The sequence below is a fragment of the Tenrec ecaudatus genome, chromosome 10, assembly GCF_050624435.1.
Source record: "Tenrec ecaudatus isolate mTenEca1 chromosome 10, mTenEca1.hap1, whole genome shotgun sequence".
Taxonomy (NCBI): domain Eukaryota; kingdom Metazoa; phylum Chordata; class Mammalia; order Afrosoricida; family Tenrecidae; genus Tenrec; species Tenrec ecaudatus.
Window position 1 is genome coordinate 87,752,076 of NC_134539.1, and position 71,133 is coordinate 87,823,208.

The 71,133-nt window shown below is 48.7% G+C and overlaps 1 protein-coding gene and 1 long non-coding RNA gene across 3 annotated transcripts; one reads left to right on the forward strand and one right to left on the reverse strand.

Moving 5' to 3' along the window:
* Window positions 1-3,344: 3,344 nt before the first annotated feature.
* On the reverse strand, window positions 3,345-19,279 carry LOC142459407 (uncharacterized). The gene is made up of 3 exons (XR_012786467.1): window positions 19,055-19,279; window positions 6,854-6,966; window positions 3,345-4,689 (listed from the first exon to the last, which is right to left on the reverse strand). It is a non-coding gene; the product is annotated as an uncharacterized LOC142459407 (long non-coding RNA).
* Window positions 19,280-19,537: 258 nt separating this feature from the next.
* On the forward strand, window positions 19,538-42,107 carry NT5M (5',3'-nucleotidase, mitochondrial). Of its 2 annotated transcripts, none has more exons than XM_075560940.1 (5): window positions 19,538-19,816; window positions 22,083-22,183; window positions 30,824-30,884; window positions 39,788-39,902; window positions 40,589-40,901. In XM_075560940.1, the coding sequence occupies exons 1-5, from the start codon at window positions 19,565-19,567 to the stop codon at window positions 40,669-40,671; spliced, it is 612 nt and encodes a 203-aa protein (XP_075417055.1). In that variant the 5' UTR covers window positions 19,538-19,564; the 3' UTR covers window positions 40,672-40,901. The 2 variants fall into 2 exon arrangements, with proteins under 2 accessions (XP_075417055.1, XP_075417054.1); XM_075560939.1 differs by lacking the exon at window positions 40,589-40,901 and adding an exon at window positions 41,308-42,107 and having other exon boundaries at window positions 19,545-19,816.
* Window positions 42,108-71,133: the final 29,026 nt, after the last annotated feature.

Sequence of the window (71,133 nt, forward strand, 5' to 3'; positions counted from 1 at the left end):
AATATCTGCTTTCTACTTGAGCCCTCTGTATCAGCTCCTCATTTCCCCCCCTCCCATCCCGCTTCCCCCTCCATGAACTCTTGATAATTTATAAATTATTATATTGTCATATCTTACATTGTAAGACGTCTCCCATCACCCACCTTTCTGTTGTCTGTACCCCAGGGAGGGGATGTAGATCCTTGTAATCGGTTCACCCTTTCTACCCCACCTTCCCTCAACCCTCCCAGTATCGCCACTCTCACCAATGGTCCTCAAGGGTTCACCTGTCCTGGATTCCCTGTGTTTCCACTTCCTATCTGTACCAGTGTACATACATCCTCTGGTTTAGCTGCATTTGTAAGGTAGAATTGGAATCATGATAGTGAGAGGAAAGAAGCATTTAAGAATTAAGGGAAATGTATATGTTTCATCATTGCTGTACTGTGCTCTGACTGGCTTGTCTCCTCCCAGTGACCCTTCTGAAAGGGGATGTCCAGTTGACTTACAGATGGGCTTTGGGTCTCCACTCTGCACTCCCCCTCTATCACAATGATATGATTTTTTGTTCTTTGTTGCCTGATACCTGATCCCATCGACACCTCCTAATCACAGAGGCTGGTGTGCTTCTTCCATGTGGGCTTTGTTGCTTCTGAGCTAGATGACTGCTTGTTCATCTTTAAGCCTTTAGGCCCCAGACACTATCTCTTTTGATAGTCATGCACCATCATCTTTCTTCACCACATTGGCTTATGCACCGCTTTGTTTTCAGTGATCATATCGAGAAGGGGAACATCCTGGAATGCCAGTTTAATAGAACAAAGTATTCTTGCATTGAGGAAGCACTTGAGTGGAGGCCCAATGTCCATCTGCTACCTTAATACTAAACCTATAAATATATGCACATCGATCTATTTCCCCTTCATCATATATAAATATATTTACATATGTGCATGCCTGTATTTAGACCTCTATAAAGCCCTTTGCTTCCCAGTTGTTTTCTCTATTTCCTTTTTACTTTCCTCTTGTCCGAGTATCATGCTCAGCCTTCATTTGGGTTTTAGTAATTTCGGTTACATTGCCCTTGATCAAGCCCTACCAGATCTCCTACCCCCTCCTCACCACCGATTTTGGATCACTTGTTGTTCCCTTGTCCCTGGGTTTGTTAACACCCACTTCCTTTCCTCTGGCTCCCCCTCTCCCATATGCCCCCAGAACCATCGGTCCATTGTTTTCCTCTCCAGAGTGTTTATCCTATCTTATGGATATATACCTGCAGAGATAATAATATACACATAAAACAAGATAGAGCATAACAAAGCAACAAAAGTAAACAAACCACCACCAATAAAAAAAAAACCTATGTCATTGTGAATGAAGGGGAGTGCGGAATGGAGACCCAAATCCCATCTGTAGGCAAATGGACATCCCCTTTCAGAAGGGTCATGGGGAGGAGATGAGCCAGTCAGGGTGCAGTATAGCAATGATGAAACATACAACTTTCCTCTAGTTCTTTACTGCTTCCTCCTCCTCACTATCATGATCCCAATTCTATCTTACAATTCCAGCTAGACCAGAGGATGTACACTGGTACAGATAGGAACTGGAAACAGGGAATCCAGGACAGATAAACTTCTCAAGACCAATAATGAGAGCAGCCATACCAGGAGGGTAACGAGAAGGTGAGATAAAAAGGGGAAACCAATCACAAGGATCTACATATAACCCCCTCACTGGGGGATGGACAATAGAAAAGTGGGTGAAGGGAGATGTCAGACAGTATAAGACATGACAAAATAATAATTTATAAATTATCAAGGGTTCATGAGGGAGGGGGAGTGGGGAGGGAGGGTGTAAATGAGGAGCTGATACCAATGGCTCAAGTCAAAAGAAAATGTTTTGAGAATGATGATGGCAACAAATGTACAAATGTGCTTGACATAATGGATGTATGTAGGGATTGTGATAAGAGTTGTATGAGCCCCAATAAAATGATTAAAAAACAAAACAAACCTTGAACAGAGAGAAAAAATGAAATGGAATGCATTAATATCAATATTCTAGATGTTAGCTGAAATGAATGATTGATTATTGGCCATTTTGAATTGGAAACTCATGATTTACTATGCTGGGATGATACAATCAAGAGGAATGGCTTGGTATTCTTACTCACAAAGGACATTTCAAGAGCTGTCTGGGATAGGATTATAGCTATTTGTCCTCAAGGAAATACAATCAGTACAATTATTATTCAAATATATCACTAAAGCTAGTGATGAATAAATTGAAGAATTCTACATCTTCAGTCTGAAATTGATCAAAAGTGAAATAAAAATTTATTGGTAGTATTGTCCATTGGAATGCAAAAGTTGGAACCTAAGAAAAAGAAACACTAGTTGAAAAATATGGTTTGGATAATAGAAACTAAGCTAGAGATCACATGGTAAAACTTTGCAAGACCAACAATATGTTCATAGTAAATACCTTTCTTTAACAACACAACACATGGACTTCTCCAGATGGAATATACAGAAATCAAATTAACTACATCTGTGGGAAGAGATGATGAAAAAGCTCAGTGTCACCAGCTAAACCAGGCCAGGGGCTGACTGTGGAACTGGCCACCCATTACTCATATTCGAGGTCAAGTTGAAGTTGAAGAAAATTAAAACAAGAGAGCCAAAATACTACCTTGGTTCTATCCCTCCTGAATTTTGAGAACATCTCAAGAAGAGATTTGCTGCATTGAGCACTAATGACAGAAGACCTGATGAGCTGTGGGAAGACATCAAGAACATAATTTATGAATAAGGCAAAAGTTCACCAAAAAAAGAAAGAAAAGATCAAAGTGGATGTCAGAAGAGACTCTGAAACTTGCTCTCAATTGTAGAGAAGCTAAAGCAAATAGAAGAAATTATGAAGTCAATGAGCTGAACAGGGATGTTCAAAAGGCAGCTTGAGAAGACAAAGTTAAATATAATGATGAAATATGTAAAGACTTTGACTTAGAAAACCTAAAAGGAAGATCAGGGTTAGCATATCTGAAACGGAAAGAACTGAGGAATCTCTAGTAAGATTCCATTGAACAATTCAGGAACTGCCAAGAGAAGATGGGAAGATTACAGAGTCACTGTAACAATACTAACTAGTTGACATTCAACCATTTCAAGAGGGTGGCATATAAGCAAGAACCTATGGTATTGAGGGAGGTTGTCCAGGTTGTTCTGAAAGCATCAGCCAGAAGCAAAGTTCCAGGAATTAGTGGAATACCAAGTGAAATGCTTCAGCAAGCTGTAGGCGCACTGGTGGGTCATGGCATCGGCGAGTAGGAGACAGAAACCACACGACTCAAAGGTTACGGGTGAGTGTTCCAATTTTATTCATGCAAAGCTTCAATTTATGCATTCTTTTTCTTGGCTTAAAGCTTATGGACTGAGATCCAGACATCAGGAAATTCTCAGGCCACAAGATCGTAACAAGTTACATCAATCACATCATGATTCTTGGTTAAAAATTAGTACATCTTGAAACTAAAGCTTTCTCAACTACAAAGGTGATAGACATAAAACTTCTAACAATAACTGAGCACACTTCATCCAACTAGGGTGTATTGTTCTAACTATGAAATCAATAAAGCATTAATATATTTCATTATCAAAAATTACTTGACAGGCTTTGGCTGTTCTTTCTCTTCTTTCTTAGGCTGTTCCTCTAGGGTTTTCATTTCTTGTTTTTTCTTTACCACTAAGTTCCCATAAATTAAACTCCCAGAAGTCTTTCTGTACCAAAGCATGAGTTGCCTCACAATAGGTAGCTCTGCTTCAGTGGACTTCAAGCTGCCTCACAATAGGTAGCTCTGCTTCATTGGACTTCAAGCATCACGGAGGCCCTCTTCTTGCTAACCGTTCCATAAAACTTAAACTACTAAAAGGAACTTGTACACCTTCTTTGTTAACTATTCTTATGCTATTTTCAGTATAAGCCCCTGTATAAGGTGAATCAGGGCCAGGAACTCTGTTTCTCTTTGGGTTATTTCCTGGAGGGGGATGCCATATTCTACCCCCTATGCGGTAACCAGTATAAGGAAAGGGAAAAACCATGGGAAGAGGATGATAAACTTTTTAGGGTCTTGCACAAAAGTTTCCAAATGAGCCTCTGAGATTTCCGTGGGTTTCGGTGTCAATAGCTCAGCCTGCTCAAGATCTGACATAAATTCCTTAAGTGGGGTTCTGGCTTCCATTTCTAGTTTTATTACACAATACCCTTTGCACATAGTCAGGGCATGGATCTTTCAAAGCCATAGGAAGGGGAGTAACCTCAACTCCTGGGGAATATTCCTCAGTTGACATGAGTTATTTCCCAAAAAGGGGAAGTGATCAAAATGATCAAGAACCAGAGAGCAGCTACAATGATCAATAATGATATCAGGCTAATAATTTCAAACGGTTCACGGAAGAGACCTTCCTTGGTGAAGCCTTCTTTGAATGCTCCTCCTCCATGCGCTGACTTTGTCAAGGCCCATTGTTGGAAGTGGTCTCGGCAAGATCCAATTTGTGACCATTCCAAAGATGACCCAATAGAATACTCAAATTATAGAACAATATCATTATTATAACACGCAAGTAAAATTTTCCTGAAGATCACCCAATAACGGTTGCAGCAGAACATTGATAGGGAGCTGTCAAATTTAGCCTGGATTCAGAAGAGGACCTGGAACAAGAGATATTATTACCAGTGTCATATGAATCTTGACTGAAAGCAGAGAATACCAGAAAAATGTTTCCATGTGCTTTATTGACTATGTGAAGGCATTAAACTGTGTGGAACATAGCTAACTATGGAAAGCCTTGAGAAGAATTGCAAATCCAGAACACAATTAAGTGCTCATGTAGAACCTGTACATGGATCAAGAGGCAGTCATTTAAAACAAACAAGGACATACTATATGGTTTAAAATCAAGAAAGCTGTGTGTCAGATTATATCCTCTTACCATATTTGTTTAATCGATAGGCTAAGTTAGTAATCAGAGAAATTGGATAATATGAAGAAAAATGTGGTATCAAGATTAGAGGAAGGTTTATTAACAACCTATGGTATGCAGATGGCACACCTTGCTTGCTGAAAGGGATTAAGACCTGGAGCACTTGCTGATAAAGGTCAGGGACTGAAGCCTTCAGTGTGGATTACAACTCAAGGTACATTAAACAAAAATCCTCACAACTGAACCAATAGTTAATATGATACATGGAGAAAAGATTGAATTTGTGAAAGGACTTCATCTTGCTTGGCTCCACAATCAATGCTCATGGAAGCAGCAGTCAGGAGATAAGCAGTGCAGAGCATTGGCTAAATTTGCTGCATGAGACCTCTTTAAAGTGTTGAAAAACAAGGAGGTTACTTTAAAGACCAAAGTGCTTCTGGCCCATACCGTGATATTTTCAATTGCTTGTGGTGTTAGACATTGAATAAGGAAGACTAACGCAAAGAATATTGAAAGTACCCTAGACTGCCAAAAGAACAAATGGAATCTGTCTTGGAAGAAATACAGTCAGAATGCTTCCTAGAGGCAAGGATGGCTAGACTTTGTCTCACACATTGGACGTGTTGTCAGGAGAAACCATTCCCCGGGAAAGGACATCATGCTTGGTATAGTAGAGGGACAGTGAAAGAGAGGACGACCTTCAACACAATGGGTTGTGCTTCAACAATGGGATCAAACATAAGAGCAATCGTGAGGATGGTGCCGGACCGGGCGGTATATGGTTCTGTTGCACACAGGGTCACTATGAGTTGTAATCTACTGAGCGGCACCTACAACCAACAGCATAGGTAACAGGGAAAACCCAAGGTGCATCTAGAGGCCCCACCTGTAATTAGCCTCTGCTGAATTCCTTTTTGACCATTTACTAGGGATGTGAGCAGTATTGCCTTCAGACAGAGTATGTTAGAAAGTAGTTTACCCCTACCCCCCCCATCCCCGACCCCACCAACCAGTCCAAGGAGGAAGAGGCTCCTTTAGGAGCTTGCCTGCGTGTGTCCTTGATGGAGATTCCCTTTGTGGGGTAGCACAGTCATGAGTCAGACCCTGACTGCCTTGGTCAGAAGACTCTGGATTGACCTTGTCCGGTCATCTGTCTAGCATAATGTGCATTTCCATTTCTATAGTCCCACCTGCAACTGTGATGCATTAATCTGTGGCAGGTCATTCTTCTCTGACCTTTTCCGTTGTCATCTCATGTCCTGTTGAAGCTTCTGATTCTCCGTAAGCCCTTGGATGCTGCTTGGATCTTGTGCTATCTCCCTCATCCAGATGATGTGCCTTTTCCCATGTCTTTGTACAGTTCAAAGCTTAATGAATGTTCTGCATAAATCCTATTTGAGTTTTGGGTTTCCGTTGTACCCGAAGGCACGACTACCTGTAGGGCTTGCTGGTTGAACCCCCAGAGGCACCTCAGAAGAAAGGCCTGGTGACCTGCTTCTAAAACCGCGACCTTGAAAATCCCATGGAGTCCCGTTTTTTCCTGTGAGTTGCTATTAGTCAGAACTGACTCAACTGTTACTGGACTGGTTTGGGTTTGATCTCTCTTCTCCCTGCCCATTGGTTGGAATTCTATACCAAGTAAGAATTTGAAAGCTTTGTTCCCGGAATGATTAAGTAGGGCAAATCTCTCCCCTTGTGCTTGTTATCCATTACTGCATAATAAATGACCTCCATCCATAGCAATGTTAAACAATAAACATTTCCTATTGTTCACAAAGTCAGGAGTCTGGGTGTGGCTTAGTGAGGTAGTTCTGGGCCTCTGATGAAGTTTCACCAGGATGTCAACCGGGCTACAGTCATGGAAAGGCTTGACTGGGATGTAGTTCACTCACATGGCTAGTCGGTATTGACTGTTGTTGAGACAGCAGCTTCTTGACATGTAGACCTTTCCATGGAGTGGGTTGAGTGTTCTTACACGCTGGTGGAAGGCTTTTCCAAATGAGTTCTGCATGAGAGAGTAAGATAGAGCCACAATGCGTTTAACATTTTATTCTGGAAGTCACTCACCATCATCTCCTCCATATCCTGTTGGTAAGAAGTAGCTCTGTTCAGAGTGGCAGGAGACTGCATAGGGATGAGTGTGCCAAGACCTGAGAGTCATTAAGTGCCACAATGAAACTGAGGGACCACCGCCCCCTTGACCAGTGGGATTTTTGGTGAATGAGAAATAAATCTTAACTAGGTTAAGATGATTGAAATTTTGGGTTCCCTAATAAAGCAAGGGAATAAAAATGTAGTATTTCATCAAAAGTCTAACAAGTTTTATGAGATAAATATTACAAGTACAGTGTCACCTAATTGTTTATAACTATAGACAGAATGGAAGTGTACAATCTCTTTATGACATTGTTGGATTCAGTTTGATAATATTTTGTTGCAGATTTTTGCATCTATATTTAGAAGGCGTACTGGTCTATAGTTTTATTTTCTTGTGGTATCTATCTGCCTCTGGTATCAGAATAATAGAAGTCTCATAAGATTAATTAGGCAGTGCTCCATTTTCCTGTATTTGGGGGAAGAATTTGAAAATAATTGGTTCTAATCCTTTTTGATGCGTTTGGTACAATTCAGCAGTAAAAACATCCATCTGGTCATGGAATTTTCTCTGTTGAGAAGGTTTTTTTGTTACTGCTTCTACCTTTATAGATCTGTTGATATTTTCTGTTGTTTCTTGAGTCCATTTTGGCAGGGTTTTTTTTTTTTTTTGCTTGTTTGTGTTTTAATCATTTTATTGGGGGCTCATACAATTCTTATCACAATCCATACAAACCACCATTGTGTCAAACACATTTGTACATCTGTTGCCATCATAATTGTCAAAACATTTGCTCTCTACTCATCATAATTTGCTCTCTACTCATCATAATTCTCAAAACATTTGCCCTTGGTATCAGCTCATTTCCCCCTCCATCCTCAGTCCCCCTCCCTCATGAACCCTTGATAATTTATAAATTATTATTTTGTCATATCTTACACTGTCTGATGTCTCCCTTCACCCACTTTCCTGTTGTCCATCCCCCTGGGAGGAGGTTATATGTAGATCCTTGTAATCAGGTCCCCCTTGTCACCACCCTCCCCTCCACCAGTTTTGGTAGTCTTTAATGTTTGTAGGATTTATCCATATTTCCCCGAGATCACCCAATTTGTCACCATACAACTGTTCACAGTATCCTAGTTTTCCTTTTGAAACAAATTACATATATTTAATATATTTCTCAGATTTGGTATACTGTATAGTATTTACCTACACGTAGTGGTACATACCAGGTTTGCAAGCATATTGAGTTTCACTTTCCTTTGGAAGAGTATACACTACATATCCTAGTGGGATTTTTTTTCCTCTGATAGTAAATATTTTTTCTAAAATATAATCATTTACTTTTTCTGAAAACCTCAAAAGTGAATCTTTCTATGGTGTTTATTTTATCGTTAGGATGTTTCAAGATCTATTTTGAAGTATAATGCAGTCAATGATCGGATTATATCTGTCTGCCTCCAAGGGGAACTAATCCGTTTTAGCTTATTAATTCCTAGGATATTGATCTTTATGAGTTCCATTTCATTTTTGACCAGTTCCAATTTTCCTATGTTCAGACTTCACACATTCCAAATTCTGACCATTAGATGATTTTGCAGCTGTGTCTTCTCACCTCAAGTTGTGCTCTGTGTTAGTCTGGGTAGACAAGAATAACACATTCATGGACACTCATCTGTGTATAAGAAAGAGGTTTATACACAAGAGCAATTGAATGTTGAGAAAACATCCCAACCCAGTCCAGATCAAGTCTGTAAGTCGGATATTAGCCCATATGTCTGATGCCAATCCATAAATTCCTCTTCAGACTCATGAAACACATGCAATGACACCGAATGCAGGACGATCACAGGCCCGTGGGTGGAAAGTCTTGTGGGTCCAGTGGCAGTGTAAGCATCTCAGTGCTGGCAGGGGTCTCCACTGGCTTCTCCAGCTCCGAGGCTCTGGCTGCCATCAGCCTGTCTCCATGTGGCTTGTCAAGAAGAATGTTTTGCAGGGACTGAGCATGTGTCCAACCTCCAGTGAACTATTTATCTCCTTAGTGCCTCCAAATGAGGTCATCAAGCTGCGACCTGATTGACAGGATAGACTCCACCCCCTCCCTCTGAATCCTCAAACGGACACCAGATTCTATAACTGCCACACGCTCCCAGGGACCCACCCTTCTGCACAATCTCCGACAACGTGTGCTTCCGTTCACTAGGCCTTCAGTATCTGAGTGCTGTTGCTGAACCTGACATTGATTGAAGGAGACTGGTGTGCAGCTGATTGAGGAGCTGGTGCCAGACAAGGGTGAGGAAACGACTGCAGGCGAGAGGGTGCTGCCAGCTTTCCAAGGTGTCTGCTGGACCCTGTGGTCTCACTAAGGACCAGGCTGGCGATTAAGGGCATCCCTGCAAGGATGGCGACCCACAGAGATTTCTGTGAATGAAGTTTCTATTATTCCACTCTCTCTTTTTGAATCATTTTATTGGGGCTCATACAACCCTTATCACAATCAATACATACATCAATTGTGCAAAGCACACCAATACATTCGTTGCCCTCATCATTCCCAAAATTTCACCTTCCACCTGGGTTCCTGGAATCAGCTCCTCGTTTTCCTTTTTCCCCTCCCCCTCCCTCCCTGCTCCCCCTCCCTCAACAACCCTTAATAACTTAAAAATTATTATTTTACCTTATCCCCACTCTTTTTGGCAAAACCTTGCAGAAGTACATCTGTCTCCTCCAGGCCCCGTAGGCACAGAAAACCGTAGTAGCTTTTAAACATCTCTGTAAGGTCAAGGGCAATGGCAGCGCTTTCTGATCTGGGTTACTTGCATCTTCTCTCTAATACCCTTCGCCAATATACCAGGACTTTGACTAGTTCAAAGAACCAACCTTTGCTTCCCTCGATTCTATTCTATTCTCTGTCTTGTTTATCTCTGCTCTAGTTGAAATGTCCGGTTGGTAAGCTTCCTTTCCGACTTCCTCAAGCTATCACTTAGGCTTCGATTCGAACTCTTCTCTTAACGTGGGTGCGTGCGGCTGTAAGTTTAGCTGTCAGCACTGCATTTGCTGTATTTCATAGGTCATTCCTCATCCCCTTTATGTTGTCATCATTACAAATTACATTGGTATACGTCTGTGTCTATTAATATAGATTTATGAATATTGTTTTATGATTTTGCCTCTTAAATTACATAGGAAGAAAAGGGAGTGACAAATCAAAAGTACAGCAATACCAGCTCTTGTGTTCTCAGGAACCCCAGTGACACAATAGTTAAGTGCTTGCCTACACACCGAGACGCCAGCAGCTTGAGCCCCGGTGCCATTCCAAGGCAGAGAGCTGTGGCCGTGTTTTCACGGAAAGATGCTAGCTTTGGAGATCACCTGGCGCAGTTCCAGTCTGTCCTAAAGGATCTCTATGAGTCAGAATCGACTTGATGCCAATGGATTTGCTTGTTTTGTTTTAAATGTAATTGTCTTTGCCCGTGTTCTTTACTTTTCTTAGGGCTTTGAGGAACTATCTAGTGTTTTTCATGTTGTCATTTTTTCCCCTTGAGAACTAGACATGATAATGTGGCAGTTCTGAAAATGAGAGTCTACATTTCTCAGGAATTGCTATTGTTGTTATTTGACAAAACCCATCTGTTTAGTGAATTTTCCCTGAAAGCGTGAAAGCATGCATTACAATTGTTTGTAGTCACTGAAATGTCTGTCCTCTTATTAGGTCTGCATCATCCAGTGGCCTGACACATTTCGGCAGGTCGCTACAAATGAAGAAAGGTCGTCCTGTGGGTCCTTACAGAGCAGCCAGAGGAAGGCGCTGCTGTAAGGCTGAAATTGCACCAAACTAAACCACCAAACTCAATTCCACCTGCAAGGACCCTACAGGACAGAGTGGAACTGCTCCTTTGGGTTACTAATGTTAAAAGTCTGGAAGCAAGCAGAAATCCTCATCTTTCTCCTCAAAGCGCCTGGTGGGTTGACACTACTGTTCTTGTGGTTAGCAGCAACCCAACCTGTGTCTTTACCGGAGCCATACCTTTCTCCGTAAGAGTGGCTGGTGGGCTTGAACCACCAGCCTTGCAGTTAGCAGTCCAAGGCTTCTCTGAGAGGGCCACCAAGGGGTTGTTGTTAGATGCGGTTGGGTGGGCTTCCACTCACAGCAGTCCTATCGATGATGATGGTGATGTTGCGAGGTGCCATGGAGTCAGTTCGGCTCCACAGTGGCCCCATGCACAGCAGAGGGAAACACCGCTCGGTCCTGCCCCATCCTCACAACTGCTCCTGTGCTTGAGCCCAGTGTTGCAGCCACGGTGCCCAGCTAGCTCACTGAGGATTGTCTTCTTTTTGGTTCACCTTCCACTTTAGCAAGTATGATGTCTTTCCCCAGGGACCTTATAATAGGCCCAAAGTACGGAAAATGCAATCTAGCCACCCTTGCTTCCAAGGAGCACGCTGGCTATACTTCTTTTTTTTTTAAACGAGTGTCAATGAGTTTTATTATTTTTAAAATAATTTTATTAGGGGCTCATATAACTCGTCACCACCCATACATACATCAATTGTGTAAAGCACACTTGTACATTCATTGCCCTCATCATTCTCAAAACATTTGCTCTCCACCTAAGCCTCTGGCATTGACTCCTCATTTTTCCCCTTCCTCCCCCCTCCCCCCTCCCTCATGAACCCTTGATAATTTGTAAATTATTATTATGTCATATCTTAACCTGCCCGACGTCTCCCTTCACCCTCTTTTCTGTTGTCCGCCCCCGAGGGAGGAGGTCACATGTAGATCCTTGTATTCAGTTCCCACTGGTTATACTTCTTTCAAGAGAAATTTGTTTGTTTTTCTGGCAGTCCGTGGTACTTCAAGTATTCGTATCAACACTTTAATCCAAATGCATTAATTCTTCTTCAGTGTTTCTTATTCATTGTTCAACTCTCATGAGGTGATTGAAAGAGATGTCCTCGAAGTGACGTCATTGCTCAGGACTCAGATGAGGTCTTGAGCAGCAGATTTCCCCACTGCAGTGTGTCATTTGATTTCTTGATTGCAGATCCAGGGAAAACGAAACCCTTGACAACTTCAATCTCTTCCCCATTTATCATGGTACCTATTGGTCTCCTGGTGACATGTGTCCTTTACATTCAGTTCTCATCCACATCGAAGGCTGTGGGGGGGGAGTCAGATGCTCACAGGCATCTTCCCTGCAGGCAGTCCCTGCCAGACTGCTGTCTCGCCCCACCCAGGGGTGTGCCTGCTCCCTGCTGCTGGGGACAATGGAGTAATGGTCTCTATCAGTTGAACCAGGGAACAGGCCAAATGATCTGTGACATCCAAAGTTAGGCTGCCATCCTGTATCTAGGATCTGCCCATCTTGTCACATGTGTACCCCCAATCCCTCCTCTTCCTATTGCGTGTATTTCCCTAGATCACCCCCTCCCATTACTGTATTACCTCTAGCACAACCCCTTCCTGTGACGTATGTCCTCACCTGTGATTAGGGGGCTTGCATGTCCCCAGTGAAGATAAAAAGCTTGGGCTAGTATTAAAGGTCTCTCTCTCCCTCCACATGGACCATCAAGCGGGGCAGAGGTGAGCATGCTACCATGAATTGTGTCTGACTCCATTTATTTCAATACTTCTCTTCTATCTCTCATGCTCTCTATAACTTTAATCTTTACTTATTATCGCTGAACAATTGCACCTACCGGACCCGTAATGATGTGTTAGGGGCTGGCTCCCCCTGACAGGAGGCTGCAGTGTTTGATCTGCATCAGCAAGTGCTTTAGCCCTCCCCGCTTTCAGCAACCAAGCTTGTCCCACCTGCATAGCATCATGCGTTGTTCCTAAGTTTCCCTCCTGACACTGCGTCTTTCTTCATGTATTCCAGCCTCGGATTATTTGCTCAGCACACAGGTTGAAAGGTATCATGAAAGCATCAACCCCTGCTGCACACCCTTCCCGATTTTAGACCATGAACATCCCCTTGTTGTGTTTGAACAACTGCTCCTTGATCCATGTACAGGTTCCACAATGAAGTGTCTGGGATTCTCATCCTCAAATGTATCCATAGTAGCTTATGATGCACAGGGTTGACTGCCTTTGCATAGTCAATAAAATACAAGCAGACATCTTGCTTGGATTCTCTGCTTTTAGCCAAGGTCTATCTGATGCTCCTCATACCAACCAGTCAGACCTCCTCAGAGTGCGGCTTGGCTTTCTGGCAGTTTCCTGTGTAGATACTGCTGCAACCACTTTTGAATGATCTGCAGCACAAAGTTACTTGTATGTGATAGTAATTATATTGTTCAATACTTTTTGAACTCTGTTGGGTTGCCTTTCTTTGGAATGGGCATAAATATAGATTGCTTTTTGTGGGTTGAGCAATTAGCTGTCTTCCACATTTCTTGGCATAGATAAGTAAGTGCTTCCAGTACTTCATCAACCTTTGGAAACATTTTCATCGATGTCTCAGCAGTTATGCATCCTTGGTTTTTTGCTAATGCCTTCAGCGCAGCTTGGACCTCTTCCCTACGTACCATCCATTTTTTGATCACATGCTTCTTGGAAGGGTTGAATGTCAACCAAGTTCTGTTTGGTGCAGTGATGATGTGTTCCGTGCATCATCTTTGGACAATGGAGTTGGACCTTTAAAAACAACAGTCCCTGAGCTTTTAGCTGAGCAGAAAGGTGCTGACCACTTTGAAAAGCTCACATTAAGCTTAATTCTGCGTCAGCCCCGCTCCTCACTGGCATACAACCCTAGCTGAGGGAGGTGTCTTGGGTTCAATGACTGAGGTGAGCTGCTTGATGGTCTGTAATCTGTACGTGGGCAGGCTGGCGGCCAAGAAATGCCGAAGGCTGCCAGCAAAACAGCGGGGCTGTGGTGTAAGAAGAGGCATAAAAACAGACCCGCAGGATTTGACCGCAGGGCCGAGCAGGCTGTCTGTGGGAGCGAATGGGGGTTAGGCGAAGTGCCCCGACCAGCGGGACTCAGCTATTCCAGGGGTTCCGAGGGGGACCCAGCCTGAAAGAGAAACGGGCGAGAGAGAGGAGCGAGACCAAGCAGATTCTTGTCAAGGTCTCAGTTTATTGCTACACAAGCCTCTTTTTAAAGGGTGAGGCAAACAAAGGAATTCCAAGGGAAGGTAAAAAAAAGGAAGGGCGGGGGTGCAGAACACACCGGGCAGGCGGCCGCAAGTCTGCGGTTGGAATGTCTGGTGCTGGAGCAGACAAGGGTGGGCCATCTGGTGTGTGTCAGGATAAGATAAGGTTGAGGTGACGTGGCTTCAGCCCTGCCGGGCAGACAGCATGGAGTCGGTCTTGTCAGGCTGGTTATGTCCGCTTCCCAACAGCGAAGCTCAGTGAAGACCAGCACAACTCGGGTTTAATGGCAAGTCTCAAGCAGCCATCCCTCACGCTCATTATTCAGAGAGACCAAGAACAGCAAGTGGATCAGTGTCCTGTCCTGCGCCACCATGCCAATGCTCAACTTCCTTTCACTATGGTGGGTAGGAGAGACCATTTTCAAATACTGCTCTGACAGAGGTTGGAGGTACACACCCAAGTGTTAGGGTACATGCCAGGAGCGCTGATGTCTTTTATCCAAGGAAATTGGTTTGGCAGTCCGAATCCTTCATCTGCAGGAGGAAGACATTCCTCTTTTTATTCTACCAGCCAACTTCTGTACCCTTTGGGCTAGTTTCAGCTCAACAGAGCTTTTCAAAATCGTATTGTATGCTAAGCACTGTAGAGAACGCAGGGAAGAAGACATGTTACAAGGAAGACCACTGCTTTGTGCCCCTGGATGATGGTTTGAGTTTTGCACTCTCCACAGTCACCTTTTTTGTTTTTGTCCCTGATGGATAAGTGTCAAAGAACCCTTAACATTGTGTAGGCTCACAATGAATGTGATTTACCTGTCCACCCATCCAATGACCAAAAAGTTGAGGCTACTACAGGATACTGGCAGCTAGTATATTGATGGAAAGGGCTGGATTTGACCCACAAAGCAGTCACTTTACCTCCTGATGCTGTTCCTGGGAAATGATGGTCTCTACATTCTTGGATAGGAGTCATTGGGGTCGGCCACTGTGGCAACCCCCACGTGGACAGACTCCTTAGTCATGTTTATTATCAACCCCATCCACCAATGAATACGCGACGTCAATTGTTTCAGTGTAGTAGCTCTTAGATGATATGAATACTAACAACAAATTTGTTTTCTGAAATCTTTCCAGGTTGAATAAAGCATTACTCATTGTATTATGGTTAGTAACCAAGTAGAAGCCTCCTTTTCCTCTAATTACTACTTCATCCTCAAGAAAATGATTGATAGAGTTTCACAAATACCACTTACTGCAATAAGCACATTGCAGCAAGGTGATGTCGTTTTATGGCAACCCTATAGGACAGTGTAGAGCTGCCCCTTAGGTTTGTGAGGTAACTCTTTAGGGGAAGCATCCTGCCTCATCTTCCTCCCTCCCAGCGGCGGGCGGGCTCCAACTGACTTCTGAGTTGGCAACTCAGAGCTTAACTCGCGGTACCACCAGGACTCCTTACCAAGAACACTATTGTAGCTAAACACCAGAGAAGTTTACAAACTCGATCACTATGAAAAAACTCGATAACCAAAAAGCACAGCGACAACTCCATCAGGAAAACAACAGTGCGTGTTTGTCGCGCTGTTGTCCCATGCACGGGGTCAGCTCCGACCCAGAAGGACCCTGTGCACAACAGAACCAAACCCCGCCTGCCCGCCCGGCCCACCCTCACCAGTGTGCCTGGGCCTGAGCCCACTGGTGCGCGTGCACGTGTGTGTGCGCGTGTAGTGCAAACTGCAAAGGCTCGTGGTAATTGGGTGATAGTGACACCACTAGGAGGAGCTAGTGAAAAGGTTTAAAAAGCAAATTGGCACAATGTGTTAGCCTTGCAGATATATGCCAGCTGGGCTTTAGCAAAACGCTTGGTTGTTATAACTAATTACAGGGGTTTACTTATGAAAAATAAGAAATCTCTGCTAGAACATCACACAAGAAATTTTACAGTCATTTTGCTGTCACCCCTCTGACAACGTCACCCAGTTCGTCCCACACGCCCATGCCCTTGAAGTGAAGTCTCTAGTTGGAGTCCTGCTGGGGCAGTGGTTAATAGCGGGGCTGGTAATGGAAAAAACCCATCAGTGTGTTCTGTAAGAGGAAGAGGTGGAAAACGTTGTTTTTCTTTAAAGATCACGGCTTCAGGAATCCTCAGGGGCAGTTCTAACCTGCCTATGGAGTCAACAGGAGCTTTATCGACTAGAGGACAACGGGTTCTTCCTTTTCACCTCATTGGATCATTGTGAGGATGCAAGGAGATCAAGTGCTTTGTGTGCCCAATAGCAGCTAGCGCGATCGCCACCGACACACAGCGTACCGTGGGGCCAGGGGCTCAGCGCTGGACGTGTTTTCTAGCCTTGGCCAGGGGACATCAGCTGTCTACCAGAAGACAGTCTACTTATTCATTTACTTTATTTCAAAGTAAAGCGACAGATTGAGGAAAAGGTAATAAAAACATACTTAGTGACAAAGAGAGAAGCATTATACATAAATAATATAAAAGCTACATTTCCCCCATGATTCCATTATTATTACAATTATTATGGAACACAAAATAAACATACATGGGGGGCCCATGTATTATAACTGGTACATATAAAATAGACAACAGTTTTTGTTAAAAAACATACTAATTAAAAAATAATTATAATTGCTTAAGGGATTACATCTTTAGAAACTCCCAAGGCACTTGTGAAATAACATCGTTTTGCTCCAAAGTCTTCACATATTTGAATTGTCAATAATATTTGTACTGTACTGTTTTCAAGTGCTAAATGGCAAGAATTCAAGTAATCTGCCATTTTTAGGTCTCAGATAAGTTGTGATGACCTTAGTTCACTAACATTCCTTTCGTAAGTACCACTGTCACAAGTAGTAAAATTTATTTGAGCGAGCTACAAATTTAGTATCACTCTTTGTAGATCGTTTTTATGGATTTCAAAATTTCCAGAAGAGTACTTAGCATTTGTAGAAATCAAGTTATTTAATGATTTACTTTTGATGAATACATTTCTGTTATTGACATCGGAACATTTTTTTTAATCTTGAAGAATGAATTCTAAACTTGCATGGGGCTTACTTACTTCATTTGTGCTCAGTTATTTAAAAACGTTCAATCAAAAATACTCATATTGGCTGAAAGTTATGCACTGATCAAAATGTTCTCTAATCACTCAATGGTACCGTTACACTCCAAGTCTTAAGATAATGGTTTTAAAGTTTTTCCTGGATTAGCAGTAGCAATCTGGATCTCGGAGTATTAGGATCTTTGTCATTTAATGATTCCTGAGAGCTTCCAGAAGCTTTGGGGGCCCCTCACAGGACTCCCATCTGGGGTGAAGCCTCAATTGTGTGGAGTCTTTCTAGAACAGTGATGAACTTTTCAAGCAAGAGTTTGGCTTACAGCAGAGTTTGGCTCACCTTACGGTAGAAATAAGGCCTTAGAGAACATCTGTATAAAGTTACATTATTTACTTGATATTAGGAGCTCTGATGGTGTAGCGGTTTATGAGTTGGGCTGATAACTGTAAGGTCGGCAGTTCAAAACCACCAGCTGTTCAGCAGGACAAAGATGAGGCTTTCTAGTTCCTTACAGAATTACGGTCTTGGAAACTCCGGAAGTTCTACCCTGTCAGCATCGCCTCTATGGCAGTGAGTCCGCTTGTTGTTTGTTTTTAGCAGAACATTCTGTTAGATAGCATGGGTCTTCATTCTACTGGCTATGTGTGTCACGCAGTTGCTTGTATTTGTCAAAACTCGTGGCTTGGCAAAGTATTTTATTTGCAAAATTTACCTTTAAGACATTAAGTTCAGCTACATAGGCGGAAGCGTTTGTGCGTGGTGGAGTGGATGGATGTTTGCAGCTTACTTTGAAAAGCACTATAGGAATAAGGAACAGAGAAGCGTGGGCAGAGGAACTGCACTACTAGAGCACACAGAGCACATGTTTGTGGGGGGACATGCCAGCTCCTCACAACTAATCGTGGGCTTGTACGGTTGAGATATATAGTCAAGATTATAGTAAAGTCCTAGAGAGCATGAGAGATAAGAGAGATTGAAATAATGGATTCAGACACATTCCATAGTAGCATGCTCACCTCAGCCCTGCTTGGTGGTCCATGTGGAGAGAGGGAGAGGGGCGGGAGGACAAGGGGAAAGGGAACAGGGGAGCGAGGACCGGAGGGGGGAAGTGGAGGACTGGAGGAGAGCTCTTTATTGCTAACACAGGCTTATATATCTTTGGGGGGCATGCAAGCCCCCTAGTTACGGGTAAAGACATATGTCACAGGAAGGGGTTGCACCATAGGTTGTACAGCAATGAGTGGGGGACAATCTAGGGATATAGGCGTTTCCACTATCTGCTCTGTCTCACAGTTTGGGGCTCTGCTTCAGTGCAGCCACTCAACCAAGACACCTGCCAATCCCTAACTTCACACCATCCACCCAATCTTCGATTTTAAGCTTTGCTTGTGTGTGTGTGTGAGAGAGATGAGGTAACATAACCTATGCAGGTGTCCGTGTTGCTGTCCATGATCTGAGGCATGGCGACTTTACAGCACAACAGAATGAAAAATTGCCGTCCCGCACCCCCCTAGATCACTGATAGCTGCCCATACTCTATTCATGCATGCTTATTTTAAAACCAACCGGCTTTCTGAGGTCTTTTGCCGCGATCAACATCGGCATCAGCATCAAGCAGAACCTGTCCATGCGGACACCGTGCTGTTTGGGTTCCTTCTAGGTTTGTTTGCTTTTGTCTGGCTGTCCCCCCCACACCCCCAGAGTGTTCCTGGATGGTGGAGACTTCCATGCGCTCACTACCGGCTCCCCAAACCAGACCCTCTGCCGTGGAGTGGATTCAGACTCACAGGGACACCCGCGGCTTACATCTTTCTGGGAGCAGACATACCTGCGGGTGAGGCTGCGGGGTTACCCACTGCGGAAACCCAGCGCCTGGCACTCCAGGGGCCGCGGGCGGGTCATCATCTGCATGACACAGGCCTGCTCAGTGGAAGTAGAGCACCACTAGCTCAAGTCCCGGGCCAAGGCGTGAGTGCGAGCCAGGGAAGACACCCGGGGTCGGGGTGGGGGTGGGTGGGGTCCCCGAAGCCCGCCTTCCTGGACGCCGGTGCTCCCCTCCCCTCCTCCAACAGCTTTCTTGGTACCTAACTTACAATTCATACCATCGTGTCTTTCAAACGATCAATCCTATCCAGGGGGATTAAACTACCACGGCCACGTGCGCCGGGGCTTTTGCAAGCGCGCGCCCGCCCCCGGGTGCGCGCGCCGCAGCCTCGCTCTGGGGCCGGGCCTGCGCGCTCGGGGCCGGCCGCGCGCGGGCCGGTGCGCTTCCCGTCGCGTGCGCCATGGCCGCGAGCCGCGCTCGGGCGCCCGCGGGCGGCGGCGGCGGCGCCGGGCCATGATCCGGCTGGGCGGCAGGTGCCTGCGGCGGCAGCCCGGGGCCCCGGCCGGGCGGCCCGGGGCGTCGGGCGGGGCGGGCGGCCGCGCCCTGCGGGTGCTCGTGGACATGGACGGCGTGCTGGCCGACTTCGAGGGCGGCTTCCTCAGCAAGTTCCGCGCCCGCTACCCCGACCTGCCCTTCGTGGCGCTGGAGGACCGGCGCGGCTTCTGGGTGTCGGAGCAGTACGGCCGGCTGCGGCCCGAGCTGCGCGTGAGCACCCGAGTGGCGCCCCGGGGACCGGGCGGGGGGCGCCGAGGCCTCGCGAGCCGCGGGCGGGGTCCTGAGCGCTGGGAGCCCCGGGGGCCGGGCGGGAGACCGGGAGCCGGAGCCCGGGAATCCAGATGACCTTGGGTGACCCTGCACCGGCCGCGCGCCCGAGCTGGTGCGCAGGTCCTGCAGTTGAGAAATGCTCCGCGGGGCAGCGCTCCCCCGGCCCCAGAGGGTCGCTGGGAATCTAGGGACTCGCTGGCAGGGAGTTTGGGTTGTTGTTGTTGCCGCCGAGGCTGACTGCCTAACCTTTTCGCCTGCGGGGACTGGTGATCACCAAGCACCGATGCTCCGCTGAGCGCTCTCACCAGCGCCCCACCATCGCCAGCCCCTCGGACAGGCGAGAGCAAAACCCAGCTTTCCGTCCCGCACTGGCGTTCGACTTGATACGTTGTTGGACTGTTTTTTGGGATATGTTTTTGTTGTTCTTACTGCGGTATTTGTTCAAGCCTACCGCAGTCATCGGTTCCACTCTCTAACTCCCATGCATTGACGGAGATCGCTTGCTTTCTCCCCCCCACTCTTTTGTTGTTGTTGATTTTCAGTAAAAGCCTAATTCCCAGAGGTTCTGGAGGCACAGAGAGCTTGAGTGGCTTTGTGGAGAGCCGGAAAGAGGACGGGAGGTTCCTGGCACTGGCCCCAGGACGACCAGAGGATGGATGGGTGATGATGATATTAGTGCTCAGTTGGTGACCAGGGGTTCACTGCCTTACCTTGTGTGGTGGACATGATTATCTGATTTTTGGCACATGAGGAAACCGAGGCTTGGGCCAGATAAGTGACTTGCTCCGCCCAGCATCCAGACCCAGGCCTCTCAAGCACATGTAACCGTCCCTATCTCAAGGTCTTGCTCTCCAGCCCTCATGTTTGTAAGCAGGGACATTTCGCAGTCTGACAAGGACTGCCACAGTACTTGGGTTGGTAGGAAATGGAAACCGTTACACAGGAGAAAATGCTTTCAGAAAATGCCCCAGCAGTGGACTCTACTGCCCTCTGGGTGTGTATTCCCTTAGAGTCCAAGAACTACATTGGAGAGCACTGTCTTACTCCCTCCCAGCAGTGTCTCATTAAGCAGAGACTAACCTTAGCCCTGGGAAACACAGTGACTTTTCCAGGTCTTTGACAGATGGACAGATATCAGGGCTGAAGCAGTGAATCATTTTCCAAGGAGGCCAAGGAGCACAACTTGTTGGGCAGTGAGGAGAGTAGCTTGGTATCACTGATTTCTTCTAGTTTGGGCAGCGTTGTCAAACCTGAAACAAATCCTTGGCTGCCAAGTGGCTTCCGACTCATAGTGACCCTCTAGGACAGGTTAGCAAGACTGCAGTCTTAATGGGAGCAGACGGCCACCTCTTTAGTGGGGTCTAACTATTCACTTTATGTTTAGCAGGTGAGTGCTTAAGACTTGAGAAGGTGTAGTATTCTGAACACATCAGCTGAAGGTCGGGGTTGGGAGATGTAGTCTCCACTCCCTGCATGACCACTGTCCTATCGTGTGGCATTAGATAAATCCCCTCCTTAATCCAGCGTCAGTTTTGTTGTGTAAAACAAAGAGTATGAATTTTAGCTTTCAGACTTTAAAGGCAACCAAACTCAAAACCCACTGCCATTGAGTTGCTTCTGACTCCTCGTGACTCCAGGGGTTTCGGAGTCTGTAAATCTTCATGGGTACAGTCTCATCTTTCTCTACCTACAAGCACCAGGCTCCTTAAAGTATTTTTACTTGTTGGCACTCAATGAACTAATCAAAGCAGAGCTGTTCTGGAGGATGTGAAGTGAGGGGCCCGGAGCTCTGCCCGGTGGTCGTGTTCCCCATCTGGGTCTCCTTGCCCTTCACTTCTGCATCCCTCCAGCTCTTAAATGGAAAGGTTACTGCCATAGCAAGACCTGGCCCACCTTCATGATGGGCAGCAAGCCGGTGGTTTCTAACAGTGAGGTGATGGGGAAGGCCGGAGCCGGCTTGGGAGCCCACGGCCCTTGGCAGCTGGTCTCCATCAGTTAGAGGAAATTCATCCTGGAGAAGAGCTGAGATACACTTTCTGCAGGAAACGGGTCCGTGGGGCTGCGATTGGGGATGAGGGCAATGTGGAGGCCCCACCCTTTCTGCTCAGCTGCCACCACCAGCCAGCCAACAGTCTTGATGCCTTGCAGGTGAGGGCAATGAGCTCTTGAAGATCAGGGAAGTGACCGGCTTCTGTTCTCTCTGCAGGAGAAGGCCGTCAGCATATGGGAGTCAGAGAACTTCTTTCTAGACCTTGAGCCTTTGCCCGGGGCTGTGGACGCTGTGAAGCAAATGGCCAACCTGGAAAAGTAAGCTTGTACTCCTGCCCCAGTTGGGCCCCGGTTCCTGGGCTAGATCTATACCTTCTGCCATTACCTCCCCTCCCCTCCCCTCCCCTCCCTTCTCTGGTCTATATCTTTGCACAGAGCAATGCTGTCCTGTTGTCATTGGGCTAAATAAAAAGCCTGAATGGAGAAAACAAGTGTGTAGGCTATTAAGATGTTTGATTCACACACACACACACACACACACACACACACACGCTATTTTGACCTTTTTTTTCCTGGATGTTTTTCATTTATTCAGCAAATATTTAAGAACCGATTGTGTTAGATGCTGCTAGGCACTGAGGATGCAGAAATGAACAAAATCTACTTACATTCACCCAGCTTACAGCTCAGTGAGAACGCAGGCATCAGACAAAGGTTCCCTAAGTGAGTATGATTACAAATGGAGATAAGTACCGGGGAGGAAAAGGGCAAGCAGTGTAAAAAGGTCTAACGAGAGACCAAATTTTCAAAGGCAGGAAGGAGGAAGGGTATGGTTTGAGATACTTTTGCTGTGTGGTAGTGAAGTGAGTGTTTCTCTGGACTGAAGCCTCTACTCACAGTAACTATTACATTTACAGATGATGAGCTTTCTGGTAACCTTGTTTCAAGCAGCTAGTGGTGTAGTGAGTTTAACTGCAGAGTCAGTTGTTCGAAGCCACCAGCTGCCCAGTGAGAGAAAGACGAGGCTTTCTACTTCCATAAAGAGTTACAGTCTCAGAAACCCACAGGGGCAGTTTTCCCATCTTAAAGGGTTACTGAGCGTTGGAATCAACTTGATGGCAGTGGATTTGGTTTTTGCTTTTGGTTATTGAGTTAAAGAGGCTTTGGTGGTGTTTTAAAGTAAGTGTTGGACCGCTAATCGCAAGGCTGGCTGTTCAAGCCCACTAGCTGCTCTGTGGGAGAAAGATGAGGCTTTCTGTTCCTGTAAAGATTACAAAGCTCCAGGAAGCACATGGAAGGTCGCTGTAAGTCAGAATTGATTTGATGACTTTTTTTGGGGGGGTGCGTGTGTGTCTTATTAAGGTCTAACTTCATCCATTTAAAGTTTACAGTCTAATAGTTCTAAGTATGTTCACCAAGTTAAGCAAGTTAACTTACTCAATTTCAGGACATTTTCATGACCCTCACAAAGCTGAAAGGAGCCCTTGCTCTCTAGTAGTTAGGAGTTGGGCTGTAATCTACAAAGTCAGCAGTTCGAAGCCACCATCCACTTTGAGGGAAAAAGTTGAGGCTGTCTAGTCTTGTAGAGGTTTGCAGTCTTGGAAACGCTCAGGGGCAGTTCTGCCCTGCCTGTAAGATTGCCATGAGACAGAATGGACTTGATGACAGTGATTTTTTTGGTTTTGTTTTGTTTTCTGTAGCTCTTGGCAACTACTATCTATATTCTGCCCCCGTAGTTTTCTCGAATCTGGAAACCTTATGTAAATGGAAACATACAGTCTGTGTTTGAAATCTTCTTTACGTAAATGCCTGTGCAAACCCTTTGCCTGCTTTTGGTTGGGAAATTGGCCTCTCTTCTCGCGGACTTGTACGCGTTCTCTGGCCACCAGCCCCATGCCCAGCATGTGACGTGCACAGGCATTCCTTTAGCCCAGGAAGCGGTTTGCCGTTTCACTTTCTTGGTGGTGTCCTTTAAAGCACAAACTCTTTTAATTTTGACGAGCTCCAACTTACATGTTTTTCTCTCGTCATTGGTGTTTTGGGGTGTCATATCTGAGTGCAGTTTTTTTCACCAAAGTCCATGCAGATTGGTCCCTGTGCTTCTAGGAATTTCATGTTTCGTTTTTATGTTGCAGTCTGAGGTCCGTTTTAAATGAGTCCTGGCATGCGGTGTCAGGAATGGATCCAACGTCATCCCTTTACAGGCTACCTGCCTGTCCCAGTGCCATTTGTCAGGGAGACAGCTCTCTGAAGGGAAACACAGCAGAACCAGTTGACCAGAAAAGGAAGTTTATTTCTGGATCTGGATAACTTTTTATTTATTTAAATTTTTGAGGCAGGGCATTCCTCAGATGGGTGGGCAGGCCAGGCGGGGCAGTGCTGCCAAGGTCTTGGTGAGTGTACAGCCTGCTCCTTGTCCAAGGGCCAAGATTAGGGGTGTATTTAATTCCACATCTGTCTCAGGCAGTGCTTTTCCACCTTCCTAATGCCGTGACCCTTTAATACAGGTCCTCGTGTGGTGGTGACCCCCCAGCCATAAAAGTATTTTCATTGCTACTTCATCACTGTCATATTGCTACTGTTATGAATTGGGCGACCCCTGTGAGGGTCGTTTGACACCCAAAGGGGCCACGGCCCACAGGTTGAGAACCACTGGGCTAAGGTGAAGTGCTTCGCAGCTACCTTGTCTTCAGGGTCAGTGATCAGCATCAGACTTGGGAAAGCCCCTCTTCTTGGAGATGTGGATCCTCAGGGAATTTGAAATTGGCCCTGTGGAGGGCCTGAATCACACATTCCTGGTTTGGAAGCGTGGTATCGATGGATGTAGTGACTTGGACCCCATATCCTAAGGTTTTCTAAAGGTACGTCACATCCCGATCTGGAGTCTAGATTAGTGACAGCAGAGACATGAAAGAGCAGGAAAGGGCCGTCTCCAAGGTCCATTAATGCTATCCATACGTGCCAACAGACTATCTACACTGTAGGCTGTGTGCACTCCTGAAAAGGCTGCTGTTTGTATATCGGCCTCCGCAGGGGAGGGGAGGAGGGTAGAGAACTTGCATTGGTTCCAGTGTTGCTTAAATTTCGTAGTCCGAATGACAAATCCGACAGGAAGAATGATTTGGCCTTCATTGCGCCCTAAAAATGCCGCCAAAACACTGCCAACGTTCAAAGTTCTAAGTAGGAGTCAGAGAAAGACAAAATACTTCCGTTTTGATTTATGGGATGAATTTGAGTTTTATTGTTGCTCTTATCTGATCAGTAATTTATATTTAGGTGTGAGTTCTGCAAAGTAGTCCTTATTACTTTATTGTCAGCTTAGACTCTATGAAGCTACGTATGCATCCATACATGCACACACACACACACACACACGCACGCACGAGGGCTTCCGAAAGTTCATGAAGACATGGACTTGAAAGATAGTAGAGTTTTCCATGAGCTCTTGGTAGCCCCTCCATGTGTCATTTGCTGTGTGTCAGGAACTGTTCTAAGCACTGCCCTGGAGTTGCGAGTGACACATCTGAGATCGCAGGTCTCAGGGAGTTTACAAACAAGGCGCTGTGTTAGAGAGTAAGTATGAAGGGACTGCTGTGGGCAGGAACCCCAGGAAAGAATTCTCGGGGGAGATGGCATGTAAAATTAGATGTGAGGCGTATGAGTGAAGTTGGCCAAGAAGAGCCAGGGGAGAATCAGTCCTGGCAGGAAGAGTAGCAAGTGTCAAGGTCCTGTCAGGGCCGATGGCTTTTCTCCGTGGAGAAACAGGCTGGAAACAAGTGTGGCTAGAACTTCCTGAGGGGTTGGCGAGCACGAGGGTTTGAAGAGAGAGTGATATCATCTTATCTAGGTTTTAGAATCATGGATTTGGGGGTGAAGGTCCGAATAAAACATTCCTACAAAAAAGATATGCAAGTGACCAGTCAGCACAGGTAAAGCTGCTCAGAAGCTATTTAGAGACGTGCAGAGCAAACTCCGTGAGGTCCCTTGTCATACTCACCAGAATGGCTGTAATAAGAAAGATAAATCATTAGCATTGGCGAGGATCTCGAGAAATTGTATAGCCTTCGTTCATCGCCAGTGAGAATCACATGACCCAGCTGCTCCATTCCTAGCTATCTTCCCACGCCAAATGAACTCCTGCATCGGTGCAAAATCCTGTGCATGGGTATTCCCAGCAGCATCACTTACAATAGGCAACGATGGAAACAATGTCTATCAACTGATGATTGGTCAGCAAAATGTGAATATTGTTTGCGCAAAAGGAATGACTCATTGATACATGCTAAAACATTTTGAAAATAAATGTTGAGGGAAATAAGGCAAGAGAACATGTATTGCATGATTCCATTTATATGAAATCCCCCCTCCCCCGTGAGCATACCCATAAAGATAAAATAGACTTGTGGCTGCCTAACGCTCATACTTGGTGCAAGACTGGGCCGTGTCTTGTTCTGCTATCGGTCAGAATTGACTGGATGGTACCCAACAACAATGCAAACTTATGGTGATGCTGGTAAAACTCTGTAAATTTATTAAGTTTTACACTCAAAGTAGGTGAATTGTATGGTATATGAATTATATGTCATTTTTTAAAACTGCTCAATTAAAAGGAATGAGCAATTGATACATGAGCATTAATGAATATGAACGTATTTTTGTGGGTGAAAGAAGCCAGGCAAAAAAGAGTTTATGCTTTCTGATTTCATTTACATGAAATCCTAGCAAAAGCAAACTAATCTTTAGTGACAGAAATCGGACTAGGGATTGCATGGGACTCAGGGCTCGGCTGACTTGGCAGGGAGGCCTAGGAGGAAGGGCTTCCAAACAAATCTGAGGAAACTGGGGGCGTAGATACATTTGTTTTTATTGTGATGACTGTTAGGAGCCCTGGGGCGCAGTGGGCTGTGCACTGAGCTGCTAACCACGAGGTCAGTGGTTTGAACCCATCAGCTGCTGCATAGGAGAAAGAGGCTCACTCTGCGTCAGAATCGACTCGGGTGGTGAGGTGACGGTGGTTTCCCACGTGCATGTATACATCCAGGTGTATCTGATGTGATGCACTTTTATTATGTGCTGTGTCTTGCATGCCCATTGGACCTCATTAAAGCTGGTTTCTAAGATATCAGCCTGGATTCCAGGTACAGAATGAGAGGTTAAGAATTCACTTAGGTGTGGTTGTGTCGGCAGCCTGCTCGGTGAGTGATAGTGGAGTTCTGCACCAGGTGGTGACCATGGAAGGGAGAAGTGTTGTTTTTATGTTTGCAGTGAACTTGTACATCATTAAAGATGCCAGTCCCGCTTCAGTTTGACTTTTCTGATCTGTAGGGTAAAGGAATCTGGAGGGGTGCTTTTTGTTTTTTCCATGAAGCCGTTTTAATTTAATTTTTTTTTTCGTGTTAAGCCCTCTGTTTATTTTTGTCCCCCCACCATCCCTCCCCTTTTCCTGTTCCCACCCCCTCCCTCCGTGGTCATCCAAGCCTTGTCTGTTGGTGTGTCAACCAGTGGAGAACTTGGAATGAAGAAGAATGGAGGGAGGTTGGCAGATGAGATCATGGGTTCCCAAACTGATTTGTCCTACTGCCTCCTTTTCAGGGAAAAAAAATTTACTCAGCGCCCCCCACACACCCCCAACCCCCCCCCCATGGCAATTAAAATCGTTTACACGGCAGCCCAGCATCCAGGATAATGTGTAGGGGCTCTCCCAGCCCCCAGCCCCGGGGTGGTATTGCCTGCTCTGGGGACACGCTGGTCTGAAACATTCTGTGGAAGTGCGAGGGAAGACTGGTAGGACCTAGGGATGGATCGGATGCTATGGATCGAGGAAAGGAAGGGAAAGGGGTCATTTTGTTTGGGTTGTTCGCTTGAGCGTTATTAGTGCCTGTGCCTGAAATGAGGGACTCTGTGGGGGGAGAAACTAGTGTTCCATTTGGGGAATATTGACCTTGAGATGCCTGTTAGCTATCTAAATGGAGCTATTTAATAGGCCCCAAAGGATGTGAGTCTGGTGCTCTGGGGGAGAGGCCTGGATTGTAAATGCAAGGTTGGGAGTCGCCAGCCTAGAGATGGTAACGAAAACCACGGGACTGGGCAGTGTCCTTGAGGGGAGCAGCAGAGGGTCTAGACACCGCCCCCTCCCCCGAAATTCCCTTGTGTACACATGAGGGAGAAGAAATGGATCCGAGCAGCCAGTGAGGAGGAGGTGTACCAGGAAGGCGGGACAGAGCCAAGCAAATGTTTCCCCAAGGAGGGCATAAGCGTCTATGGTAAAAGCTGGTGAGTGAGCTAAGAATGGATAAGTATCTGCTACCATGTTGATCTGACGGCCCTTGTGGACAAGGGACATTTCTGTGGTGGAGGGACGGGATTCTGGTTGGAGAGGGTAGAAGCAGGAGCAGGAGGTGAGATTGAGCAGGACACAGGGAGGCCCAGTGGTGAAGAGCAGCAGCTGAGAGAGATGAACTGGCTACGGCCCGGGTCACAGAGGCCGATGACAGGCATGGTGGAGAGTCCGACAGTGGAGTGGTCAGCGGCAGAGAAGGCTAAGAAACTAAGACAGGGCCTGCCTCATGAGAAGGTAGCCACCCAGCAGAGGGCAGTGGTGATGGTGGAGACAGTCTTAGAGTTGTTCCAGTGGAGCGCTTGTTGGCTCTGAGAGCTGATCAGAAGCTGCTGTGTCTTAAAGAAGGGAGTGGTGTGCTCTCCACTTCAGGCACCCCTCCGGGCTTTGTCTTAAAAGCGCCCCTGACACTGATCCTGACTTGTTACATACAGGTTGATTCTGATCCTGAGATGTCGCCTGTTGTTTCCCTAATGAATCACGTAACCGCGAGTGTGGTCTGTGAACGTGGCTACGGCCGTGCATTACTGAACCCTGCAGAGAAGCAGAGCCCTCTGGGGAATGGTGGATGGCAAAATGGTGAAGAAGCCGGAGAACAGAAGTCTGTCTGACCTCTTCCTCCTGGAAGTCTGTCTGACCTCTTCCTCCTGGGAGCCAGCTTTGTGCTGATTCTGGTTGTGAATGTAGGCGCGTTACAGAGGGCTCGAGAACCCACGGTGACAAGAGGGGGATGTGAGGCTGCGGGGTGGGAGTGGGGAAGGAAACGAGAGTGGCGGGTTTCCCTGGGCTGAAGGAGCGAGTGGAGGATGTATCAGAGTTGTCAGTGTGCTGGAGGAGGGGTGGTGTGTGGTGAGGACGGGCTTGTGTGACAGTGAGGCGGGGTAGAGGAGGGAGGGACTGAGAGACGGAGGGGTGGACGCTGCATGCACACATAAATGTCTGTGTAAAGCTCTCGATATTTAACACTTGCATTAGCTTTTATTTTAAGCTGAATTCACTCCTGAGACATAAGTTTATGCTTCTCCGGTTTCTCCTGGGAGATCTTTTTCTTCTGCGCACCCCCTCTTCTGGTTTAGGGGCAATCTGCTCCCTGTCAGTAAGGACCGGTTCAATGTGGTAGGGGGAGCTCATGTATGGGTTGAGCCGAGCAGGAGCTCTTTACATCTGGGGCGGCCCGTCCTGGGGGCTTTGTTCACCTGGATGTGCTCAGTGACTAGAGTCCACATCTACACCCTTAAGTTCAGCATGACTCTGCATTTTTAGGCCTGTGTAGCTAACATTCAGCATCTTTTTGAGCCATCGACCCTGTGTCCAACCCCACTGTTTGGCCTGGGCACACCTCCACCACTGCTTCTGTAGAGGGACATCTTTCAACTACCTGGTGGCTTTGGCGGTAGAAGACCCTTGGTGGCCTGGGCAGTTTCACCAGTGTTCTTAAAACGGACCCGATGATTCGAACCTCTTGAGGAGTTGCATGATTTTGTGGAGTTTCCTATATTTTGGAGGATCACCTTCAGGCCACTACAGGGAGAGCCATCTACATGTGTATCAAAACCCTGGGATCATGGTAGGAGTGAGGGTGGAGGACTGACAGCCAGTGAGGGGTTGGGAGGTAAGTGGCTCTATCAGGGCCAGCAGCATGTAGTAAGGTCGGGTGTAGTTGCTGATGGCTTCGGGAGCAGCAGAGAAAGAAGACGTTCCTCTCACGCTCTGTCTGAAGAATGTGGGGGTGAGAAGGAAACAGGTGCGCAGTCATGTCAGGTTTTAGTTAAGGCGACAGGTAAGTGACTGCTCAGGAGAAATTGAGCATGTAGGAGGCGGAGCAGGGGCCAAGATGGTATTCTCGTGGAGGCAGGATGGTTATTCCGTGGTTGCCAGAGGATGGATAGCACAGTTAAGAATTTCGGTGATGAGGAGACAGAGGGACCTGGTAGTGTGACATAGGACTCACAGGGGACTGATTTGCCATAGAGAAGACAAAACCAAAAAGTGAGGCGATCCCAACTTTCCCTGGCGCCGGCTGAGAGCAGGCGCTTCTTTTGAGGAGAGTCGGGGGCCTCTAGAGATGTTGGGGGACAAGTAGGCCCTGGGAGACCCCTCAAAGGTCAAGACCCTATATTGATTCAGCACCGGAGGCACAGAGACTAGAATAGGAGTGTTCAAGCCTATCTTAAGGGGACTTGATCCTGTTAGGGAGTTTAACCCGGTGCGGACTGGGCTCCTCCCGCCGCTACCAAGTACTGACCCCGCTTAGTGACAATTTCTCCCTCAGGTGGCTCTCCTCTTCACTCTGCATTGCACACGGCCCCATTCCTCCTGTGTACGTGTCTGCATCTTTCCGTGAGTCTTTCCGTGGCCTCATTCGGCAGCATTCAGATTTCCAGAGAGGTTCTGTAGCCGTCCAGCCAGGGTTTGGGGTCAGGTCGTGGAAAACTATCCCTTCGTTAAGTGCCCGCCCCGCTAGTGCCCTCAGTGGCTGGAGCCATCGGTGAGGGCAGACCAGGCACAGGCAACGTCTCAGGTGTGGAGGGCAATGCGGGCCAGTCTCTTCCCAGGGAGGGATGATGCAGGCCTAGTGGGACTCAGGCTCACAGCCTCATTCTGCTTTTTCTTCTTGGCAGCACCGATGTCTTCATCTGTACCAGCCCCATCAGGATGTTTAAGTACTGTCCTTATGAGAAGGTAAGACATCGATCTTGTTCTGAGGCGCGCTTGGCCAGGTGACGGTTAAGGCTCAGCTGTAGGGATGTGGACACCGTGCCTGGGCTGCAGGACTGCCTGATCTCTCCTCCGTGCTGCTTGGCTCCCCTCCCATCAGGTCCTGGTCCAGGCATTTGTACCGCAAAACTTCTTGACTGCTCATCTGAAATCCCAGCTCTCATTCTTTTGGGTGGAGCCTGCTGAAGGTACAGGCTCCCAGGGAAGGGTGCCCCATTCACATTTTAGTAAAACGTACTCGATCAGCTCTTCCTTGGCACACAGTTAGCTTTTGACGGGTGAGCCAAAGGGAAAATGGTTCCCTGGAGAGGGATTGCAGGCAACCCAAGCCCAACTATCGAGAGCATGTGAACTTATTTACGGGAAAATTCCTTGAAAGATGAAGTCATTGAATCATGGTTTTCTATATACCTACTTGACCATGTTTCTTGTAATGGAATGACATGAAACTGAGGCTTCCTAGAAATTGGGGGAGTGAGGCTGCTAGACCTAAAGTCATGGTCTGTTGCCCAGGAGAGAGGTATTGATATCAGAGATGGACTTGCGCCTCGACTCCCTGCCGTCTGAGGGCTGTGAGCAACTCCGCAGAGGCCCAGGAGGGTGGTGTTTGAGCCCACACCTTGCCTGGCCTGCGAGCTCTGTGCGGACCTCCAAGCCGAGCTCTCTGTGGGGTCGCCGCATTGCCGCTGCACTTTCTGATGACACACTCGAAACAAAATGTGCCGCCTGCACTTACACTGCACGCCAGCTGACGGGGATTTTAGGGTGACATGACGTGAGGCGCTTGGTGCCCATCCCTCTAGGCGCATCCATCCTCACAGTGTCCTGCAAGGCAGTCATGCTTGCCTCCATTTGACACTGAGCGTGAGGAAGCGCAGTGACTTTTGCCCACAGCTAGTGATTGCAGAAGTAAGCGTGGAAGCCAGGTGTGCTGTGATGGGGCGTCAACCACTTTGTGGAAAATTTCATTATCTTTCCTTTCAGAAACCCCACAAGCTTTTTGAGGCCCCCCTTGTACTTCTAGTAACGCCTTGCTCCCAGGCCAGCAGGTCACCTGGAAACTTACTGGAAGTGTACATTTTCCCCCCCACTCCACTCCCACCCCTGCGTTTTTTATTTTTTGAAGAAAAAAAAGTGCAGGATCTGTGTGTGTGTATTCCTTTCTGGTGTTGGCTTGTTGTTAGGTACCTTCAGTGAGTTCTGACCCATAGCAACTCTGTGCACAACGCAACGAAACACTGCACAGTCCTGCACCACCCTCTCGGTTTTCCCATGCCCGAGCCCATTTGTGTTAGTCTGGGTTGACTAGAGAACCAAATCCATGGACACTTGTATATTAAGAAAACATCCCGGCCCAATTCAGACCAAGTTCATAAGTCTGATATTGGCCCCTATATCTCATACCAGTCTAAATATATAAATTTAGGGAACATATGGATTCCTCTTCAGACTCACGGAAGACATGCAATGAAGCCAAATGCAGGAAGATCACAGGCCAGTGAGTGGGTGGAAAGTCTTGTAGATCCAGTGGCAGTGGAAGCATCTCAGCACTGCCATGGGTCTTCATGTGGCTCTTCCAGCTCCAGGGCTCTGGCTGCATCTGTATAGCTCCATGTGGCTTGTCAGCAGGAATGTTAAGCAGAGTGTGCGTGTGTGTCTCACCTCCAGGGACGAAGACAGGAGTTCCCAGAATCCTCATGAGAAGGCCATGCCCACAGAGGCCTCTTTGGCTATGACCTGATTGACAGGCTAGACTCCACCTCTTCCCTGAAGTTGTCCGGAGATTATGTAACCGGCACACCGTTGTTACAGCCACTGTGCCACTCGTCTTGATGAGGACCTTCCTGTTTTTCTCTGCCCTTCCACTTCACCAACATGGTGTCTTTCTCTAGGGACTGGTCTCTCATGACAGTATGTATGTCTAATGTATGTAAGATGTATGTAAGTCTTGCCGTCCTCGCCTCTAAGGAGCACTCTGCTCTTCTTCCACGACAGATGGATTTGTCTTTTTCACAGGCCATGGTACTTTATTCACCAGCACCACATGCTTCGTTTCTTCTTCAGTCTTCTGAATAACAATGCCCAACTTTCACAGACCTAGGAGACAATAGGAAATGCCATGGTTGGGTCAGGCACACCTTAGCCCTCAAAGTAACCCCCTTGCTTTTCGGTGCTCAGAAGGGATCTTGTGCCGATTTGCCACCTTCTGATCTCTTGACTGCTGCTTTCATGACAGAATTATTAACAATTTCAACGTTTTCTCCATTTATCCTGATGTTACCCATTGATCCAGTTGTGAGGATGTTGGTCTTCTTTACATTGAGGTATAATCCACCCTGAAGGTTACAATCCTTGATCTTCATCATCCAGTGCTTCAAGTCCTCACTTTCAGCCAGCAAGATTGTGCCATTTGCATATCTTAGCTTGTTAATAAGCCTTCCTCCGATCCTGATGGTCCCTTTGTCTTCATATAATCCGGTTTCTCTGATGATTTGTTCAGTGTACCGATTGAACAAGTATGGTGAGAGGGACAGCTCTGAGGCACACCTTTCCTGACTTTAAACCATGCAGCATGCCCTTGTTCTGTTTGCACAACTGCCGCTTGATCCGTGCCCAGGTTCCGCCTGAGCACAATGAAGCGTCTTGGAATTCCCATTCTTCTCAAGGTTGTCCATAGTTTTTTTTGATCCACACAGTTGAATGTCGTGGCATAATCAATAAACCACAAGTAAATATCTTCTGGCATTCTCTGCATCAAGCCTAGATCCATCTGCCATCAGCAGTGTTAGCCCTTGCTCCATGTGCTCTTCCGAATCCAGCCTGAACCTCTGGTAGCTCCCTGTCAGTGTACAGCTGCAACCATTGTTGGATGATCTTCAGCAACATTTTTCTTGCATGTGATATTGTTCGATAGGCGGAGCATTCTTTTGGGTCACCTTTCTTTGGGATGGGCACAAATACGGATCTCTTCCAACCAGGTAGCTCTCTTCCAAAGCTCAGCATAGATGCTCAAGTGCTTCCAGTGCTGAAACATTTCGATGGACACACATTCCATTCCTGGACCCTCGTGTTTTCCTACTGCTTTCCATGCGGCTGAACTTCTTCCTTCAGCACCTACCGCTGTGCTCCCTCTCAGTTGGGGGCTGTGCACGGGTTCTTTCTGGGACAGGGGCTCTGTGTCCGCTTTGGATGCTCCCTGCATCGCCCACGATTTTGCCCGTAGAATCTTTCAGTATCATAACTCGAGGCCTGATTTTTCCCGTGAGTTCTTTCAGTTTCCGATTACATGCTAAGGGTGTTCTTCCTGTTTGCAATGTCACATTTTGAGCACCTCAGACCCAGGGGTCCACCCTGCAGTGACAGATCTATATAACGCACAAACCTGTCACTGCAACCATTCCACGTGTACAGTTCAATGCCATCAATTTCTTTCACCATCTTGTGCTTTTGCTGCTTGTCAGCAGGCTGTTTTTAAAAGTCTGCCAGGTGATCCTGAATCACCCTGCATTTAACAACTCGCTGCCTTTGAGTGAATTCTGACTCATTAGAGCATCCCTAATGGACACAGTAGAACTGCCTCTGTGGGCTTCTGAGAATGTAAATCTGTACAGGCGTAGAAAGCCTCTTCTTTAAAAAAAAAAAAAAGCCTCTTCTTTAACAAAGCTTCCAATCTTTTGTCTGTTTTTTTTTTGTTGTTGTTTTTTTTCCTATTGTCTATCTTATTGGGTGCTGAGAGTTGTTTATAATACTCAGGTTTTAAGTCCTTTATCAAATAATGTGTTTTTACAATCATTTTCTCCCAGATTATGGCTTGTCTTTTCATTTTCTTAATAGTTTCTTTTAAAGATCAGAAATTTTTAAAAAACTCATTTTATTAGGGACTCATACAACTCCTATCACAATCCATACATACATCAATTGTGTAAAGCACATTTGTACATTCATTGCCTTCATCATTCTCAAAACATTTGCTCTCCACCCAAGCCCCTGGCATCAGCTCCTCATTTTAGCCCCTCCCTCCCCACTACCCCCTCCCTCATGAACCCTTAATAATTTATAAATTATTATTTTCTCATATCTTGCTCTGACCCACATCTCCCTTCACACACTTTTCTGTTGTCTGTCCCCCAGGGAGGAGGTCACATGTAGATCCTTGAAATAGTTTCCCCCTTTCCAACCCACCCTCCCTCTGCCCTCCCAGTATCGCCACTCACACCACTGGTCCAGAGGGGGTCATCTGCCCTGGATTCCCTGTGTTTCCAGTTCCGATCTGTACCAGTATACATGCTCTGGTCTAGTCAAACTTGCAAGGTAGGATTCTGCTCATGACAGGGTGGGGCGGGGGGGAGAAGCATTTAGAAACCTGAGGAAAGTTGTATTTTTCATTGTTGCTACATCACACCCTGACTGTCTCGTCTCCTCCCCAAGACCCTTCTGTAGGGGGATGTCCAGTGGCCTACAAATGGGCTTTGGGTCTCCACTCCGCACCCACCCCCCCATCATTCACTATGATAAGATATTTTGTTCTGATGATGCCTGATACCTGATCCCTTGACACCTTGTGATCGCACAGGCTGGTGTGCTTCTTCCATGTGGGCTTTGTTGCTTCTGAGCTAGATGGCCGCTTGTTTACCTTCAAATCTTTTAAGACCCTAGATGCTATATCTTTTGATAGCAGGGCTCCATCCGCTTTCTTCACCATATTTGCTTATGCACCCACTTTGTCTTCAGCAATTGTGTTGGGTAGGTAAGCATCATGGAATGTCAGTTTAATAGAACAAAGTGTTCTTGCATTGAGGGAGTACTTGAGTGGAGGCCCAATGTCCATCTGCTACCTTAATACTAAACCTATAAATATATGCACATAGATCTATTTCCCCACCCTCATATATAAATATATTTACATATGTACATGCCTTTATTTAGACCTCTATGAATGCCCTTTGCCTCCTAGCTCTTTCTTCTATTTCCTTTTACTTTCCTCTTGTCCCACTATCATGCTCAGCCCTCATTTGGGTTTCAGTAATTCTTCTCGGTTATATTACCCTTAATCACACCCTACCAGGCCTCCTACACCCTCCTCACCACCAATTTGGGTCACTTGTTGTTCCCTTGTCCCTGGGTTTGTTAACATCACTTCCTTTCCCCCCACCTCCTCCCTCCAAGTCCCTCCAGAACTGTCAGTCCCGTGTTTTCTCCTCCAGATTGTTCATCCAGCCTATCTTATTTAGACAGACCTGCGGAGAAATAACATGCACAAAAACAAGACAGAGCAAAACCAAGCAACAAAAGAAAACAACAACAACAAAAAACCAGTGACAAAACGAAACACAACAACAACAAAAAAAGAAAAGTTTGTAGTTAGTTCAAGGACTGTTTGTTGGCCTTTAGGAATGTTTTCCAGTTGAGTCTGATGGGGAGCCAAGCCCTGGCCCCAAAGTCTATTTTTGGTATTCCCTGGGGACTTCATTGCTGTGTTCCCCTTGCTGTTCTGTTCCACGCCCTTAGTGTTTTGCCTCGGTGTGGTGGGTTCAGATTGGGTGCAGTTCCCACACTGTGTCTCCAATGTTGTCCCCTGTAGGGCTATGGGTCAGTGAGGGATGTCATGTCTCTTAGTGGGGCCGGCCATGTGGTTTTCTCTGTGGATTGGCTGCTCTGAGCGGGAATAACATCCTCAAGGCTTGGTGGGCCAGGATGTGCTCCGCTCTCTCTGTCCCTCTCCCTGAGCTGCAGCTTCAGGGCTGTCCTCTGAAATAAATTCTTCTGGGGGCCAAGTGCTTCTTTCTGGTCTGTACGACGTGAGTGATGTCCAGAATTAGTTTTCGGTCCCGACTCACGGTGCAACAGACACTGCCTGGGTTTCTGCGCACGTCTCCTCTCTTGGAGCCACTGTGCAGTCCACCCTGTAGAGGTCTCCCTCGTCTTTGCTGACCATCTGCTTCACCAAGCATGTGTTCTCCAGACTGAACCCTCCTGAGGAGCAAGCCAGAGTGCAGGAGGTGAGGTGTCGCTTCTAAGGCGCATTCTGGTGGTACTGCTGCCAACACGGACTTGTGATTCTCTTTGGTGTGTTTAGTGTGCTTCATCCGCATGGTCATTGGGGCAGTGATTCTTCTTCAGTGCCTCTGCTCAGTGGGGCTGTACCTGCTTGCAGGTCTCGGCCTTGCCAGGTGGACCGCCTGGGAGCTAGTTAGCTCACGACAGCTGTAGCAGCGTGACTTCATGCTCCTTGGAGAATGTGTGCATCTGAGAGAAGTCTGTTTAAAATGAGGTTTTGGACTACTCAAACTTAAAAAGCTCAATTTCACTTCCATTGGGTCCATGCCGACTCAGTAGCGTTGGCCATCTGTTTCGGACCCTTTGTCTGCTGAGGTAAGCTCATTCGGGAAATATACTTGTGTGTTAGAGTGCTATTTGGGGAGTGCAGACCCAGGCCAGAGAGAGGCCAAGGTGGCCTCTGATGGACAGCAGCTGAGGGACAGGGCCACCCTGCGGATCTTGGCCAGGAAGGCTTTAGTCAGAGCACCCCTTCCCTTGGGCAAGGCTGACCTACACAGACCTGCTTATTTCATCAAGTATTCATGGAGACTTGAACCTGCCCTTCAGAAACTTACAGTCGAATACAGCACTTCTCAACCTGTGTGTCGCAACCCCTTTGAGGATCAAGCGACCCTTTCACAGGGGTCATGTGATTCATCACAGTAGCAAAGTGACAGTGATGAATAGCAATGAAAATAATGTTATGGTTGGGGTCACCACAACATGAGGAACTGTATGAAAGGGTTGAGGCATTAGGAAGGTTGAGAACCACTGGTCTAATGGGACAGATAGTTTTGAAACAAGTAATTCTACAAATATACAGCTATAGTTGGAATCAGTAGGAAGGACAGTGTGCTGAGTCAGAGAAGGCCGAGGACATGATATGTTTAGAAGGCATAGGAGTAAGCTAGTCTGGGGTAAAGGTGTGTGTGTACACGCATGCACACGTGTGCATCTTGTGTGCTTCCGTATGTCCATGTGTGTCTGCGTGTAAAGGAACGGTCATAGAAAGTGTTGCAGTCTGGGGAAATAGTGCGTCCGGAGCTGTTGAAGCACCGTGAGCCTGTGACGGCTTGGCGACCCCCACGTGCTCTCGAGTTTGCCAGTGTCCTGGGCTCCTCTCTGGGCTTTGTTGTACTGCATTGCGCAGGTTTCTGCCTCTGGCAGACGTGAGTGCTGGTGCACTGACTTCACAGCATTGTTGCGGGAACTGATTAATTCATGGGGAGAACTTTATTAGCACATTGTCTTTTCAAACCAGAAAAGGGCCGTCATGGTCCCATCCCTCTTAGATAAAAATGATGGGTGGGCGGACAGGCAGCCAGACAGATGACTCTCACTCGCAGAGACCCTTGCACACCAGATTAGAACACTGCTTGGTCCTGCACCGTCCTCATGGTCCTGGACATGTCCAAGGCCATCGTCGCTGTTGTCTCCTTCACCCTCTCCAGCCCTCTGCTTCACCCAACGTGAGGTCCTTTGAGCGCTTGATCATCCCGATGAAGCGTGTGAGGTGCCCAAAGCAAACTGGCTGTTGGTCCTGGCTCCTGGACCCCATCTGAGATCCGAGAGGGAGGAGCAGCCATGTGGATGCGTGGCAGTGAGGTCGGTGAAGCGAGAAGGGGAGGATTAGGTCGACGTCCACATTCTGGGGACCGGATTCACAGGGGGCAGTGAAGCTCTCTGGTGAAATGTTCCCACAGCAAATGAGCGGGACAACGTCCTGCCTGATCCACGGGGTTTTCACCGGTTAATTTTCAGGGACAGATCACCAGACCTTTCTTCCTGGTCTGTCTTTGCCCAGAAGCTCTGCTAAAACCTGTCCACCACTGAAGACCCTGCTGGGCTTTAAGCAACTAGTGTCATAGCTTCCAGCACCTTTGTAGCCAACGAGCCACCACAGTATGACACTCAACAGATGAGTGGTGGATTCTTTTTTTACGTGAGAAAATCAAGTCTTCAGGAGGGTGCTGTTAGGGAGTGGCAGAGATGCCAGTCAGAGAGCAGGGCTGGTCCTCTGATCGCCTAGGAGGCCTCGCTACTGCTGCCTTTCACCCCCCACTGCCCTGCTCCCCGGAGCACCACAGCACAGCGTGCTAGACTTCCCCACTCACGCCCCGAATCCTTTCTCCTTGGGAGCGTGTGCTTGAAGGGTTCCTCTTCCGCACCTGTCAGGTTTGCTTTCAATGCCACTTCCTCCAGGAAGCCCACCGTGACTGCCTCTTGGCGAGTCTTGTTCTCTGGGCACACATTCTCGCAGGTCCTGGGTACTGCTGCTTGTAGCATTTCCACAGATGTGCTCCTGATGAGCTATTTAGGCATATCCCTGGCTCTCTGGCTCCTTAGCGAGGCAGGACTGGTCTTGCTGCTTCAAAGAGCACAGAGTGCATACCCCTAAATACTGATTCACTGAAACAGTGAAGGAGTGAGCCAGTTGAGCACAGCAGTGTGGCAAATTCTGTCCTTTTGAAAACGGGATTGGACTAGGTGGCTCCCTTGGTGGCTTTTGACAGCGCTGTGGAGATCTGAGATGAGGGAGAGGGACGGCTCACGGATTGGGTCACAGCTAGATGCTTTCTAGTTGGGGAACATGGGCCGGTCTCCTTATTTCTGAGCACTGGTTTTCTGTCTGAACAGAGCAGTGACATCTTCCTCAGAGCCTGGCTCCCCCCAAATGGACTCTCAGTTGTCAGGCTCTCCTGCCCCTTCTTAGCTCTCCAGTTTCAGGGTCACGTTCACCTTGTAGGATCCTATGTGCCCTGCGGGGCCTGCTCTGCTCCCAGCTCTGACGGCTCTTTCTCCTCTCCTCCCTGCCTGTCCCTGTCTAGTACGCCTGGGTGGAGAAGCACTTCGGCGCCGACTTTCTGGAGCACATCGTGCTGACGAGAGACAAGACGGTCATCTCTGGTGACCTGCTCATAGATGACCGGCCAGACGTAACAGGTACGTTGTCTGAAGCAGGTGAGCCTTGAATGGGGGTGGGGTTAAGGGTAGGGATAGGGGACAGAGCAGGCTTAGACGCACAGCATAAAGGCTGCTCCCCACGTTCTCCTTCCAAGTGGTCCCCACTTGGCTGCCTTCTCCCTCCACCCCCCCCCCCCATTTCACTGCCAAATACATACTTATATTCTTTCCTGTTATTCAGACAAAGCTCTCTTCCTCATAGGAAGAGGGGCACTAGCCTGGGGGTGGAGGGTATGTGTCAGGGGGCCCTAGCCTGGCTCCAGTCTGTAGTAACTTTCCTTGGGGTCACTTGGTAGTCTGGAACTTCGTTTTTCTCATGTAAAGTGAGAAATGAATTCAGACTGTCAGCTTTCATTTTCAACAACATGAGCCCACCTTCCGTGTTTCAAAGCCACATGGTCTGAACTTGCTCTGTGTCCCAGAAGCTGGTTAAGTGACGGTTCCTCTGGTGGAAGGTGCGTGGATTTGTGTCAGTCCTCTTAGCTTACCGATGACCTCCTTCCCGCCAAGCCAGCAAGCCTGCAAGCTCAGACTGACTTAGAAAGGAGAGGACTTTTGGTGCACTAGCTGAAAGGGCAGGAGGGGTGGGGGGCATTGAGCCTGGCTGAGTTCCGGGGTTCAGGTAGCGTCAGTGCCTCTGCTCTCTCTTCTGATGTCCTTCTCAGACCAGCTTTCCAACTGCAAGCCACCAGCCATCTTGGGCTTACAACCCAAGGTACAGGAGGCCGTTTGTTCCTGCCTGGCCTGAGGGAGCCACATGCCTGTCCAGGCCCAGTCATTGTGTGCACATGGTGGGCTCCACGGTGGGCCTCTTCCTGGGTCCAGCTCCCGCCTCACCACCAGCTTCCCACCAAGAGCCAGGGTGGCAGGTGCAGAGCGACCGAGACCTGCAGGGTTGTGAAGGCCTGGTCACCCACAGAAAGTCGGGGAGCAGCCCACAGGAGAGGAGCTGGGGCCAAGCTGCTCCCCGAGGGTCAGTGGCACCACTGAGCGGCAACGGGAGGTGAGGGACTGCAGTTGGGTCTCATGCTGCTGTGGGGTGCTGTGCTGGCCCCTCCTCGGCTGGGCCTCTCTGCGTGCTGTGGGACCTCTCAAGGGGGAGGCAGGGGGCTGGCTGGTCCATGTCACGTGTAACGTGTGAGGGGAGCAGCGTGTGGTGTCCAGCTCCACTCAGGTCCCTGGACAACAGTTGCAACCTGGTTTACGCGTTTTTACTGTCCCTTGTGGGATAGAGGCTGGGGCACTCACCACTTTATGGAAGGGAAACCGAGTCTAGAGAGCAGAGACACTTTGCCGAAGAGGCCGCAGCGCCAGGCCCTGGCGCCCCCCGCCCCCCCCCCCAAGTGCTAAGCCACTGATCGCGGTGCTGCTTCCCCGCCCACAGGGGCTGAGGCCAACCCCAGCTGGGAGCATGTCCTCTTCACTTCCTGCCACAATCGGCACCTGCAGTGGTCGCCCCCCAGCCGCAGGCTGCACTCATGGACGGACGACTGGAAGGCCATTCTGGACAGCAAGCGGCCCTGCTGACCCGAACTCTTCCCTGGGCTCCGTGGAGGGACTGGGTGGCAGAGCTCCCATCTCGGGGCCCCAGGGGCCAGTGCTGCAAGCTGGGCGGAGCCTCCAGAGATGTCCAGGCCCAGACAACCTTGCTCTGCACAGCGCCCCCTCCCCTCCCCTCCCTGCCCTGCTAGACAAAGACAGTGCATCCAGGGGGTTTTGGTGCACGTTGGGCAATAGGCCCCTGCTGCCAGGGGCTGACAACAGAGGCCCTGCCCACGGGGCTGGCAGCGCCCTCCCGGTCCCACAGGTAAGTTCCCTCCCCTACGGGGCCTGGGAAACACACTCCTCTTGGTGGGCACGGCCAGGGCCACAACAGCACGGTGCTTCCCAGCTCTGGCAAGCAGGCCTGGGTGGGACGCTCCCCGGCTTCTTGGACATAGCGGTCTCCTGCCTCCACCCGCCCTCCTGCCCGGGCTCACCACCACCTGCGTGTGTTCGTTCAGCAAACACTCAGTGAGCACCAGCGCCCACCAGCTCTGTGCTGTGGGCTGGTGCCCGGCCCTGCCTTAGCCAGCCTCAAGGATTCACACACTTCAGCCCCCAGACCCACGCAGGGCCCGGCAAAGAGCAGATAGGCTCCGACGTGTGTTGGATGCACGAAAAATAAATGCTGTTCACCTGGAACCTGAGGCTGTGGGCGTGGCCCGTCCGTCTCCTCACTCCTAGCCTCAGCTGCACGCTTGTAGGTATCCAGGGCCATCCCCCCCACCGCACAGAGGGCCAGCACAACGCTACCCACTCCCCCGTATCCCTGCCCTGTGGGCAGCGCAGGTCTGGTCAGAACTCCAGACTTACCATTTGAGCTTAGGGGGATTCTCAAGGCAGTAGTCCCTTCTGGAAGGAAGGAGTAGGAGTACTGTGCCCAGAAATGGCCTCCAGACGGACAGAAGAGCAGGGGTATGTGGCAGGTGTGACTGGGGTCCCAGTTCCAGGTCACTTGGCTTTGTGCTCCTGTGCGTCCCAGTTCCTGTTGGAGCCCCCGTCTGCGAAAGCATCCGTCAGCTTGCCCACTAAAACACCAGAGCTCCTCTGCACTGGGGGCATCGACATGGCCCTGGTTGGCCCTCCATTGGGCTGTACCTGTGTCCGTCTGATGTCTCATCCCTGTCCATGCAGAATGCCGCTGTGCCCTGGCCACTCTCCTCTGAGCCACAGCCTTGGGAGGGAGGACTCCAGGCTGCCCCGTGAAGTGCAGTCCCTCATTCTCATGCCCTTTCTTCCTGCCCCCGTAAAGGGTGGGAGAAACCTGGGCACTGTGCACACGGCAGAGGACCCGTTCTCCCTCACGCCCCACAGACAGCCTGGACTTGAGGGTGTGGGGCAGGATGGTTGGGCTGGCAATCCTCACGTGCTGGTGGCAGGTCCTGCTCTTCCCCTCCAGGTGTTGCTGTGTGCAGGCCCGAGGAAGAGGTCAGGTGCTGGCTGGCCCTTCTGGGTGCTGAACGCTGCCCCCCTGGGAAGTACAGTATCACACAGACCAGCTTGGGGCACCATCTGTTCGGGGCACTGGGGGAGCTGTCGGGTAGCAGTTCTGAAGTCAGACTTCAGGACTGGGTTCAGGACCCCAGCTCCCCTAACTTCCTAGCTGTGTCATTGGAAGGGACATTTCTAAGCCTCTGAGCCGTCCCTGGGGCAAAGGTAGGAGTCTTGCATGTGGAGCCAGCTCTTATAGGTGTGACTTCCCCAGGCCACACAGCAAGGGGTGAAACCAGACTTCCAGCCTGTAGAGGTGTGACTTCCCCAGGCCACACAGCAAGGGGTGAAACCAGGCTCCCAGCCTGTGTCAGTGTCACGTAGTGTCACAGACGAAGCTGCCCTTTTAGACGAGAGGCCTTTTCTTTAACTGAAAGTTCGCGTGCAAGTACATACTGCAGAGACGCAAACCAGATATTCTTGGTGGGGACCCAAACCTGAGCTTGCTCGCTCACCCTCTTTCCTTTTTGTGATCCTCCCTGCCCCCACAGAGGTCCTGCACGCTCCTCCCTGGGGCCCTCAGGAAGCACTGCCCCACTCAGAACTACCCTTGAAGTGCAAATGAACTCAGTAGGAGAACAAGTGTTTGCTGAGCATCCCTTAGGGCAGTTAACTCTTTACTAACCTGCACACCTCTTGCATAGCCACCACCTGCCTGTCCGGGGAGGCTTGTGTGCTGCTGTGGTGCCAAACAGGTTCCAGCAGACTGAGGTGAGGAAGAAAGGACTGGTGATCCACTTCTAACAACCAGCCCGTGAAACTCCCACGGATTACCACTTTCCGGTCTGCAGCCAGTCATGGGGATGGTGCAGCACTTGGCACCACAAGTGGCAGCTAACAACATGGGGTGTCACCTTAAGACCACACTTCTTACAGGGGGGTTGTCATCTCAAGCACAGATCACGTGGCACCCCTACCTCTGCCAGTGCATCAGTCCCTCTGTTTTCACACAGATGGTTGGAGGGGAGCTTGCTTCTTTCATTGGTGCATCGTATTAAATGCAGGCTGTGCCAGATGTTTTTCTTTTTTCTTTAGATCATTTTATTGGGGGCTCGTACAACTCTTATCACAATCCATCCATGTCAAGCACATCTGTACATTTGTCGCCATCATCATCCTCGACACATTTTCTCTGATATCCGCTTAGCCTCAGTAGGTGAGCATCCCAAGTCCTGTGCCCCACAGTGGCACAGGCAACAGCCTGACGGCTGCTTTACTGCTGCGTAACAAAGCCGTGGACCTCTCCTAGGGTGGGGACTCATGCTCCATGTCCTACCTCCTGCCCTGCTCTTCACAGCTAGGACTATGGGCCTGCAACACCTCAGTGGGGCACCAGGCTTTGACTTGCTAATGTCAGGCATTCAAGCATACTTGACTCATGCATAACTTGTCAAAAGTCTAGCTTTGTCTCCTTGAACTTATTGCCAGTGTTCAGTACTGTCTACTCAGAGTCTGACAGGAGCAGCAAAGGAAAAAACTCCCTCCTGGTCGGAGAGCATCTGTAATCTGTCTGTGTAGCTGGCAGTGGGTCAGATATAATCAGGGATTCTCTGTCTTTGTCAGACTCTGTCTTTAGATTTGAGCTGAGGGACTTTCTTTGGCTTGCAGACTCTCCAGATGGGTAGCTGGTGGGAATACCTCCAAGCCTTTTCCAAACAGCGGCAGCAGCTGTGGTCCTTGGCCCAGGGCAATGGGAAAGGGGCTCAACCGAGAGACAATCAGCATGTTCACATTAGCAGCAATGACGCATTCTCAAGTCTAGTAGCTCTCTGAGGTGACTGAAGAAAAAGGTTAGGAGAGGGAGTGAGGAGCAATCGCAGGTCATGACAGCCTCAGGTCATGACACCCTGGAGAGCAGGCCTAGTGCCCTGCCCGGACACACAAAGTGACATTGACCAGCAGCCTTTGTGTCTAAGAGTCTAAATGCTTGCATGTGGAATCAGGGTTTGGCCCGGTACCACATGCCACTCCCAAGCTGATAGGTTGTACGTGGTTGGGAAGAACTTGGCCGTGGTCAAAAGCTGTGCAGGACACTTGGAAGCATTGGGATGTGGGTGCCGCTGATGTCACCCACTCCTCCCCCCCCCAGCTTGTGGTTTTCTCCTGTGGTCCATCAGGCTTCTTGTGTGATCGTGGACCGTGTTCTGACCCTGCCGCGCCACCTCCCAGGAGGCCTGCGTGGTCGGGAGGCGCTGAGAGCATGAGCAAAGGCTTTGTTCCCACGCAGTACAGGAGGGCCCCCTCGTCTGCCTGCAGAGTGGAAGTGACACAGCCATGCGAGGCGTCGAGCAGAGTGCTCAGTAACTGGTGCTGTTGCCCAGGAGCGTCCGTGTTTTCGCACAGAGAGCCTGACTCGGGACACGTTTGAAGGTGGAAGGACCGGAAGGGCAGAAGCGCAGTGCTTCAGGGGACTGTGGAGGTGTGTTTCCACACAGTGTGGACATGCAGCCTCCAGGGTGGCCTGGGGTTGTGGGATCAAGTTCATGTGCTTGTCTGGGCCTCGGCTTCTCCATTCCTTTGTAGGCGCTCCTGCAGAAAAGCAACAGCCTTTACCGGGCACTTGCTGTGTCCTGCAGAGGAGATACCAGCCCCTGTGGTGCTTTAGACTGATGGAGTACCTGAAAGACCTTATCGGTCTGTCTGTCTGTCTGTCTGTCTGTCTGTCTGTCTATCTATCTTTTGTGATCCAAGTGGGTTTTATGAAAGATAAAAGAAGCTTCAGGTTTGCACAGGCACCTCAGGCCCCTTGGGCCGTGCCCGTGGAGTCTCGAGGCCCCAGGAGATCGCTGCACGACATGAAAGCAGAAGGGGCCACAAGGCTCTGGATTCAGGCTCTCCAGGTCCATGGCTGGGCGGCATGGCCGTCGAGCCTAAGACCTTTTCAAATAGAAAGAGGCGGGCTGTTTTAAAACAGCAGCCATCTTCAGAAATACTGGTCCATGGATGATCACCACTGCTTGCTTGCACACCTGAGTTTCAGTGCTTACGTTTGGCCCATTCTTATGCACAGTCTCATTGAATGGTTCCTGCAAAGGCACCCTGGGACATGTTACCATCCTGGGAAACCAGGCCTCAGAGAACTCTTAGGAAGGGCTGGGGGGAGCTCAGTCCCAGCCTGAGCCAGCAGGCAGCCTGGGCAGTGGGACGGATACTGCCCAGGGCGATGGGTGACTTTGGGGCAAGCCTTCTCACTCCACCCCTCCCCCTACATTTATGTGACCTGAGCCAAGTCACTTGCAGCAGTCCAAGAGGAAGGCTTCAAGAGCATGGGGATGTGATTCCAGAGAGTTGCTGCATTGCTGCATGCCGAAGGACACAGGCTGACTCTGTAAAACAGTGCTTCTCAACCTGTGTGGGTCGTGACCCCTTTGTGGGGGTCGAACGGCCCTTTCACAGGGGTGGTCTAAGACCATTGGAAAACATAAATATTCCACAATATATAATCATAGCGATGAATCACTATGCTTTAATTATGCTTCATTATGCTCAATTTGTAACAATGGAAATACACCCTGCATATCAGATATTTACATTACAATTCATAACAGTATAAAAGTGACAGTGATGGAGTAGCAATGAAAATAATTTTATGCTTGGGGGTTACCACAACATGGGGACCTGCATTAAGGGGTCACGGCATGAGGAAGGTTGAGAACCACTGCTGTAGAAGGTCGGGGGCATATCCTAGTTTGGCCACCAGGTGGTAGCACAGCCCGTTCAAAGTTACTGTGAGAGAGAGAGAGGGGTGAGAATGAATGTCAGTTTACTCAGTGTGTATAAGAGGGAGGGAGTGTGAGAATGAATGTCGCATGTGTGCGTGCGACAGAAGGAGAGGTGAGAATGTCAGCTGTGTGTGTGTCAGAGGAAGGGAGGGTGTGAGAATGAATGAATGTCTGAGACTCTGTGTCTGGTACCTTAAGTTTCCTTGCCCTCCTGGACTGCTTTTCTTCCTGTCTCCCCAACTCCAATTGCTGATGGGCCCTGGGTGTCGTCTGCCAGGGTCAGGGTTACTCACCTCTTCTACCCTCAGCAGGAAACCTTATCTCCACTGACACACACCACACCCCCTCAAGGCGTGAAGAGAAAAGTCGGTAGTGTGTGGCGATCCTGGAGGCGCCTATGATGTCTGAAAGTGGGTCCTCTTGAGCCTGCACTGACGGCCGGGCTCCACTGAGGACACAGTGAATGCCTTGGCCCTGTGCACATCCCATCCCTCAACGGTGCCAGGTGCTTGGAGCTTCTTGGGTACAGATGTCAGATACACCTGACTTCTGTGTCTGCGCATCTGTTCACCCAGCACTTGCCCTCCAAGCCCACCCTCCAGCTCGTGTCTGCCTCCCTGAGCCCCACACCACTGCGGAGTGCAGTTCAGGGCTGCCATGGCAGCTGGGTCTGCAGGTTTTACATCTTGGAGTCTTGGCCTTCAGAGAGGGTGGACACGGCCAAGCCCTGGGCTCTGTGCCAACGGACCCACCTTCACTGCTGTGGAACACTGAGTCAACTCATTCGAACCATAATGAAACGGTGCTTAGAGCCAGGCATGTGTAGAGGCAGGAGCCAAGCCACCTATGCTGGAAGCATCTTGACTCTCTTAAAATCTGGACTGACAAATCCTTGATTCCATTTGGCAAAGCTGACAGGGACCTGCTTGGGAATGTAAAATTTAGGGACCAGGAGAGAAGAGGCCCTGAGGAGATGCAGCCCATGTTGCAAAGGAAAGGGGCCGGCGACCAGGGCGACCTATCAGCCCCTGCAGCTCAGGAGCAGTGTGGCTTCGGTGACCAGTGCACCAGGTTCCTCTTTAAAAGCAGAGGTAGGACAGACAGATGGAGTGTTGCAGCTTGCATGTACGCGTCCACTTGGAGGCGCCAGAGCACCAGTTTTGCTCAGCACCCAGGCTGGTTTGGGGTACACCCTCCCCAGTGCCTGGGCAAACTGGGCCTTCCTGCCGGTTAGTCAGTCCATAGGACCCTCTGACACCCGTGGTCGCTAACAACTGCCTGGACATCCCTGGAGCCCGCTGGGTGCAGGCCCTGGTTGTGTGCAGAGGGCAGCTATGGGGACTGCTGACTGAGGGTCAGCCCTGAAAACATGCTGAGCGAGAGAAACCAGACACAGGAGAAGTACATATGGTGGGGTCCCACTGGTCAGCAATGCAGAGAGGTTGCCGGGGATGGAGCTGAACTGGTACAGTGTCCCTGTTGGAGTTGCTGAGCTCTGAAAATGGATGGTAAGGGGTGGTTGCACACGCGAGTGTAAATTAATGCTACTGGCTTGCATGCTAACAGTGGTTATACAAGGGGGCGCCACAAAGTTTATGGACCAGGGCCATCATCATTTCCTAATTCCATTTTTCCACGAAGTTTCTCTCTCTCTCTCTCTCTCTCTCTCTCTCTCTCTCTCTCTCTCTCTCTCTCTCTCTCTCTCACACACACACACACACACACACACGGTGGGGCACATTACAGCCCTTGCCTAAAAGAACGAAGCGAATAGAGGGAGCTGGGCTCCTGCGACCAGCCTGGAGGAAGGCTGAGGGTTCTGACGGGAGATTCAGGACCCTGTTCTGTGTCATCGGTTGATGTCCCCTCTCCTCCCTGGGCTCCTTTCCTTTATGAGGTGCCCCCCCCCAAGCAGAAGCTGCCCTCAGACGAATCCGACTGGTTCCTGACCCGTTGTTCTGCCCATCACTGTCCACCTCTCCTGTGTATGTTCCTGGACCTCTGCCTGTAAGACATGCCTCCCCCCCACTCTAGGCCACACCCAAATCTGGAATTTCCCTCCGTGTCTCCCCACTTCTTTCAAGCCAAATCCCACTGCTAAGACCTCAGGGTTCATGTCTCTCTCCCAGGATGTCCTAGCAGATGTCCCCTGCCCCTGAGACCTTACAGATGATGACCTGAACTACTTCCTTCAAACCGAGTCTAGAGGAGGAGCCGACCAGCTAGGGCAGCGGTTCTCAACCTCTGAGCTAGTGTAATGGAGAGAGGAGTGGGAGGGAGGGCGAGGGAGAAACATTCACTTCCTGAGCCTGTGCCAGATACTGTATACATTATGTCATGAATCTTTCCAGGTGACCAAGGTAAAGGTGGACTCACATTAATAGTGTGGAAATTGAAGATAGAAAACTGGAAGCCAGGTTTTGCTTGACTTCAAAGACCGCACCTATTCCCACATCCACAGCTACCTGTCTGGAGCTCACTGCTTGAGGCCACAGAAGGCAGGAAGCCTATCAACAGACAAAAATAGGGGTAAAAATGGGCAGGCAATACTTAGCACCCTCTTATTGCCCCAAATCCTTAGGACTGACAGGAAGTCAATATAATTTCCTAAGCACATTGGGCCCTCTGAGTGAGTAAACGTGGCGGAACGGAATCAAAGAGGAATACCTTAGAGGTGGAAGGCAGGTGGGATGGGGGTGCTAGCGGGGGGACTGCATGAATGGAAGGGACTGCAAGCCCATGGGTGGCTTTGGGAATAAAGTGGGCCCTGGGCAGCTTGGTGTCATAGGACATTTCATTTAGTTGGCCTCATAACACGATCAGTGCTTCCACTTTCTAGTTGATTGCATTTTGCCTGGAGTCTTCAAAGCTTGCACGTGGCCTTAAGGCACAAGGAAGGAAAGTCGGGAATAGAAAATAGAATGCGTGACTAATGGCCTCCGTGAGTGCCTGCCTCCTTTGCCACGAGACTAGAACTGGATGGTGCCTGGCTGCCGTTACTGGGCGACTTGATCAGAGATTCCTTAGGATGCTCCTGATCGAAGGGCAAACTACAGAACAGAATGTCAAGTTATTAGAGACTCCAGACTCTGGAGCTGTGAGGGTTGAATTAATCCTGAAACGTGCCCAGAGATAATCTTGAAACTTGAAACATTCCCTGAAGTCTACTTAAAATCAAGCAGTAGTCCAGCTTAGCCAGAAGCACATGTCTGCCTTGAGCATTATGCTTTTTAAAGAACTATATGGGAGCAAGTGGATAACAGCAACTTGAAATATTAAGAACCTTAGGGCAGTGGATTTATACTAATGGGAAGGAGCAACTCAGAAAAAGGGGTAGGATGTTTGCACACCTTGAATGTCATCAATGTCACTAAATGGTACACATAGAAACTGTTGAATTGGTGTATCTTCTCAATAAGAACAATGAAATAAATAAAAATTTTCAAAAAGAACCCTGGTCAATGATATTTGGATACTAGTGTAGCATACATCAATGGGAGCAGCCAGGTAAGTTGAGGCTGCTCCCTCATCACATACACATCTGGGCCAAACAACATGGGTATCTGCATTGGAAGGGTGATGTGGGTACTGGAGTTGACGAGGCAGTGGTATCCCAGAAGATTGATGCCATCAGGGAAAATGAAAGTCTCTCAGCCCAGAACATTCGATGTTGTCTACAGTGTATTTCTCTATCTCACAATGAGAAGAGTGAATGGAGACAGGGTGTGGAAAGTAGATGTAAAACTTGTACATGAAATGACAGGAACATTACATACAAAATTGGGTACACAACCAAGATTCAGCACTAGGTGCAGTGAATTACTGATATGAGCCCCCTAGCCATAATCTTGCTAATTCCCATGTAATGACTAGATGGGACCATGCAGATACAGTGTGTCAGATTTTAACATGAAGACTGGGTAGTTTTACTGTTCCAGTGGAATTGGCATCTTACTGCCATAAGAAAAGAGCCCCGAGTGGAATGCATCCTTCAGACCCCAAGATCCCTGTGTGCTGAGGCTTCCTGGTGTTAGAGACAGCTGTGACACTAGAGGAGCGGCAGCACCCAAGTCCAAGACAGCCGGGGACTCCCAGCCCACAGAGCAAGTAAGGCTGCGCGCCATCCAGCAGGAGTCTCGCTTGCAGACTGAGGTGCCCCAAGCAGTAAACGGGGCTGGGGACACTTACAATGACTTCCGTGGAAGCTTCTGGAGGAGTGGAGTGGCCTGTGACCATTTGTCAGCAGGGCTAAATGAGCTTTGTAATAGATCAGGACATGTAACAGTGAGGGCCATGTGCTGAGAGACGTGCTTGTGGGCATAGCTAAGACGTAGTGACCCAGACCGAGTCTGATCCTGAGCATGTCTCATCCTGAGCTGTACCACACTAACTTCCCTAGCAGATTCCATAACCCTGAGTATGGCCTGTGAGTTCTGTATGGCCATCGGAATGAACGCTTGCACCCGCTGGAGAAATCCGGCTGAGAGGGATGGCTGGCCCTGGAAGAGAGAGAAGGGGTGGAGTGCAGGCAGTGTCTAACCTGAAGCTCACAGGAACTGGCCTTGTGCTGATGGATTTGCTTCTCCTGCCCGTTTGTGAAGTCCGAGGAGGCCAGAAGCGGCACCACATCATTTTTACAAGCACGGAGAACGATGAACGCCAGCTTCATAAACGAGAACCGGCACCACAGGAAAAGAGTTCAGCAATCGGAACAAGACAGGTGTAATAAGGATCCTTCAAGAGCTGTGATAGGACATTGAATACCTTAAAGGAGCAACTGGAATATTGGGAAAATAAAATACAGTCATTGGGAGGTGTGTTAGTCTGGGTACATTAGAGAAACAAATCCACTGAAACTCATGTATAAGAGTTTTATATAAAGGGTAAGCTCACATCCAGAAAACATCCCAACCCAGTGCTGCCCAAGCCCACAAGTCCAACACCAACCCACAAAGTCCTCCTGCATCTCACAAAACACACAATAATGCTGACTGCAGGAGGAAAGCCAAATCAGTGAATGTGTAAGCATCTCAGTGCTGTCAGGAGTCTCCACACGGCTGCTCCAGCACCCAGGGCTGTATTGGGGTAGGTCCATATGGCTTCTCAGGGATGTCTTGCAGGAAGTGAGCCTTGCCAACAGGGAACTGGCTAAGGCAGCTGCACCCTGGTCCGACCATCACAAAGCAAGAGACCTGAGAACTAGAAAGGTGAGGCTCACCGAGCCATGTATCCCTCTGCCTTTCAATTAACCCCACAGGTTGGCACAATAAACCACCTCAAGAGGGGGAAAAAATGAGCAGACGACTTGGCTGAAATGCAAATAGAGGAGACGATTGAACTGATGATGGCACAAAGGGGAAGAGGAAGTACATGAGGACAGTTACACGTGCAGGGCAGAGTCAACATTTAATTTCTTATTCCAAAGTGCAGGAGGACAAAATCCCCCAGTCTGAGAGGAAAGATGTGTCAGAGCTCAGGTAAACAAAGAGAAAGAGACATCCCTGCCCTACAACTTTACCGACCCTTTGGAAATATCACACCCCAGACTTCTGAACCCCAAAGTGGTTTCCTTATAATCTCTTATTTATCTATCCTTTGTAATCTTGTCCTCCCACTCCTATGCCTGTGGCCCTGGCTTCCAAGTACCTTCTCCCATATCTGTCCTTTGCCTCTAGTTTTGGTGCCTGGATTTGAATAATAGCCGTGTTGATTATATTTCCATGAAGGTGGATAGATATAATCCTCTGACAGACCATACTTTACTTCATGCTTAGATTTGCAATGTCTTTGACAGTGAATGCCAAGCCATTGTTCCTGATTGTGTAATTCCTGATGCAGTAAGGCATGCGTTTCTGATTCAGAATGGCTGGTAGCAGTCCATTTCAGCTCACTGATGCCTGGGATGTTGTCTTTATGTGTTCCACTTCATTTCTGACAACTTCCAATTTTCCTAGATTCATACTTTGCACATTCCAAGTTCTGAGCATTGGCAGATTTTTGCAGCTGTTTTTCCTTACCTTGAGCCGTGCCCCATTGACAAATGAAGATCCTGGACTCTACTCCCACAGGCTTCACCCGACTCAAGTCCCATTTTGCCTCCACTCTGAGAAAGCAGCTCCTCCTCAGTCACATTGCGAGTGGCCCTGGTAACAGAGGACCGCCCTCCAGCACTGCTTCTGACCATGTTCTGCTCCCAATAACTAGGGCTTTGGTACCTAACAATGTTTAGAAGCTCTGCATAAGGTTTACACTGGCTCCTTCTCCTGCAGTGGGGTGCTAAGTCTTTTTTTTTTTTAAATAGAAGATCATTTTATTGGGGGCTCTTACAGCTCTTAAAACAACCCATACATCAATTATATCAAGCATATTTGTGCATATGTTGCCATCATCATTTTCTAAACATTCACTTTCTGTTTGAGCCCTTGGTATCAGCTCCTCTTTTTGACTTCCCTCCCACCCTCGTGATCCCTTGATAAATTATACATTATTATTATTTTTGTGTCTTACACTGACTGCTGTCTCTGCTGTTTGTCTCCTTGGGGGGATGGTGTGTGTGTTGATCATTGCGATCTGTTCCTCCCTTCTCCCTTTCTCTCCCCAATCTAGCTGAGAGGAATCACTAAGAGGCAAAAGTAGGGCGAGCATGATGGTGGGGCAGGAAGAACGTAAAAGGAAAAAGAGGAATGATCTAGGAAGCAAAGATGTGGATAGAGGTATAAACAGGTGTGTACATATGTAAATACATTAATTCATAAAATAGAGTTATTGGCATATGTACATATATGGCAAAACACTGAGGTAGTGGATGGACTTTGGGCCTCTGCTCAAGCCCTCCCTTAACACAAGAACACTTGATTCTAACAGCCTGGAATTCTATGATGCTCACTTTCCTGGCACAATGACTGAAGACAAAATAGGTGCATAAGCAAATATGGTGAAGAAAGCTGGTGGTACCCGGCTATCAAAAGATATAATGTCTGGGGGGCTTAAAGGCTTGAAGATAAACAAGTGGCTATCTAGTGGAGAAGCAACAAAGCCCACATGGAAGAAGCACACCAGCCTCTGCGATCATGAGGTGTCGATGGGGTCAGGTAACAGGCCTCAGAAGACCCCAAACAAACAAGAAACCATATTGTTGAGAATGAGGGGGGTTGGAGCAGAGACCCCAAACCCATCTGTAGACAATAGAACATCCCTTCACAGAATGGTCACAAGGAAAGGATGAATCAACCAGGGTGCAGTATAGCACTGATGAAACACACAATATTCCTCTGGTTCCTTGAGACTTCCTCACCCCACCCTCCCATCCATCCTCCCCCCACACACTTTCCAATATCATGACCCCAGCCCTGCCTTTCACTGCAGGCTAGACCGGAGCATGTGTGCAGGTACAGATAAGAGTTAAGTCTTTCTTCATTGTTTGCTCTTAATCTGGCAGCTTCTCAGAAACCTGTTCACTGTGGGTGGTCTTCCTGGCAGTTGAAAGACCAGTGACATAGCTTCCATCGTCACACCGATGCACACACCACCACACTACGACACATTCACAGACAGTAGCAGAGGAGAGAGCACAGAGTTCTTAAAGAAGTCTGGAGAGTGCTGTTTGCAAAGTGTGGGCAAGGTTGTAGAGCAAGCAGCTGAGTTTGGACTTAGCAACTTTTTCTGAGTGTCAAGTATCTCGAAGGGGCTTATGTGAATTGTATTATTTAATCCTCAAAGCAACCTCATAGACCTATTTTAACACACCGAAAACCTGGGACTTACACACATATAGTGAATTTTAGCACAGCCAGGATTTGGGCCTAGGTCCATCTGATGTCACCATGCTGTCAATTGTTGTTGACATGATTCCAACTCTGGACAGCCTCTGTTTACCACAGAGGACACAACTCCCTGTCAATGTGTGTTCTTGACCCTGCCTCGACAGACTATCTGGAGAGGGTCTATAGGCTTATCTGATTCTTAAAGAAGTTCATGACTCAGGAAACAGGAAGACGCACTGCCTCAGATGGTTGGATTCGTCTCGGGACTGGGGAGCAGAGAGGCTCGTGTGGGGAAGCTGCTGTCATCGGGGGCCGCTGGGGGAGTCAGACCCAAGGGAGAGGTCGTGGGGCAGGTTGTGCCAATGGCTCTGACGCTCCCATTCCTCAGGGGAGGACATCTGTTTCCACTCAGGCTCCCAGAGCAGGAAGAGCGCCGGTTGTTTTTACAAATAAGGCATCTGAACCCCAGAGAGGATGTCCAATTCATAACCATACAGCCAGCTGGTGGCAGGGCATCCTGTGAGGCCAAAGTAGGTTACGATGAGCTGGGCCAGGGAGAGGCTGAGATCCTCCTATTTTCGCTATCTTTAACTTGATGAGCTCGACAGAGTCCTGGCCTCTCACTGACTGGGAGAGGGGGAGGGAGGATCCATCCTGCCCTTTCCACACACACTTATTTCCAAGGCTGGAGAAAGAATCCCACACCACTCAGGAGCCGTACAGCAACAAAGTGAAGAGCGTGTGACTTGGGTAGATTATTTGATTGGCCTTTCCTGCCCCCGTCACCCACTCCCAGCGCCCGGGCTCTGTTTTCACGTGGCCGGGTCCGCAACATTTTATTTCATCTCAGACCTTTCTTCTGCGTTCCAGAACCCTGGGGGGGGGGGGATATATATATATATATATATATATATATATGTATATTGTAAATTCCCCACACCAGTGCTTAGCAACAAAATTCATTGTCTCTTTCTCAAGTTGATACCATTGACTCTTGCCCCTTCTCTCTGAGACTGGCACACCTTCCACGGTTCCACCAGCATGGGTCTCAGCAGGGGGCTGGGCTGCCAGCATCAGGTGGCCGGGTGGGCAACACATGAAGTCTGGCTGCTGCGCTGATCACATTGAATATGTGTGATTGCTGGACCTCGCGTGCCCCGGAACTGGTCTTTCCATGTATAAGTATTACCTCCGCTCATCCTCGTGACAACCCCATGGAGTTGTTTGGCGTCTTAGTGCCAAATGCAACGCCTGGCCACCCGTGTACAACAGCAGGACGAAACGCTGCCTGGCCCTGGGCCATCTTTCAGTGTGCTCGTGTTTGAGCCAGCTGTGGCGGCCACTGTATCAGGCTATCGAGTCGAGAGTTTTTTTTCTCTTTTCCTCTGCTTCATCCAATCATTCTCCAGCGGCTGGTCCCTCCTGATCACATGTCCGAAGTGCATGCGACAAAATCCCACCATCTTACTTCTAGGAGGCTTTCTGACTGTACTTCCAAGTCAGTGCTTGGCACATCCAGTATATTCCCAAGAGGTGGGGACTGATATTGTCCTTAGTTTGCAGATTTGGAGGCCAAGGCTAAGAGGGCTTCAGCAACTGGCCCAAGCCCACATAGCTAGTAAGAAGATTGAGGGTTTGAAGCAAGCAGCCGTCTCCTCAGGGTTTACGATAGACCCTCGGGATGATGGGAACAGCAGGGAGCGCACAGACTTTGCACGCAGGGGGACTGGAGGAGGTCAAGGATGTGACTCAGACTCCAGAGTCAGAGGTCTGGGAGGGAGACTGACCCATGGGAGAAGCGTTCAAAGGGCTTCTCTCACAGGATGAGGTCAGAGAGAGGGACTCTTTGGGGGTTGGCAGTTCCGGCATTGGGTCTACCTGCTGTGGTCCTGAGGGTCTGCTGAGCTCTGAGGGAATTTACAGAAAGAAGCAGATCACGGGGAAGTACATTGGAGTCTATAAATGGCTGAGTGATTATGATTTCTCTGGGATGCATCAATGCATCTTAATGGAGATTGGCTGGATCGACATCTCTTTATCTTTCCATTCTGCGATGATTTGCCTTACCTTGTTATTGGTCACTGGACTCCCAAGAGGTCACTGGTCAGTCAGAAGCTAATTAATAAATTGCCACTGAATCACTCTCTTCAAAATGGCTAACTTGATGTTCCATGAATTGTTGGGGAAATGGTCTGTCTCTCTGCCTCCCATCCACGCTACCTAAGACATTCTCTGGTAAGGAGGCTGGGAACTGGGTCACGCCCTCTCTTCCCCAGTCCCTTCTCATTAGAGAAGCCTCATTCCCCGCACACAGTTACTTCAGAACATGATGCTGTCTGTCTTTTGCACATGTGTGGGAGCCATGACACCTGGCCAACCCCACATCTATATATCCAGTGGGAAGGGCATGGGCTCGCTCAACCACGTTATGAGAGGAGTGAGCATAGAACATCTGCCCTGCATTGGCCATCTGTGGGGAGGATCCAGCTGGCCAGGGGAGGCGCCTACTAGATTTTGATCTGTCTCTTCCGTATGTGTGAAGTGTTTGCTTACCCATGAACTAGTGGAGTGTGTCTGCATCGGCCTGTGTCTTTTGATGGTGGCCACAAACCCTGGTACACCTGTTTGGCACCATGAGCAGGCGTGCCAGAGAGACACGTTGGCAATGCAGAGCACTCGGGCTTGCCTGCTTACCCCTTCCTGGTTAATGCCAGCTACCCTGGGATTAAGGAGAAATGGTTGCAACAATGGCCTGATGGGGAGCGGTCTACCTGCAGGCTTGGTGTTTGGAGCTCCTGTGTGGAAGGCCCTGACCCATCCTGCTGCTTGCAGACTTGGTTGTTGCTGAAAATGGAGTGTTTATTGTTGTTTTTCTGAACATGATGCTGTCTGTCCTGATTGACGAGGCCCCTCCATGATGGAGACCACTCCCACCTTTATGGTCATTTCCTGGAACAGAAGTGGGGGGGTAGTGGAGAAACCCCACTGCCATGTCCCACTTTGGGATGGACGCAGCCAGGTAGTGTCTGTTTCAGTAGGATTTGGGCTATGGAAACAGCATTGGGACTCAGAGCTAGTGGGACAAAAGAAGGCATCCGACAGCTAAGTAACTATACACTGGTTTGCAGGGCTTGATTTCCGGGGCTTTCCAGTGTTTCCAGAGAATATCCTGTAGCTCCCAGCACAGGGCAAGGATCAGGAAGGCAGAAACAAAGTAAAAAGCCCTTCAAGATAGCTTGTGTTGAGTGGCCTTGAAGGGACCTGTAGGTCCCCTCTAGAACATGCTGGTAGCTGTCGCTGCCAAGATAACCGAGTATCAGCAGAGTCACAGCTGCAACAGTGAGAAATAGGAAAACTGAAATGGGAAGAACTGCCTCGCTGTTACCAGGCAACTGGGCTGGAAGCCGGCATTCTCTTGCTGTGGAAGAGATGTGGTTTCACAAACGACACAGGGCACTGCCAACTTCTGCCCAGAGCATTTGACTTTCAGAAATAATTAGGACTCAGGTTAAGCCTAGGCCCCTCTGTCACAGGAGAACCAAAAGCCATAGGTTACAATGAAAATGCAGTGAGGAAATGGAAAGAATTGCATGTTCGGGTTTTAGACACTAGTCACAGGTGTGAAGAATGAAGAACACGTTGGCATCTCAGGTCCCCATCACGGAGACCCAGCCTTCCGGGCTCCTACCCTCCTCTACTGTGTCTGTTGATGATGTTGACACACCCTCGTAAGCTTTTAAGCCCTGATGAGAATGGCGGTGAGTAGGGCCATTTTCAGTGGGGCATGCCGAAACTGACAATCTGGTCCCTGCAAACTCGGCACGGTTTCGAGGGCAACCTGGTCTTCAGCTGAGAGACTTCTGTTAGTCATGCGGACGGTCACCAGGAAGCTCCCTCTGTCCAGAGGGAAACCAACCGAAGGGCAGATCGCTCTTGTCAGTTGACTGCGAGGTTGAACCTCCTCTTCTCCAGAGCAGAGAGCAGTGTCCGGAGCGCTCCCTGTATTAAAGACGCACACATCATCACAGATTGGGCCACACACATGGACTATCACTGTTGGCAGGAGATGCTGAACAGAACAGAGAAGCTGGCCAGCCTATGAGACCATGGCCAAGGCTGAAACCTGACCAGGGACAGATTCCGGAACCAACAGGTCAGTGTGTTCTTGGCAAGTAAATCCTATTGAGGTCTCTTGTTCTATACAGAAGATTCTAATGGGTCTCGCATAGACTCTTCACACACTACAACTCACCTCCACGGAGTCAATTCTGACTCATAGGGGCCATATAAGACAGGGTAGAACTGCCATCGTGCATTTCCGAGACTGTAACTCTTTTTTTTTTTTAAAACATTTTATTAGGGGCTCATACAACTCTTATCACAATCCACACATATACATACATCAATTGTATAAAGCACATCCGTACATTCTTTGCCCTAATCACTCTCAAAGCATTTGCTCTCCACTTAAGCCCTCCGCATCAGGTCCTCTTTTTTATTTTTTAATGGGAGTGGGAAGCCTTGTCTTTCTCCAGAGGAGCAGCTGGTGGTTTTGAACTGCTAACCTTGTGGTTAGCAGCCCAAATGCATAACCCACCACACGACTGTGGCTCTTTGATCTAAAGTTCTTGCTTATACATATAGGTGTGGCATTGGTTTTGTTTCTCTGGCAAACTCGGCCTTCCCTGGGGCATTTCTCCTTGCAGCACATGTTTGAGCGGGCTGTCTCTTCTATAAAATACACAGAGGTTGGCATTCAGCTGTTTTTGACATGCTATCTGGAGACATGAAAGTGGTGGAAACGTCAAGTATTTAGTATGCAGTAGGACGCTCGGCTTCGAAGAAAACAAACCTGAATCTTGAGCTCTGGGAACGCATGAGGAATGGGCTGGGCCACAAATGATCTTTGCTCTTTCAAAACAGTTCCCGAAAGCTCTCCTCCTCCTGAGGAAGCTCCCGGTGCTGCCTTTCCACGCTGCTGGGAAGGCTGCCAAACAAACGAACCCACAGACGTTGTCTTGGCCCCGGCACTGTCCACGCGGAGCCCCTTTGACTTCATCTACTCCTGGAATCGCTAGCTGGCTACCGTGACAAGCAGAACTCTAACACAGCCGGCTTCAGGCAGCCCCTGCAGACGTAAGGGCTGAACGGAAGCCTTTAGACTACACTTGCCTTGAGTGAAATGCCCTGCGATGGGCGACCACCTGACGAGGGTGATGTAAATGTCCTTCTCGAGCACCTCTGCATTGTTATGTATGCTTGCGCCCTCCCGACGGCACTGGGCATGACCCATGGCCCTGCTGTGCATGGGGGGCTATGCTGAGCTCGGAGGGGGTGCAGGGGGAGCAGCCATTCCAAGCTCAGGAAGCTCAACGGTTCTTCTCCCCCCTGGAACACATTTACCAGGGGCGGTTGGTGGTTCACACCCAAGGTGATGCTGTCTTCAAGTACGCCTTCTTTGGGGGACCCTGTGGGGTTGGGGATGGGCATGTGGGAGGAGCAATATGACCAAGGTGACCCAGCCTTCCAGCTCAGGTAGATGTACCCTGTTTCCCTGAAAATAAGGCAGTGTCTGACATTAATTTTTGCTCCCAAAGATGTGCTAGGTCTTATTTTCAGGTGATGTCTTATTTTTCCATAAAGAAGAATACAGTACGCATTTATTGTTTATTGTTTTATTAAAAGAGACCTCACACTTCCTGTCTGCTCCAGCTGCGTTGCAGCCAACAGTGAGCTGCGTGGTGGCGCCCGCTGCTACGGTCCAGAGTCCAGAGTTATGGTAGCTTCGGGGGGATGCCTTATATTTCAGCAAGAGGCAAAACTGTCGGTCGGTCTTATTTTGGGGGGATGTCTTACTTTTGGGGAAACAGGGTATCATAGGATACTGTAAATGTTTGTCAGGATGTGATGTTTTGTCCAGTTGGAATCCCTGGGTCAAGAGATCTGGGTCTCTACAGAGGTCAACGCCAGGCAAACCCTGGCATGATGCCATAGGTGAGGGGGTGGGGGGATTGTTAATATCTCCTTTTCTTCTCAGAGGACCTCACGTTGATGGGCAGGCTCCTCATCCTTGAGCCCAGCGATAGGATACAGGAGTTTGCTAGAGCTACCGATCCGAGCAAGTGCCGACTCCATCAGCAATTAAGCCAAGTTGATGAAGCATCTCTCCACCTTGTCCCAGCTGATCTAGCCACACGGTGGACACCACATTGCCAGCTGACTGGGTGCCCTGGTGTATTCCTCAGGAGAGCGTGAAGGAGCAATGAGCACGGGCTCTTCCACTACACGCGGAGAACATTTTCTGGAAGGTGAAGTGCTCCAGCTCTGTTGGCGTTTGGCGCCTGTCAAGTCAGGTCTGCTCATCGCCTGTCTTGAGCACCTTAGGACAGTTCCACAGACAGAGCTTCGGAATCAGTCGGCTTATGCAGCAGGGTGGCGACCTGTTCATGTCTAAGTTGTCATCCCTAGTATGTGGCTTAGGAATTAAGTCTGAATCAAGTTAAACACCGGGCCAGCGACCCGTCAGTCCCCAAGCTCCGCACAATGACCAGGCCCGGTTCTTTCAGGAGCGTCACGCACTCTATGAGCCAGACAGTCTTTTATCCAGTTTATTCCAGCGGGCAGTCACACATAGCAATAGCGAGTCAAGAACAACGGGCAAGACTGACCAGCAAGAGCGAGCTCACGAGAGAGGGAGGGTACGAAGTCCGTTCCGTGACAGCGGTCAAGAAAGCTCTACCTTCTGGGCTCTGAGCTGGATTTATAGAATTTTGTTGTGAGTGTAGCCATTGGTGTGGTTGGGGGGGTTCAGTCCAATAAGGGATGCAACCCCAAGTGTTTCGTCTTCCATCCCAGCCAGTTTCGGTTTCCTTCTTGTCAGCCATTTTGTTGATGACGTCTTTATTCTCGGTGGCCATTTTGTTGTCCACGGTTACCCCATTTTGGATGCTCTATTCAGCAGCCCTGTGTACAACCGGAAGGCACACGGCTTGGTGCTGCCCCATCCTCACAATTGCTACCATGCCTGAACCCTCAGTCGATCCATCTCATCGAGGGCCGGCCTATTTTTCACGGCTCCCTCTTTTACCAAGCGTGATGGCCTTCTCTGGGGACTGGCCTCTCCTGACAACAGATCCACAGTGCATGGGAAGATGTCTCACCACCCTTGCCTCTAAGGAGCATTCTGGTTGTACTTCTTCTGAGACAGAGCTGTTTGTTCTTCTGACAAACTATTGTATTTTTAATCGTCTTCGCCAACACCACAGTTCAAGCACATCCAGTTTGCTCCTGTCTGCTTTATCCGATGTCCAAGTTTCCCATGCATATGAGGCGATTGAAGATTCCCTGGCTCATAAATCTATAGTCAGTAACTGGATGAATGGTTTCTTGGCAGTATGGCAGGGGATGCTGGGGGTGGGGGTGGGGTGGGGGGATGGGGAGCTAATAACAAGGAGGACCAGAAAGAAGAAAATGTTCTAAAACAGGTTGTGGTGATGATTGTACAACTCTTCTTAATATGATGGAACTATTGAATTGTGTGGTATGTGAATTATATGCCAATAAAGTTGTTTTTTGAAAAGTACCATGGCTTGGATCTGTGATACCTCTGTCCTCAGAATAATATCCTTGCTTTTCAACTCTTTAAAGAGATCTTGGGTAGCAGATTTATTAGATTTAGGGAAGTTTCCTGATAACTACTACACCAAACAATATGGTTTGAATGAGAATGGTCCTTTTGAGCACAAATTTGATATTACTCTCGACACGGAGAACCTGAAGAAGATGACCATGCGACTGACTGCTTGCCACAAGTACACAGTAACCTGGTCTAGCTCTGGTGGTGTAGTGGGTTGCACATTCAGCTGCTAACCAAACGGTCAGCATTTTGAGACCACTGGACACTCCTTGGGAGAAAGATTTTCTGTTCCTGTAATGTAAAGACTTATAGCCTTGGAAACCCACAAGGATAGTTTTACACACTCCTATAGGGTCACTTTGAGTCAAAATCAACTCATGGCAGTGGTTATTATTTATTTACTTATTTTTATATTTTTTAAGAAGAGGAGCCTCTGTATGATTTGTACTAGGATGCATCATATTTGTACAACATGCCAATATGCTGTTTTTACATAAACCAGGATATGTTATAAATAATATCAATTTCATATCTGAGATTAGATAATGCAGCCTTTGCTATCGTTTGCGTAGATAAAACCATAGCTGGGGTGACTGGTTGGGCTCTTTCTTCCAACCAGCTCTGAGCACCGTGCTGAGACAGACCTACCAGTGAATGCTGCTACATCATTAAAGATTGGTACACAGGTAAAGCATCTAATCAGCGTTGTGCGCTGAACCATGCAGCTCAACCTCCAAGGTGGTCCAGGGACATGGCAGGGCTTGGTGAAGCTTGGGTTCTCTTTCTGGCATCCCGAGGAGAGCCAGAGGATGGGTTGTTGGGGAAATGGCCTCCCGTTATGCCTCCCAGTCAGGCTGCCTAACTAAAGGCTTTTGGGTCCAGAACATTCTCTGATAAGAAGAATGAGAATTTGATCTCTCAAGCTCTCTCTCTCTCTTTCTCTCTCTCTCTCTCTCAGCTGCTTCTCCTTAGCTCCTTAACAGGGAAAGCCTTCTCCCTGTCTTTCACACGCAGTAACTTTTGCTGTCTCCTGCACATGCGTGTTCACCACATGCGCTTGGTCAGCCCCATTTCTGTATGTTTCAGTGGTGCGGGGAGGGGTCTCTCAACTGCAGCAGGAAGAGAGGGAATGTAGAACATCTTCCCTGCACTTCCACTAGTGAGGCAGGTTTTTCTCGGTCTCTTCTTTATGTTGTGAGTGAAGTGCTTCTCCATGCACTAATGGTGTGTATGTGTGTGTGTGTGTGTGTGTGTGTGGTCTGTCATTTGTTGGTGATTTCAAACCATGGGATGGCATGAATCTCACCTATAAATGTCACCATTCTCTAACCCTCTGTCCCCAGTGGCGCTTGGAGGTGGCCGAGCCCACAGGCCGGCTGTGCGCCTGTCAAACACATGCCCACGTGAAGTTCCAAACTGACTGCTTCGCAACCTCCTCCCGAGGATGGGAGGGAAACCTGGCTCTGGGGGCCTAGCGGGAGGGGGAGCATTTTAAGTAGGAGGAGAAGGAGAAATCAACCAGCTCACAGAGGAGGAGGAGGGTAGGGGAGTGGGGAGAAGGGGGCGATGCGTAAAGACGGCGGGGCGGAGGAAAATGGTTTTGAGACACTGAGGAAGGAAAATGTGACCGTGAGTGCTCTGGAGGGGAGCCAGTGGGAAGCGAGGGGAAGCGAGGGCTTGATGGAGGCCACTTGGTCCTCCTGCCTGGCTGTAAATGTCCTCACTAGAGGTAACAGCCTTGCCTTCATTGGCCTCATCTCACCGAGCGCCTTACCTGCAGAGCTGTGGGATAAAGAGGTGCATCTGCCAGATAACCAAGGGCAGCAGAGGGCAGGTGAAGTGGAGTCCATTCATATGGTCCTTCTAGCCAAAGACCCTTTAAGTCACACATTGTAAATGCTTCCTTCTATGCCTCCAGTTCCAGACCCGGTTTGGAGGGAATTGCCCATTATGCTAATGGATAGGATTAAGGGGGGATGTATTCTGTGTCTCCCCCTGAGGAGCGAGTGGGTGTGGACCAAGGTATACCCTTTGTTTTCTTGGGGAGATGGTCTGCTGAAAGACTCAAACCACACCTGCCTCAAAGCCGCTCCTCTGTGTGTAGGAGCTGTCTTTTTTCTTCTTCTTCTTCAGTCTTTGTTGTCCAGCATTACAGGCACATGTGATTGAAAGTACCATGGCGTGGGTCAGGCAGGTACAACTCGCTCTTCAAAGTGACTTCTTTGCTTTTCAACACTCAAAAAAAAATCATTTTATTGGGGCTCATACAACTCATCACAATCCATCCATCCATCCATGTGTCAAGGACATTGGTACATTTGTTGCCATCATCCTTCTCAAAACATTTGCTTTCGCCTTGAGCCCTTAGTCTCAGCTCCTCATGTTTTCCCCTCCCTCCCCACTCCTCCCCCATGAACCCTTGATACTTTATAAACTATTATTATTTTGCCATATCTTTAAGAGCCATCTTGAAAGCAGGGCGAAGGAATCCCTGAACCACCGGTCACCACGGGGCCATGTCTGAGATCTCTGCCTGATTGAGCGGCCCTTTCACGAGGGTCGCCCGATTCATCACAGTAGCAAAATGACAGTGATGAAGTAGCCATGAAAATAATTTTATGGTTGGGGGGGGGTCACCACAACATGAGGAACTATACTGAAGGGTCTCGGCATTAGGAAGGTTGAGAACCCCTGCTCTAGTGTTATGAATTGGGCGACCCCTGTAAAAAGTCGTTTGAGCAGGCAGAGGGGTCTCGGCCCACAGGTTGAGAACTGCTGCTCTAGAGGCTGCAGCCCTGAAACTGGGATAGAGCAAAGGAACTGGGCCCAGAGCAGAAACCCAGACAAGGAGACCGTGAGACAGAACAGAGTACCAGTGCCAAGACTATGTGACTGTGAGGCAGGGCAACAGGTGGGATTCTTGGCCTGGGCAGAAGCCCAGGGACTTCATGGCTGAGAGGCTGAGGACCCGAGCAAGACTGGGCTGCTGGACAAGACGAGGCACCGCTGTGGACCAATGACCGTGTCCTTAACTGTTACTGATCCTGTAAGCTTTCCCAACAAACCCCCTTAATTGTGAATCTTGCCTATGAGTTCTGTGTGGTCACTGCAAAGAATGATTGAACCCGGCAGAGAAGTAGAGTCTCCTGGGCTGAATGATTGGTGTCAAAATAGGTGAAGAAAGATGGAGGATGCAGGCAAGTCTGACCTCTGCCGTGTGGCACTTGGCCTCGGGTTTGTGTGGAATTGGATTTTTCTTCTTACCTGTGAGGCCAGGGGAGGACAGATGTGGCTTCTACACAGCTGAGCCAGCAAAGGATCTTCCTTCAGCCCTGGACTCCAGGACAGGCTAGGGCACGGTCGATAAACTGCGGCTCTCTGGCCACAGGTGGCTCTTTCAGTGTGTACATATGGCTGTGAAGTAACACTGAAAAATTTAAAGGCTATCATTCAGATCATGGGGATTTCATTTGCTTGTAAAATGTATATTTAGGGCTCTCGAACAAGTTTTAGGTTGCTGTGATGGACTGGATTGGCCCTTCTGTCTTAAGAGTTTGCTGACCCCTGGCTCGGGCATCCCCCGCCTGCGATTGGAGGCTGAGTTTACAGGACTTTGAGAAAACCGGAGGAGAAAGTAAGTCTTTGTGCTGAGAAGCACTTTCTTGAAAACACAGAGGGTCTGAAGAGGCAAACTCCAGCCTTGACTGGGGAGCTTCTCACCCGGTCTGTGTGGGCCTTGGAGACCTGGCCCTGGGAGTGATCTCCCCAGACTGGGAGAGAGTTAATCTCGCCTGTCTGGGTGCTTTCGCCAGCTTTGCGTGGCCAGCTGAATATTCAGGCCTGTCTCCCTGATTTAGCTCTTGCCTGTGTCTATCTGGCTCTATTTTTAAAGCCTCAAGGATAGCGGATGAACATGTTCAATAGGAAACAAAAAACTTAAAAGCCTGGGGCAGCTGTTGGCTTGGAAAGCAGGCTAATACCTGCGTCATTCTTGCTGCCTGCCCGCATCCTAGAGGACGTGTGTACTGCTGAGAGCGTCCAGGAGCCCAGAGACCTGCTGTAGACCCTGCTCTGCATCTGTTCCCGGTGTGACCTTGGCCAAGGCCAGCCCCTCCCGTGGCTCAGTTTCCACAATGGGAAAGTTGCTTCGAGAACATTTTCCCTGCAGACGTGTGTGTGTGCATGTGTGTGTGTGTTGTGGGGTGGAGGTGGGGACAGTGCAATTTCCGCCTCTGTTTCTCCATCTTTTGAGTCGCTCCACTGGTTAGGACAGAGGAATGTCTCTATCATTGAGAAGTCATTCCAACAGGGCTCCAGGTTCTGCAGTTCCCTCCCTGTGTGCCCCTGGACCAAAGGCACCTCTTTGGGGGTCTCAGCCTCCATCTCTGTTAAGAGGGGAGATTCTCTTCATTGCAGAGTTCCTGGGTAGTGCAAACCATTCCTGTGATTGGCTGCTAACTGAAAGATGGGAGGTTTCAGTCCACCCCGGAAGTACCTTGGAAGGAAGGTGTGGTGATTGACTTCCAGGGAAAAAAATACCAATCAGTTACTGAAAACTCAAAAAGCACGACTCTCCTGGGACACACATACGGCCTTCAGGCCTAGAAGTCGACTCAGCTCAAAGCTGGTTTTGAGATTGATCATCATTGTGATTTAGTTACCTTGGCAGGAGTGTGACTTTTGTCTGCACTGGCTGACTGGTCCATCTTGAGACAAGGGTTTGAAGGCAGAACGCTCGGGCAGGGTCTGGGGAAGTGACCAGTGGGGGAAGGAGTGAGCAGGTTACTGTTGTCTCCTTCCCATGGAACCTCAGGGAGACTGTGTAGAGAGATCACGTTTTGGATTCTCCAAACCCAGAGTAAGGAAGCTGGGGATGTAGCCACCAAGTCCTATCAGTCATTAGTTGAGAGCTGCCCCAGTGTGTAGCTGTCCACCCTCACATACCCCCCCAACCCCCCAGCACTGCCCCCCTCCCCCACGGCAGTGCCGGCCTGCCTGCGCTCTCGGGTGGGCGCTCAGAAGATGCAGTCAGGGCAAAGGTGTCCACTCCGCCCTGAGAGTACTTTACAGATGATGAAATGAGGCACAGTCAGGCCTGACCTTGGCCTGGCTGACTCAAACATGCGTCTCGGATCACTGACGCTTTTGATGGGAAAGAGCCTCCAGCCTGAGCTTCAGCTCAGGGGGGGGAGGGGGGGCGGTGCATCTCTTTTGCTTTCCCCACCAGCACTGCGTCTGTGGAAATGTCCGGAGGTGATGCAGCTGGACACCCAGGCCGTCTCTCCATCGGCTGAGTCCGTTGCCAGCTGGACCTGTTGCCAGCTGGACCTCGGCATGAGGGTTTGACGTCTGAGAGCTGGGCCGCGGCCAGACCCCTCCCCCCCTCCCTCCGCAGTCTCTGAGCTGAGAATAGAGAGGAGCCGGGGCCAGGGAAGCTTTGAGCCTCAGCGGCTGTGCTGCCCCCGCATTTCCTGTTGCCTCCTTGGGGCCAGGAGCAGGGGTGGCCTTAGGGAGGCAGCCGTGGCACTATGGTGAGCAGAGTAATAAGTTGCCTGAATGGGCTCTGTTGGGGTTCTTTGGGAAACTGTAAGAGAGGGCTTCTTCATACTGTCCGTTGTAGGTGGGGAGAGCTATAGGGGTGCTAGGAAGAGCCTGGGAGTGGATCATAGTAACTTTCGACCTGAATTTTGCATTCTTGAGCTCTGTGATCCAAGGCAGAACCTACTCCCTCTGCTTTTCAGGTTCTCTTTTTTTCAAAACAGGAAGTTTGGCTACATCGAGGCAAGATCGCCTCAAAGTAAGAGGCTGGTCTTGGAATCCGTCAGATCTGGGTTCAGATCCCAGCTCTGCTGCTTTCCTGCCGTGTGACCCGGGCAAAGGACAGGCACGGTCTCGGCCTCTGCTTCCCTACCTGAGTAATGAAACTGTGCTCACTCACTGGGTGTTCAGAGGAGTGTGTGAGACCATGTGTGTTGACATCCTGCAAACATCTTCGCTGTCACTGGTGAGCTGGAGGCCTCTGGGGGACTCTGGACCCTGCTTTGTCCTATGCGCTTCTCACAGAGCAAAGGAGCTATCAGTTCTTCGTCCGTTTTCCTTCTTCATCGTGCAGCCCGTGGACAGAGATTTACGATGGTACAGACCACGACTCGGGCCGCACACCTTAGTCATCAAAGTGGCATCTTTGCGATTGAGAACTTCAAAGACGTCTGTGGCAGAAGAGTTGTCCAATATACTGTTTGATCTCTTGACTGCTGCCATGAGCATTGATTCTTGATTCCAAAAGAATAAAGACTTCATTTTCTCTCCATTTACCATGACGCTGCTTATTGGTCCAGCTGGGAAGCGCTTCACTTTCATGATATCCAGGTGTAATCATACTGAAGGCGGCAGTTTATTTATTTTTTAACAGTTTGATAGGCCTATCAGCCACATACCATACAATTCTATAGTTAAATCACATCAAGACGAGTTGTACAGCCATTACCACCATCAATTTTAGAACATTTTCTCTTTCCTTATACTCATTGTTATTATGTATATGTTTTTAATTGTGGCAAAAATATACACAACAAAGCATTCTCCAATTCAACAACTTGTAAGTGCATAATTCAGTGGCATTGATTATGCTGTTCATATTGTGCAACCGTTATTGATGTCCTTTTCCAAATTATTCCACCACCATTCACATCAACTCAGTGTCTCCTAAGCAAAAACTCTTTCTGCTTCACCCATGGTAACCGTTGGCCAACTTTGGTTTCTTTCTTTTGTAAAAGTAGTTTCTTGATATAAAATTCATATACACTTCCAAAGTTAAGTTGCTTTTTATTTATTTTTTGAGATTGATCAATTTTTAAAAATCATTTTACTGGGGGCTCGTACAACTCTTATCACAATCCATCCATTGTGTCAAGCGTATTTGTACATTTGTTGCCATCATCATTCTCAAAACATTTTCCCTCTGCTCGAGCCCCTGGTATCAGCTCCTCAGTTTTTTCCCTCCCTAAGTTGTTTTTTAAAAGTGTTGTATACATCATCACAATAAGTTCTAGGGCTTCTTCCCCCTCCCTCATTCATTATTTGCTATGCATAAGGCTTTCAGTGGTTTCTTATTCTGAAATGGGCAGTCGATTCCTTCTTCGTTGTCTGTTTAGCCTGGAAGCTCTGCCGAAACCCTGTTCACTTTGGGCAACTCTGCTGGCATTTGAAATACCACAAGCATTTCAATCACAAGTCATCGCAGTACGGAAACTGACAGGCAAGTGGTGGAGAAGAGTGTGGCATCAGGACTGGGGGAAGGCTTATTAACAACCTGTGGTCAGCACATGACACAACCTTGTTTGCTGAACGTGAGGAAGAATTGAGGCTCTTGTTGCTGCTGATCAAGGATTGTAACCTTCAGTGTGAATCCACAACTCACTGTAAGACAGACCAAAATCTGCACAAAATGGACCAGTGTGTAACATCATGATAAATGGAGAAAAAGGTTGAAGTTGCCAAGGATTGTGTCTTCCTTGTGTCCACAATTAATGCTCATGGAAGCTCTGGTCAAGAGATCAAAAGACGTATTGTATTAGGTGAATCTGCGACTGGGGTAGTTAGTTTATTGTGCCAACCTGGTCAATAAACACATGTGGTGTTAATTGAAGGGCGGAGGGATAAATGAACCTCGCCTTTTGAGTTCCTGGGTCTCTTGCTTTCTGATGGTCAGACCAAGGTGCCGCTTTAGCCAGTTCCCTGCTTCAGCTGGCAAGGCTCACTTCCTGCAAGACATCCCTGAGGAGAAGCCATATGGGCCTACCCTGATGAAGCCCTGAGTGCTGGAGCAGCCACGTGGAGACCCCTGCCAGCGCTGAGATGCTTACACATTCACTGATTAGGCTTTCCTCCTGCAGTTGGCATCATAGCGTGTGTTTTGAGAAATGGAGGAGGACTTTGTGGATTGGTGTCTGACAAACAGGCTAATGTTGGACTTGTGGATTTGGGTAGCACTGGGTTGGGATGTTTTTAATGTGTACTTAACCTTTATATAAAACTCTCTCATATACATGATTTTCTGTGGATTCATTTTTCTAAAGTATCCAGACTAACACAGTGACACAGACCTTTTTCAAGTATTGAAGAGCAAGAATGTTACTTTGAGGACGAAGGTGTGTCTGACCCAAGCTATGGAACTCTCCCTTGAATCGCACGCATGTGAAAGTTGGACACTGAATAAGGAAGACGGGAGAAGAATCGATGCGCTTGCATGGTGGAGCTGGAGAAGAACACGGAAAGTACATGGACTGCTGAAGGACAAAGCAATCTGTACTGGAAGAAGGAAGGCCAGAGCGCTCCTTAGAGGCAAGGACGGCAACACTCCACCTTACGTACTTTGGGCCTGTTGTCAGGAGAGACCAGTCCCTGGAGAAGGACATCCTATTTGGTAAAGAGGAGGGGCGGTGAAAAAAGGGAAGACTCTTGAGGAGATAGATTGGCACAGTGGCTGCGTCCATGGGCTCAGGCAGAGGGACAATTGTGAGGATGGCACAGGGCTGGGCAGTGTTTCCTCCTGTTGTGCACAGGGTCGCTACAGGTCGGAGCTGGCCGGATGCCACCTAACTAAACCATGGGTCCTGTTTAATTTTTTCCCACAGATTGACATCCAGTTTTGTCGGCACCATTTGTTAGAAAACATGTCTTGCCTATTCAATAAAATTTGGCCCTTTGCCAAAAGTCAACTGTCCAGCGGTGGATGGTTTTAAGCCTGAATTCTCAATTCTGTTCCATTGGACTATGTGTTGGTGGTTATACCAGTACTATGCTGTATTGATTACCGTGACTGTGTAACAGGCTCTGAAATCAGGTGGGTGTGAAGTCTCCTTTGTTCTTCTTGCTCTTCAATAATGCTTTAACTCCTCAGAAATTCTTTCCTTCCCTTATACAGTTGGTGATTAGTTTTCCCATCTTGCTAAAGAGTGCTGTCAGAATTTAGACTGGGTCTGCCTCGTATGTACGGAACACACTTTGGGTGGAATTGGCATTTCCACAATGCTAAGACTTTTCATTCCTGAGCA

What these genes read in the sequence shown, in the direction of transcription:
- NT5M (XM_075560939.1), top strand. Translation starts at nt 19,565, where the DNA reads ATGATCCGGCTGGGCGGCAGGTGCCTGCGGCGGCAGCCCGGGGCCCCG. An exon ending in CAAATGGCCAACCTGGAAAA is followed by an intron (nt 22,184 to 30,823) that starts GTAAGCTTGTAC and finishes TCTTCTTGGCAG; the next exon opens with CACCGATGTCTTCATCTGTA. An exon ending in TGACCGGCCAGACGTAACAG is followed by an intron (nt 39,903 to 41,307) that starts GTACGTTGTCTG and finishes CCCCGCCCACAG; the next exon opens with GGGCTGAGGCCAACCCCAGC.